General features: G+C 27.2%; 1 protein-coding gene and 1 pseudogene across 1 annotated transcript; one reads left to right on the top strand and one right to left on the bottom strand.

Moving 5' to 3' along the window:
* The first annotated feature begins 25691 nt into the window (after positions 1-25691).
* Positions 25692-26203, top strand: LOC139225392 (actin-related protein 2/3 complex subunit 4-like; annotated as a pseudogene).
* A 3308-nt stretch (positions 26204-29511) lies between these two features.
* Positions 29512-36654, bottom strand: LOC139225390 (cysteine desulfurase, mitochondrial-like). Its single transcript, XM_070856246.1, is given in 8 exon segments — positions 29512-29758; positions 29799-29992; positions 30040-30197; positions 34803-34887; positions 35914-36057; positions 36410-36451; positions 36453-36503; positions 36559-36654. Coding segments are annotated over 8 exon segments (1017 nt in total).
* Between the last annotated feature and the right edge of the window lie 16075 nt (positions 36655-52729).

Consider the following 52729-nt stretch of genomic DNA (forward strand, 5'->3'; position numbering starts at 1 on the left):
TATTGCTAACCATCACTAATATTCCTTCATTTAATGATTGAATGCAGAGAGCCACCACAAAAAACTTGCTTAACCATTGTACTAATCTAATCCAAATTTTTTTTAATTTTTCAAGATTTTACAAAATGTTGAAGACGGATTCTAATTTTCTCGAAAAAATATTCAAAATAGTAATTTCATCTATTGCTTCATAAGTGAATATTTCCTTAAAATTAGCCATAAGGAAAACAGTCCACGAGTACTAACGAAAAGTTTTGATTCCCGAAACACTCTGTATTTTTAACCGAAAAATTGAATTTTGATCAATTTAAATTTTATTTATATGAAATTAGCATAAAATGATTGTCTGATATTATCATAAAAGTTTTTCAATATTTTTTAATAAAATTAATAACTTAATTTATTTTAAATACACGCTGAAATGTTCTTCAGAATGGATAAAATTAAAATAATAATTTTTATAATTATTTAATATTAGTTCAACATTATGCATATGGGACATTTTATTATAGTTTAGACTTTATTGCAGATACTTTTGTTTATTAAATTCCTTAAATAAAAATAATCTAGTTAATGAAATTAGTTTTAAAATTATTTAAATCACACACTATTTTACTTGTCTTAGTTATTTTCTATCTTTAAGGTTAGATTAGGCAAATTTACTCTCAATGAAAGTATGTATAGCATACGATGATTTTATAATTTTTCTAAGAATAATCAAAATGTCTTTATTAAATAAATTTGAAGATGATAGTATTTATATAGTAGAGTGAATCCAAATAGAATTTTTATGTGTTGAATTCTGCTAATAAATAATTAAGAAATGTTCGTTTTTCTTCATGAAACTATCAGTATAAATGGTTATAATATTTCCCTTTAAAGGAGGATTTCTTTTAAATATTTTTAATAAAATATTCTGGATTTTTCCGATTTTATATGTACATAGATATATATCCAAATATATGATGATGTATATCTCTACAATAGACGAGAGTATACATATCTAGTTGGAGATATATCTATATATTGATGAATATATATCACCATAGATAGAAATAGGGATATATCTATATATTGATGAATATATATCTTCATAGACAGAAATGGAGATATATCACCATAGATAGAAATGGAGATATATCACCATAGATAGAAATGGAGATATATCACCATAGATAGAAATGGAGATATATCACCATAGATAGAAATGGAGATATATCACCATAGATAGAAATAGAGATATATCATATATAGATAGAGACGAATATTAAAATAAAAATAGATATTATTAAGACTTATTTATTACTATTAATTTTTTATTATTCTAGCACAAAAAAATTCATCAATGAAAGCTGTACATAAGATGGCAAATTGTATCAATATACCCAAATGGATAGTTGATTTAAGACATTGTATAGTACATACTCATATGATAATGGATGAGAAAATACTCTTGGACAGTCTTCTATTCTGCTCCAAATGGTTATATGAAAAATATTGGTCAAAATTTGTGACCTTAGATGATAATGTGTTTCAACAGTTACCAACATCAACAACACTAACAAATAACAGTGATTTCATAAATTAAGAGAATATATTTTGTCAATACATCGCAAAATATCAAAGAGTGAATTAGCCAACGTAGAAAATAATATTATGGAGATATTTCTAATATACGAACACAGGTATTTCAATGTTTTTTTATTTCTACTCATTTGTTAAAATTCTTTATATATTTGATGTAAATATATTATATATTGTGTTAGATTAGTGTTTTATGAATTAATATTACAAGATATAAAACAAAAGTTGAGTAATAAAAATAATGGGAATGTGACAATCATTACAGATTGTAGCACATACGAATGGTGCCAACTAGTTATTAATGCATTTCCTACGATTATAGAAGAATTTATTTTATTTATAGTGGAAAACCCAAATCGCCTTTTTAAATGGGCATCCAAAATACACATATGTACATTGGTAGAGTTTTTAAAAAATTACATTGGAAATTATAGCCAATAAAAACCCTACTATTGAACCATTGATACTGAATCTTTCAGAAATTCTTCAAAATTTAGAAAATCATCATAAGCGATTAGTAAATATTTTACATATTAAATTATGAGTTGCCAGCTTTTATTAAAATATGTCTCAATAAGTAGTATCATATATCTATATTCAATCTACACATCCCTCATAAATAAATATTTCTTTATTCTAACAAACTTCATATATATTAAGTTGATTAAAATAAGGCATAGTTTCTTAAGATGTTAACTATTAAAATTCTAAATTAATTTTTAACAACTGTTTACTTGAAAAATTATTTCTTATTAATATATAAATTTTTTATTTTTAGTATATCATAATCATTTTTTAAACAAATTTTCTCTTAAATAACAATTACTAATCAATAAAATCCTATAGATTATATTTTCAGTAGAATATACAATTGAAGAGCTGTATTATACCTAATAGATAGTAAAAAGATATTAAATTAATATATTTATAATTTGAAAAAATTTAACTAGTGGTATAAATTTAATCATAAAATTTCTTTTTCTTGCTTTGAATAAGCTAGACTTTATAAAATAACAACATTTCCAAGAATTAATTAGACGAATAAATCTTTGTTTAGTACAAAATATACTCGATTATTGTTCAATGAAAGTTTTATATAACATGCATTTCAAAATATAGTGCTTAAATGGATTCATTCTTGCATTTGTGTGTACTATTAAAAAGGGTTATGGCATAAGTTTCTTAAATGGCGGAGGTATTTCATATTAGAAGTGTATATGGGCAGTTTATTTATTTTTTATTAGCTATAAAAACAACTTTGGGGTAGTCATAGCGTCTCTGCTTTATTTTCGTTTAGCTGTTAAGATGATGTTATTGTATTAAATATTTTAGTGAATCTTTGGTTAATCTGTGACCCTCTAAGTTTATCTAGTGAGAATTATGAAGATGCTTATTTTAAATAATGCGTTTGTTGAATGATCAAAAAATTGTTTATATTTTTGTTACATCTGTTTGAGTTCTTTAAGTAATGGTAATATTTATAAGATAAATATTTCCAAAAATAAGACTTTAATAAGCTCAGATCTTAAAAAATATTTAAAACATTGGTATAATCATCAGTGTCAAAAAACTTTTTTATGTTGTGAAATTTTAACGGTCTCTTTGTTAAATTAAAAAATTATAGGCTAAAAAGCAATTTTTACTTGCGCCACTTATATCTCTTGTGCCATTTGTATCTTTTGCGCCACTTATATCTCTTGCGCCATTTGTATCTCTTGTGCCATTTGTATCTTTTGCGCCACTTATATCTCTTGCGCCATTTGTATCTCTTGTGCCATTTGTATCTTTTGCGCAACTTATATCTCTTGCGCCATTCGTATCTATTGCGCAACTTATATCTCTTGCGCCACTTATATATCTTGCGCCATTTGTATCTATTGCGCAACTTATATCTCTTGCGCCACCTATATATCGTGCGCCATTTGTATCTATTGCGCAACTTATATCTCTTGCGCCACTTATATATCGTGCGCCATTTGTATCTATTGCGCAACTTATATCTCTTGCGCTATTTGTATTTCTTGCGCCATTTGTATCTATTACGCGAACTTATCTGTCTTGCGTCACTTATATCTCTTGCGCCATTTGTATCTATTACGCAACTTATCTGTCTTGCGTCACTTATATCTCTTGCGCCATTTGTATCTATTGCACCACTTATATATCTTGCGCCATTTGTATCTATTGCGCAACTTATATCTCTTGCGCCACTTATATATCTTGCGCCATTTGTATCTATTGCGCAACATATATCTCTTGCGCTATTTGTATTTCTTGCGCCATTTGTATCTATTGCGCAACTTATATCTCTTGCGCTATTTGTATTTCTTGCGCCATTTGTATCTATTACGCAACTTATCTGTCTTGCGTCACTTATATCTCTTGCGCCATTTGTATCTATTACGCAACTTATCTGTCTTGCGTCACTTATATATCTTGCGCCATTTGTATCTCTTGCGCCACTTATATTTCTTGCGCCATTTGTATCTATTGCGCAACTTATATCTCTTGCGTCACTTATATTTCTTGCGCCATTTGTATCTATTGCACAGCTTATATATCTTGCGCCATTTGTATATCTTGCGCTATTTGTATCTCTTGCGCCATTTGTATCTATTACGCAACTTATCTGTCTTGCGTCACTTATATTTCTTGCGCCATTTGTATCTATTGCACAGCTTATATATCTTGCGCCATTTGTATCTATTGCGCAACTTATATTTCTTGCGCCATTTGTATCTCTTGCGCCACTTATATTTCTTGCGCCATTTGTATCTATTGCGCAACTTATATCTCTTGCGTCACTTATATTTCTTGCGCCATTTGTATCTATTGCACAGCTTATATATCTTGCGCCATTTGTATCTCTTGCGCCATTTGTATCTATTACGCAACATATCTGTCTTGCGTCACTTATATATCTTGCGCCATTTGTATCTATTACGCAACTTATCTGTCTTGCGTCACTTATATATCTTGCGCCATTTGTATCTATTGCGCAACTTATATTTCTTGCGCCATTTGTATCTCTTGCGCCACTTATATCTCTTGCGCCATTTGTATCTATTGCGCCACTTATATTTCTTGCGCCATTTGTATCTATTGCGCAACTTATATCACTTGCGTCACTTATATTTCTTGCGCCATTTGTACCTATTGCACAGCTTATATATCTTGCGCCATTTGTATCTATTGCGCAACTTATATTTCTTGAGCCATTTGTATATCTTGCGCCATTTGTATATCTTGCGCTATTTGTATCTCTTGCGTCACTTATATTTCTTGCGCCATTTGTATCTATTGCACAGCTTATATATCTTGCGCCATTTGTATCTATTGCGCCATTTGTATATCTTGCGCCATTTGTATATCTTGCGCTATTTGTATATCTTGCGCTATTTGTATCTCTTGCGCCATTTGTATCTATTACGCAACTTATCTGTCTTGCGTCACTTATATATCTTGCGCCATTTGTATCTATTGCGCAACTTATATTTCTTGCGCCATTTGTATCTATTGCGCAACTTATATTTCTTGCGCCATTTGTATCTATTGCGCAACTTATATCACTTGCGTCACTTATATTTCTTGCGCCATTTGTATCTATTGCACAGCTTATATATCTTGCGCCATTTGTATCTATTGCGCAACTTATATTTCTTGCGTCACTTATATTTCTTGTGCCATTTGTATCTCTTGCGCAACTTATATTTCTTGCGCCATTTTTATCTGTTGCGCCATTTGTATTTCTTTCCCCACTTATATCTCTTGCGAAACTAATATCTCTAACGCAACTAATATCTCTTACGCAACTAATATCTCTTACGCAACTTATCTGAATTGACAAAAAACACTAGTTTTAACATTCTCAAAAAACGCACTTTTTCTTAGAGTTATTACAAATTGAAATTTTTTCGACGTTATATCTTAGCTACTACCCCAAGCTCTTAGAAAATTAAGTTTTTTTGCTTAAAAAAAGAAAATATTAACGCATTTGTAATTATAGGACTACGAATAATTGGGTGACTTATTTTACAGAATGATGTGATGACTCTAATCAAGTTTCGTAGGCGCTGTATGTATGTGTGTTTGTATGATAAGGTACAATTTTTTTAGAAGAAAATGTATACGATGTTTTTTATAGTATGGAACAACATCAAATACTACGTATTATCTACTATATGGACTGCTTATTTACTAAAAGTTTTTGCTAATTTGTAGTTTAGAGTTAATGCCTGTAATACTACATGATACGTTTTAGAGAGCAAATGAATTTACGAGAAAACTAATGGACACGGAGTGATATTTTTTAACTCCTATAATTATTATATTTTTACTGCATATCTTCTGCCTAGTAATATTAAATCTGTCATATACCAAAAATTAATATTGCTATAAATATTATTACATATTTGATTATATTCGAGATATTCCCATTATGTGATTATTGGCAGTATTTTGTGCTATATAAACAAAAGAAACTGGCGCTCAATACAAAGCCATTACTTTACCAAATATTGATTTTCTGTTTTGTTTTGGTGGAATTTTACTTATTATGTTTTTCTTATTTTGAAGCTACTAATATCAATATCCTATCGTTATTATTGACTTTTTATTTATAGAAATCACCTTGCAAAGACACAATTCATTCTGGCAACGCAGTCTAAAAGTTTGTTAAGTCAGACTATCACTATTTTGTTACTCATTTAGAATTAATAGATATTGGATAAGTATAAAGCATGGTCTAGAATACAGCTTATAGCACTAAAAATACAATTGCGGGTTACTACTACGTTCTTACTTAGTAGTGAGTAAATAATTCACCATTATATCTTATTTTATTGACATACGAATTTCTCTTTACAGTTGCTATGGTCGCCTATTGTTTAATCCAAATGAATCATTATACCACAAGCTCTCTAATTACTTTATTTCAAATATGTACGACTAAAAGTAGAGAATATGAATTTGATGTCGTAACAAACGAACTGTCTTATTAAGTTGTTGCTATACCATCGAAAGGTCTTTTCTATTAATTTAGAATACGACTAATTTCGAAATTATTTTTGTTCCTTACTTTGCAAAGATCGCTATTATACCTTTTAAAAAGACATTGGTTCTTCTCAATTGATTCTTGGCTATCGTTAAGTATATACGTAGTAATTTACTTAAATATATACGCAGTAATTTGCTTAAATATATACGCAGTAATTTGCTTTAATATATACGTGATTATTTACTTAAATATATACGTAGAAATTTGCTTAAATATATGTGTAGTAATTTACTCAGATATATACGTAGTCATTTACTTAGATATATACGTGATAATTTATTTAAATATATACGTAGTAATTTCCTTAAATATATACGTAGTAATTTACTCAAATATATACGTAGTAATATACTTAGATATATACGTGATAATTTATTTAAATATATACATAGTAATTTACTTAAATATATAAGTAGTAATTTCCTTAAATATATACGTAGTGATTTACTTAAATATACACATGGTATAATAGCGATAGCTGAATCATCAACCGTTTAATGCGAGAGTGATTTGTAGAACTTTTAAATTTTATTAGAAATCAGGAAAGTATGCTAGATACCGTTAGGTATCATCATATCTACTAGCTTTACCCATTAAAGGGCATGCGTTATTTTAAAGTGCATAGTTACCCTCTCTTGTCAAGGGCATGTATCCTGAAGAGATTTCGACATTTCTAGTAAGCATTTTTTATATAGCGCATATTGTATAATATACACACTTTATGCAGTCGCTCTGTACTGTACAAAACTCAAATTTCGTCTCTACTAGAATTCTATGTTTTCAGAATTGTGAATGCTTAAATATCATATTCATTATTTTAAGAATTTTTGATGATTAATAAATTTCCGCCACCTTCTTTTTTATTTAAAATTAAGTGTAACAAAGCCCACTGTATACAAAAGTCTAACGTTATGTCGTTGCCGACAGAAGTAGTATAGTTACTGTTAAATTTTGTAGTAATGACAGTGTCTATTAAACGAACTTTAAGCACAACTAGTTGGGTTGTGATTCCTATTGACTACTAGAAGTTTTTTGAACAATCGTTTTAAATACTACATTCTCTTGATGCATCGAGCTTTATGGATTCAGGACGCCGCCAGAAACTCTTCTGGCTTTTTATTATGCGTATAACTACTTTATTCTCTTAGAAATTTGTTAGAGTTGAATTTTCGAAATTGAAACTTTAAAACTGTCAAGTGTTTTTACTAAACTAGACTTTATTCCACAATTAATACAGCCAAGGTAGGATTTTCCAATAATTATTTATCCCATTTAGTTTTGTAATTTAATTTAAAATTTGAAATGATATAAAAAACCAAAACAGCCTTTTCCTGGTCACACAGGAGTAAAGATGAGTCATGATTTATTGTTAAGAGAACTAAAGCTATAAGCGTTACAGTGGATATGTAATGATTTGTTTTTTGATAGCTATAGCATGTAAATTCATTGTATATAACAGTATTATATGTATCCATTACAATAAGATAAGGTAAATTAATTCTTAGTGTATATTTTGACATTCTCCATGTATGATAATGATATAGAATATGGCTGGAAAAATATTTTGACTATTTACCCCTTTATTAATAGTAACCACCTCAAGAAGTGGTTATCAATTTGTATAATTGAACTTTTTTTAGTTACGAGGTTAAACCCCTGGAGCAGCTCATTTAGCGGTGAAGTTCAAGTTGGTCAGCCTTGCTTCATTAAACACTGTAGGCACCGCAGCAGAGTTTTTTGGAACATAATTTTGCCACACATAAGCTCTGACTTATTATTCTGCGGTAGTGTGGGAATTTAAACCACTAAAAATCATGTAATGGGGCGACCACCACCCCTACCCTATCCATCTATTGGACGTTGGATCTATGTGAATCAACTCAACAGAGGCAGGAATTTACTCCCAGTGCATCAGCTCTCGATTTTACTCTCCCACTATCCGCATGTACTATAATTTTTTATAGAAACATGCAATTACCATAATGTTCCTACTAACTTTGGGTTAAGGAATACAATACTATGGAAAAAATGGGCGGCACCGGGACTCGAACCCGTGACCTCGGGATCAGCGAGCTAAGCCATCTGTCCGCTTTTTATAATTGAATGTTAATAGTTTCTATGGATACTGTTTATAAAAATATCACTGAGTTAAGTGCTGCCTATAAAGCATATTAATGTAATATTGCATTATAGCTCTAAAAACCACAATTCTAAGCTCACGTATCAATCAGATCTGTTTTCACGCATTTTCTTATATTTTTTATGATGTAGTAATAGTCTATTAGCAATTCAAATCAACAGTAGCAAGGAAACGTCTAAATGAGTGTTCATTCAATAAAGCTGTAAAATTATCATTCACCTTAATGAGATTTAATTCCTTTAAATGAAAACTTTGCAAATAATAGTGAGGAAATGAACAGTAGATTTATAAATTAAAGGTTGAGTTAAATCTTTCAGAAATCATATAGAATAAGTAGAACTTTGAAAAATGATTTATATGTATCTAGCAGTAGTGTTCTTTTAACAATTACAAAAGAATTTCATTGAATAAATTCCTAAAATTTGAACAGTGTGGCATATTGAGTCATATTTCTAGCTTTAGACCAGAAAAAAATTATAAGAGGGACACACACCTAAAAGATTTCCTAATCATAGCTTATAATTTTATAAAGCATTTTCTTATTTAGTATTACATGAAATTAGTCTATTACACCATATATACATACATATACACTATGTCGAAAAGCGTGCCTTAAATTATCATTACAGTATAAAAATTATATACATTAAACACCATCTGATCTTAGTCCCGTCATCTTAAGTTATCCAACTCTTCAAAATAGTCAAATAACATTTGTTATTGAAAAGATTATCTCTATCAACATTATATAAGAACTGAAAAAATATATTGTTTTATGAATCTCTAGACTAACTAGTGTCATATTATTTATTATTTTTTTAATCAAAATTCCCTCAAAGAATATAATTATGATTAATTATTTTGTCTATATAGTTTACAGATATTTACAATATGTATGCTAAATAGAGTATTCTCTATTTAAGTTTTCCTTCATAAGTCATATTTATAAAAATGTGTATCTTATAGGTTCTTTTTATACCACAAATAGTAAAAGTCAGCTCATATTACTACCCATTTCGATGTAACGATTAATTATAGTTTGATAATATCCCTGGAAATGCTCTCTATGAAAGAACTAGAAATTTTATACGATCTATTATAGCTTGTATCAATACTCTTGTACATAACAACAAAAAAGTCACCGGTGTTAGTAAGAATAATGCAAATATATCTCTATCAAATGAAATAAAATTAGCATCTATGATATATGTGGATAATAATGTTGACAACTATTACAATATACTACCTATTTGGAACATACCGTTAGGAATTTGTATTGGACCCAAAGATATATGTAAGTCTTTTATTAAATTTGAATCTACAACTTCAGACGTTGCTAACGAATTAACTAAAGACAGCGATAATATATTATTGTCGACAATCGATTCTCATAGTAACACAAATCATAGAAAAAGATATATAAACGATAACATAGAGCTTTTATAGAATATTTTATTATTTATGTGTTTTTATTGGCTTTATGAGTTGAAATTAAATACTAGTTACTAAGGAATACTACTATAGTTATAAAATCATTTTTTGACTATAATACAGATCTGATTGCTGCAACATTGAAATGTCAGAGAATTTAGCAACTGAAAGCCCTTTAAAATTAAATAAAGTTTTATACATTGGAGCTGGTTATGTTGGATCATCAAATGCAATAGTCACTGCACATAAATGTGAATCATTAAAAGTAGTTTGCTTTGATGAAAATAAGGAACTGATAGAACGTTGGAACTCAACAAGTGAAAATAAGTCAATTCCAATATATTCAGTAGTTTTGTTTTATTCTATTGATTATATTGGTGTTAATTTTTTTTTGAGGAAAAACTTACAGATTTATTCCATAAAGTACATAAAGTAAATCTTACATTTAGCTCCAACTTTGAAGAATCTATCGAAAATACTGATATTATATTCATTTGTGTAAGTATTAGCTATTGTATTACATAATAAATTCATAATAATTTTATAGATTAATTTACCGGAAATTATTGCAGATGAATCAATTGTATATAATACTAATTTTTGTAAATAGATACAGTGTATTTCATAAAAATAATTTTTATAGTATATAAGGTAGTCGAAAGGATTTTTATTTAATGATTCTTTAGGATAATATTATATTTGTTACATCGTGAAAATTTCAATAAATTTAGTTTTTTATGATATATTTAAAATATTATTTGCACTAAGTGTATTGTATATAGTTTTTAAATAATTAATTCTTTTAATAGTTGATATGATACAATCTACTTTTTTTTAAGAATTCGAGATTTTTAGAGGGAACAAAAATTTTTTTTCAATTTTAAGGGACGAATATGAGTTTTATACAAATATGAGTATTCAAAGAGAATCCTCCTATCATTATTATGGATAGCTTAGATTTCTCTAAATAAACGATTCCTGCAAGGTTTGGTTTATATCAAGTCTTTTTTTCATGTGTCACTTGACCAAATTAGTCCACTACTTTACATATAAAAGCTCTATATTTCGATTCATTCTAGCATCAACATAGAAAGCCACTTAAATAGAAAATTTTACATAAAAGATAGATAGACTAAAATTAACTCATGACAAGAATGTATGTAATATATAATTTACTATATAGTTATTAGGATACAGTAGGGTCTCTACTGATTTTAGATTGAACATTAAGAATCATCACTTTTAATTAATATGAAAATAACCCCCTCAAAGTATGAATAGCGCCTTGTGTGATCTGTAAATGTTAACAACAACTCCATCTATCATTCATTATAAAAATTTAGATATTATAGTAGAATCATTAAAAAATATTAAATTATTAACTTTAGATTTGTAATATTTTTTCATATGAGATATGGAACATAAAAAATTCCTATTAGCAACATAAATCAATTTGCTGTAAATAAAGTTTTTAAAAAATTTTGAACAAGGAAAACAATATATTGTCGATATGAGATGTAAATGAGATTTTAGATTGCTGTTATTTAAAATTTATACTTATAGTATTCCATATTATTTATTTTCATCTGAGAAAAAATATATTTTGTAGATATTTTGTATGTGAAATTCCTCATTCTTTACTTTTTATTTACAAGGTAAATAAGAAAGCGCAGAGTATTGGGCTATGATGCTCAAGTTTGTAAGACATGCTTAATTTAACGCTAGAAGCACTGCAGTAGAATTAATCATCATATTTTGCACTGAGTGCACCATCAAACGATTCCCCTATCCCAATACCAGCATGGTCTGTAATTTATCATAAAAACCCATAATCACAATAGTGATTATTACAAATGTCTGATTGAGGATCATACAGTAGCAGTAAGGATGATCGTCAACGGGTCTTAAACTAGTACACTAAAGGCTGGCAATCAGCAACCAATACAACTAAACCATCTGTCTGCTGCGTTAAAAAATTTGTATGTTTTTCACGAATAAATTTTACTTATACTACAGAGGCAAGCTTTATCATAATATTATCTTAATTTTTAATAATCACCTATTAACATTCACAAATACAGCTAAATATTGGAAAATATTGTTGTCCTATAAACCAAGAAGCATATTTTATGATAAATATGGCTTTCAAATTTGTAATAAAAAGGTCGTATAAAGTATATAAACGATTAATAATTGTTTTATAATATTTGACTCTTTACTCTGTATGCCAATATTAACTCTATATTTTAAATAAAGTAGTAAAGCTTATGGCATATCATATTGATCTGTAAAGTTTACGATTATCAGAATTGCTTCATTAAACGCTGTAGACATGGAATCGGAGTTAATCGTCATAATTTACTCACACACTAGCTCTAACTTATTATTGTGCGATAGCTTGGGAGTTTAACCTGTTAAACATCCAGATTTTCATTCGACCACCACCTTTACTCTATCAATCTATTGGAAGCTGGCTTTATGGGAATCACCCCAACAGAAGCAGGAATTTACTCTCAGTGCATAGGCACTCGATTTTACACTTGCACCACCAACATAGTCTATATGTTATTACAGAACTGTAAAATTGCTACATTTTTTCTATTAACTCAGATTAAGGTGTACAAGAGATCATCATGACTTGGTGGAAACGGATCTCGAACTTTTTTTAGTTACGAGGTTAAACCCTGGCGCAGCTTATTGGGCTGTGAAGTTCAAGTTGGTCACACTTGCTTCATTAAGCGCTGTAGGCACCGCAGCGGAGTTTTTTACACCATATTCCAACCACACGACATCACACACCGGCTCGACTTATTATTCTGCGGTAGTGTGGGAATTTAACCCACTAAACATCCTCGTTTTGGGGCGACCACCACCCCTACCCTATCCATTTCTCGGACGTTGGCTCTATGGGAATCACCTCAATAGAGGCAGGAATTTACTATCGTACCCTAGTGCATCAGTACTCGATTTCGCCCTCCCATCAGGCTTCCTCCCACTACCAGCATGTACTATAATTTTTTTTTATAGAAACATGCAATTACCATAGTGTTCCTACTAACTTCGGATTAAGGGATACGATAGACCGGAAACAGTGGGCAGCACCGGGATTCGAACTCATGACCTCGGGGTCGTGAGTTCGAAGCCTATACCACTAAGCCATCTGTCCGCTTACGGATCTCGAACTCATGTTCACGACGATGGCCTTTACCTCTAAGACGTCTTCCCGCAAAATTTACTCTATCACAAATTTTTTGGTTGTTAACACCACAAAAACTACGCGTATTTTCTATATATAATTCAATTACACGAGATAAGCAAGCCGAGAGAAAATTATATTAATAATTAAAGTTATTTGAGCATAAAATTGTATCAACTCTTCTCAAGCTACTTCCTCATTAACCAATGTATTTAAAAATCTTAAAGATATTACAAATTACTGTCAAAGTCATAAAATATTGATGGGTGCTAGATTAAAATTATAGAAAAGTAATTTTGAGCTAATTTTATGTTAAATTAGTAATACTACATGCAATCTACTGCATATGCTACATTGGATAGTTGAATTCAAATAGGACTAATTTATTAGGTTGTGAAGAAATATCTTATAGTTTTGATAGACATTTATAAACAAATAGGTGCTAAATTAAAGGCTATGAATATATTTTCTCAAAAATTAGAGAACATATCGTCTATTATACTCGAAATGATACAGTACAATATTAGACTTGAATTATAGAAGTGCTGCGACACAAAAATAACTATACAATTTTTTATATGAAGAGAAGTTGAGATTTATTCACTAAAACAATAGAAAGTATTGTATTTTATGAGAAAATATTCTTCTTAAAATTCATATAGTTGCACTATATGAATATTTTTTAATTTCTAGTTGAGTAATAAATAAATTTGTATATTATCTTTTTCGTGATAAATCCATAAAATAGGTATATTTTAATACACAAATAAAATCTATACACTTTAAGTACTATATTATAATAAATGAAGCCACTGTTTAACGTTGTTTAGAATAATATAAATAATAATATAAATGGTAAACATTTTCCTACTTTACTAATTGGAAGTATTTTATAGGAACTAATGAATACAAATGATGTAGTGATCGGTCTAAATTATTAATATTCAGATGTTTAATGTGTCCCATTAAAAAAGAAATTCATGTAGTAATTCGAAGTACTATGCCTATAGGAGGTTGTCAAAGGTATATATATACCTAAATTTTTTATCGCCTTCAATAGAATTGTTGTTCTGATAAAACATGTAATATTACATATTTTTAATAAATATTTAGGGTATCAAAATGTTTTGATGGAACAGTCGAGGAAGAATTACCAGCTTTAGATGTCAATATACTCAAATTCTAATATGCTCTTAAATTTACCAGAAATGACTACTTTTTTAGATAATTTACAATCCAGATTTTTCAGTTCAAGATGCTACAATAGAATCTGTCTTAAATCCGGATAGAGTTGTTATTGGTTAATCTAAAAAAATTTTTGATACGATAATGACAGTAATGTTACTTTTATAGGAAGGAATAAATTGTGTCAAAGAGTCTTGAAGCGCTTACTGTCTTCTATGAAAGATACATAAAATATTCTAATCCTATATATGTTATGTCAATGGAGTCTGCTGAAATAACGAAACTTGTATACATTATTTGAAGAACTATTGAGCTGCAGTTGTATGTAAAAAAATACATAAAGTTTGAAATGCATAATCTAGCCTATTAAGTACGTAATATATAAGGTATTTGAAATGAAATTTGCTGTAAATTATCCATTGGATTTATTTATTCTTTTTGCATCACGTAAATAACTTTATAACTTTTGATGAACATTGTTACACCTTTTGAGAAAGTTGAATTATCGAGTGTTTTATTCTTTTTAATAGATAAAAATCTATTATTATAGTTTATTTACAATGTAGACCATATTAATTTAATGCCAGACTATTTTACCAAGTAATATTAATATTGGTATAAGGCGGAGTTATACTACTGTCAATTATCTGAAAATATCATTTAAAATTTGCATATATTGTGCAATAATTTGAGTGTTCTTTACATTAAACATCCCCTAATGCAATCTCATGCCATAAACTATGTATTAACTTGGTATAAAATAACTCTGTAAGAATCACTTTAACGTAGAAAAATATCTCTTCATTATCTAGTTCAAAAGCAAGCCATATTTAGTTAATCTATTTATTTATATTAATTTAATATATGCGAGGTGCAAAATAAGGGATGCATTATGGCCAGACTCATATCAAAAGATGTATTGACGCTGACCAATACCACATAGTCATCTGCCCGGTGGTGATAATTTTCGTATAATATAAATATCAGGAGCAGACAACTTTAAAAGCCTGTCAAGTAATATTCTTAGTATCCATTTATACTCAATGAGGTATTAGTACCATTTGTAATAAGCTGTCCCTAAAGTTTGAGTTTTTAATAAAAGTTAATTTTGGATTGGAATCTATCAACTACCTCCCATAAAAAAATAAATGCATTTAAAAGTCGAAAAATATTTTTTCTATTTATTGCTTAGGTTTTAAAAATTATGAAAAATTAAATAAACCTGACCGTTTATTTAATATAACGGACTATCGATTCAGCACTATAGGATATAATATATGCGAAATTTATTATAAAACAGATACAAAGAGAAATCACCAAAAATCCTTGGGAAGACACAAAGTAGACTTTATGTTACTTAGTAGCTTATGAATGACTACGACACATTCCTTAAACTACGAAGCTTAAGTATACATTACTGTAATCAAATCGAAACAAATCAAATCAAATAATTATGGATATAAATAATATATTAAAGAGTAATCTTAAATATATTATTCTGCTTTGACTAATATGTAATTTAATGCATATTTAAAAAAATTCTAATAGACCTAATTTAATATCTTATATCAATAAGTCACCATATTCTATTAATTATGAAATGACTTTTAAGAATAATTTAATTTTTGATACAATGTTCATCTTTTGACACTAACTTCAGGAAGTAGTTTTTTATATAATACTTTAAGTCTACGTTATCTTTATCGAACAATACTTTAAGTCTACGTTATCTTTATCGAACATAATTCCTATATAGTTTTTTTGATTTTTCTGTTGTACAGTGGAGGATTTTAAATTTAAATTGTAATTTCCAATTTTTAATTTGCCCTATCTTAAAGAATCTAAGATACTTTTATATTTCTGTAATATATATTTATGAATGTTATATAATGAGAAAATAGCATATTTTGTAATCTAATACACCAGATTGCAAAGTATCTATTCAATATTATACTTTACTATCGTTTTAAGTCTATTTACAATCTCTATTATATAACGAGCTACTCAATCAGTTAATGTATACATATATTAACTGATTGAGCAACTAATATAAAAAGACTAAGCGAATTATGAGACAACTTTATACATAAAATACGACATTAAAAGAAATTAGTGCAAAACTATGATCCCTCTCAATTGATGGACTTTCAACACTGATCGCAAATCACTGAATTCTAGAACATTGATATCCACTTATTTTCTGATTATTAAGCATTAGAAAATTTATATCATTCATTTCATTTATAAAGAGACTATTTATATCTTACTTTTTTGACGCTCCCAATGGATTAGTCATTTCTATTAAAGGATTTGCTTTAGAATCATTTAATAGACTGTTTCTCAGGTTACTAGTATAATAAGGAATTTTCCTTTGAAATAAAAATATATAGTGATGCTTTTTTATGAGCTAATATAGATGATGACTACGTAGTTACTGCTAATTATAATAGAAAATATATGTCTGCAGCTCACAATGTCACTACATATTTTTGTAATAATTTTAGCATCAAATGCATTTTTAGCCCAACGTGTGTCTTCCATTAATAGTCTGACGATTTTATGCGACGTTGTGGATGCAGATATTAGAGAAATTAGGAAAGCATTGGAATCTGACAAAAGAATAGGGAATGGCTATCTTAATACTGGAATAGGTTATTAAAATGAATATCATCTGTTGATAATCTTTTTTTAAATTAGGTTTGTGGAAGTTGTCTCAAAAATAGTGTAGATCTGTTGTCGGCTTCTTTTGCAAAATTAGATCTACACGATCATTTTATTTATTGGTTTTATACAAACCTCATTAATCGATTTCAACACAGATATTTTTTCGATGTTTTAAGAAAAGAGATCTTTGGTGCAGAGTGCAATGATATGAACGATTGTATTATATAGTTGTATGCCTCACTTTTAAGCTGATACTCATGATATAAGGTAAATTTTAAAATTAAATAGATGCAAAAAATGACATTCTTTAGACGATCGAAAAGCTTTGAAATAATAAGTGCACTTATACTGTATGGTGCTCAAGATATAAGAATATATGATCCTTTTGTTTCCCTGAATAAATCCACCTTTGTAAACAACATGAAAAACTTCAATTTAGTCATGTTTTAAAAAAATGGAATAGACTTAAATATGACAACATGCCCCAAGAACGCATACTACGTATCTATACTTAAAAGAAAGTTAATTATAATAGTACTAATTTTGTGGTGATAAAATATCAATTTTGTGATGATAAAATATCAATTTAAGCGGGAATATATTATTCTCACTAAAATTCAGATTTATAGATAGAATTCGACTAAAACCTTCTGTAGATAATAAATATTGCTTTTACTAGTCCTATGGATTATAATATTATTCTAATAAGAATTAGACTAACATTTTTGCTTAATAACGTCAACAGTAAATCTATGTCAAAAATTAGTTAATTTTATCTACATTATAAACATAAGTTATCTAAATTGTACGACTACTAATCGATCAATCGATCAATCGATCAGTAGATCAGTAGATTTTTGGGATTTTAAAAATCTTTTTACGATAAACTTTAAATAAGAAAAATCAATAGTTTATGTACTTCAACGATGTTTATAATACATACTGTAGTCTTAAATTTTTATTACTTCCACATTGTTATAATTTTACTCATATGAAATTTTAAAAGAGGAGAATTACGTAGTCCATATGATTGATTAAAAGTCTCTCTTCATACCACCAAAATATTTTTTTATTGTTGAATTTAACAAAGCGAGAGAAAAGAGTTTGGTAATCTCAGCTATCTGTAACAAATGATAGATTATGCTTGTGGTATAAAAATGTCTGACGATAGAACATTGTTGATCTTATATCAATGTGACTTATTTAAAATACTTACTTCTTTCAATTTTCCCGATAAATAAGGATTTCTAATACTTAATTTTAAACTTGTACCAAATTATTATAGTTAGGTTATTTAATTTTTACATGATGATTTGTGGGCTAAACTATAAAATTATTGTTGATTAATGATCATATATAATATAAACATAAAAATTTACCAAAGTTTCTGGAATTAATTTTAGAAACATAATTTTAAATTCCATCGTAAAAAAATAAAGTAATTCAGGCTTTCTCATAAAAACAAAAGGAAGGGATATCTATATAATCAGTGATTGTGGTAGATGATCATTTATAGATAACAAAAGTATTTGCACATAGACCAGTTTAACATACATAAATGATAAACTTTAGAATTTACTGGTATAGTTGTTTAAAATATATTTTCTCAATCAACTATTCAAAGTATGAATTTTTTTCCAATTTTTAATAATCGCCATTTTCTAACATCAAAAATGAATTTTTATTACTGCTTTTTATATTAATAAAACTATTTTATATGAAGTTGTATATCCCACACGATCTCATAAATTCTATCATTTAATAGTTGTATATCCTTCATAATGACCTGGATGTTTTCAAATTAAAAATATATTTTAATAACTAAAATATAATATAAATTGTGTAACAGTGATTAAGAGTTTAAAGGTGCATTTATTGATCAAATAAAGATATAATTAAATATCAGAGAAATTATGACTTGAAGCAATACTATATACATAAATATCACTTTCAAATTCAAGGCTGCTTTCATGAATTAATTCTCGTTATCATCTGTTTAATTTAACATGATATGACCAGCATAATAATTGCGCAATTGCGCCGTGCGTGAAATTATTTTATAAATTAAATTATGCTTTTCATACGAAGAAAAACGGTATGACAGCGAAGTCATCCGTTGATTGACGAAATAATAAAATTTGTAGGGGCGTTAATAAAAATTACTTTTTCATTTATCAAAAGGTAAAAAAAAATTATATATATATATCATACTTTTAGAACTATTTTCGTTTGGTTATAAAATGAAAGAAACATCCCACGATTTCTTTCAGAGTAAGATGTCCTCCTTTCAGACGTCTTATCACAAGCATTACTTATTACTCAGAATGTGTATAGGAAAGTGTTATTTAAGATTCTTACTATAATACAATTTGTAAAAATTTCTTGCTTATGAATTGAAAATTGATGCTCAATTATAGAGTTGTACTTTTTTACTAGAAATATGCCATAAGCAGTACTATATGGTCATGCGCCTAAATGTTTTTTATACAAACTCATAAAGAATCGTACTTATTGTTGCGCGATAAATAGCTTCTTGACTTCAGTTAGGATACTTGTTTTGAGAGATTTAAATACAATGGTTCCATAATGCATTTTCTCGGAAATAATTATAATAAAAGATCTTATGTAGCGTACAAGGTCAAATTTAGACATCAAAGACATTGTATTATTTGTTATTTTTGCGAAATATTGTTGCTAACTCCTCATTTATTAGATTAATTAACAAATTAAAATTCCGTATCATAGTTAAATAATAAGAATCGATCTCACTGAGATATATTATCGCAATAAAATATTTCACTGTTTACAGCTGACTATAAAATAGGAAATTACTTTAAAAAGAAGTATTTCTAGCTCACCATAAATTTTTCTACAACGTCTTTAAAAATATATTATCTTCATATTTGCCTACAGATTTAGACAAAGTAGTAAGTATCAATACTGTGTGCCCATACGAAGTTGTCACTAATGCAAAATACCTTATTATATGTACAGAATGGAATGACTTTCGTGTATGAATCTGATTGAACTATAATAGTGCATTATGATTCTAAAAATTAAGTTCATTTATTTAGATTTTAAATTATAACATGATATTCAAATTAATGAGTGAGAACCCTGTTATTTTTGATGGCCGTGAATTACTTAAAAAGGAGAAAATGATTGACATTGGCTTCAAATATTTTGCCCTCGGAATTAATAACAAATAGTTAGTTATGTGTATTTTTTGGGTGATGTTTTTTTTGGCGCCAGCTTTTATAAACTACGTTAGACCACTAATATACACAAAAAATAAAATTTAAATTTTATAGTTCATATAACTAAACGTAACAATTGTTTGTAAGATAAACAATTCAACTGTCTTAAGAAGCAGGAATTATAATATTTACTCATATTTAAAGGTCCCGTGATATTTGTTTGTTATTTTAACATTTATATGTGGGCATATACCAATTAGTTACACTTTGAAATGCCTTACAATGGGATTTTGTATTTTTTGTTATTCTTTCAATGGCTGGTAATAATACACTAACCAAGTAATGCCGAATATCAATACAAAATTGTTTAGATCGTTGACAATCTTTATCACTGCCCCATATAATCATTTGATAAATATTATTTGTTACCATCTGACACACCAAATATTCACTATCTGCCTTTGATAACAAGTCAGTTTCATTGTGACTGTATACATAACGAAAGTACGGTATTATTGTAAGGGTTTTTCCATATTTGTCTTTAATTTGGTTTTTTATACGTATAGATTCCTTGAATTACAGCTTTTATATTTTTTAATCTTGCAATATCATTATATTTGTATAGATATAAGGAGGGAAATAAAGTATCTACTATTCTGTACATCCAAAATAGCTGGTTATTCCATTTTTGGGATTTGTTGCTACATTTTTCCATGTTTTCCCCTAAATGAGTCGTATGCCTGTAACAATGAGGGAATCCATATAATCCCCATAAGACATTGTGTCTTAATCTTTTACAGTAGGATAATGTTTCCTGAATAAATTTTTTCGAAAATATCTCATAAATTTCTTTCATATATTGACTAGTGTATCCATGTTTTAGTGTTATATTTGTGTGATTAGAAGTATTCATATTTTCTTTATACCAATCCATGGATGCCTCTCTTATTGCTTTACCCATTTGACCAAAATTCATTTCCAGTATAGGATTCCATGATTCCCAATCTAATATTGCTAGACTGGAACTATTATCATTAGGTATAGCTTCTTTATTTGATCATATATAATTGTGAGATGTTCATTCAATGATACATTCTGAGGTATACCTCCATTGATACTTTTGTACTCATTATCTTTGTGACTGTACTCTAATCGGGGATAAACACCAAAGTTTTCATAAAATGTATGTATATAAGGTGAGTTCATTTGTTGAAATTTATGGTCAAACAACAAGCTTATACCATGGCGTGGCATTTTAAAACTTAAAATATCCACAACATATTTTTTTGTACATATATGGGACGGAACATTCCATATTATTGTAAAATTTTTCTTTAAACTAACACTGAAAATAACTGTAAAATATATACAAATATTGAGTAATATTTTGTATGTTAGTATCATAGGACTTGATTATTATTAATTTCTCTTCTTCCTATTATTAAACTATATTCAATAAAGTCTATTCTCAAGTGGTAGTTTTGACACCAATCTTACACACTGAATTAATTATTGCTATCTAATTCAAATAGACTCATATTCTAACTATATGAGTGTAAATATAATCATTCAAAAAGTATAATAATATAAAGTGAGCTATCATATTTTAATTAAAATTAAGAAAGGTAATCAAAATATAGCCATGTAAGCATGATAATATAATAAAAATCAATTTCTAATATATTAAATAATTGAGTAAAAAATAATCTAGATTATTCTGTCCGCGCAGCTAACATCCCTAATTGAAATTTTTAGATTAAGGTTGCTCAAAATTAAGAAGCTATTTACGATCATTTATTTATATATATTTAAAAGAGGTGTTTTAGGTAGTTGGATGAATCATCGTCTCTAAATATGGTTGTGCCAATAAATATATTAAAACAAATGATAAAATTACTTTTTCTAGGCGTAATATTAAAATGGATAGTAAATCGTTTCAATATTAGCAATAATTGGGTGAGAGATGCAAGATAACATTACATTTGACTCATATCTATTTGTATGATTTGCGAAAAATTTAAATTTTGCTAAAAAACGTGATTATTCCATTATTTTCACTCACAGAGTAAAATATCTGATGCAACTGATTGTGCTGTTAAGCTCATTTTTGTCTAATTTACTTTACTGAAAGATATAGTTTTAAAAGAGTAGTAATAAATCGTAATTGACAGCTCTAATTACCTACTTATTAATTTGTGTCATAGTAGGAGCTTTACCAACCTACCATAGTCGTTTTGAGGCGACCATCACCTATATATTATACATTTCATAAACGTTAGCTATATGCAAATCATCTCAAATAGGTAGAAATTTTTGGAATCTAGTTGTATCTGCACTTGACTATAATCCTTCCACAACAAACATGAACTATACATTTTTATATAAGCATGTAATTACTTTAGTAATTCTACAAAATTTTGATTGGAACATGCAAAATTTTTATTATAACATGCAAAATATCGAATGTAATGATTGACAAAAGGGCTTGAACTGACAAGTGTACGATTGACGATCACTTACTTCATATTAGTAGTCTTCGGCGTCGTGACTAATCGGTTTTTTTAGTTACGAGGTTAAACCCCTGGTGCAGCTCATTTAGCGGTGAAGTTCAAGTTGGTCAGACTTGCTTCATTAAACGCTGTAGGCACTGCAGCGGAGTTCTTCGATCATATTCTAACGACACGACCATCTCCGACTTATTCTGGGGTAGTGTGGGAATTTAACCCACTAAAAAAAGCATCCTTGTTTTTGAGATAATAAGACCCCTATCCATCTATTGGACGTTGGATCTACGGGAATCACATCAACAGAAGCAGAAATTTACTATCGTACCCTAGTGCATGAGCACTCGATTTCTCCCTCCCATCAGGCTTCCTCCCACCACCAGCATATACTATAATTTTTTTATAGAAACATGCAATTACCATAGTGTTCCTACTAACTTCGGATTAAGGGATACGATAGACCGGAAACAGTGGGCGGAACCAAGATTCGAACTCGTGACCTTGGAGTCAGCGACCTAAGCCATCTGTCCGCTATTTGAATAATCGGTCTTCTGACGGAAATTGACGTTGATGTTACGTTAATAAATATAGAGTATAATTCAGTGATTATGAATTTTATAAATAATTAAAGATAAACTTGTTATTCTGAATATTTTAGATGAAAAATTTTTATACTTTTTTATACTTTATTGAAAAACGGAAAAGAGTGATGAAAATATTTTTAATTCTTATAACCTTAGCTTGATAAATACATGTAAAAATTTAATTAAAATTTCATAAAAAACAGTTTACTACTTATGTCAAATGAAACTAAGAATTCTACTACATTATTGCTGAGGCATAATTTTTTTGCTAAGTTTGCTACACCATATAGCATATCGCATATAGCATATAGGGAAATATCCGCTTACCGCATTACTAAAATGACCCCTTATTTGTAGACTTTACAGCATTCACAAAAAGGAAAACATAAATCGGTACAATAAATTTTGTATTTTTTCTTATTTTTTATACATGAAATTTATAAAGTACTTTACATCGGATTTGTGAGGAGGAGTGATTCAAGGTGAAATGAAACAATGATACTCACTACTAAAATGATTTATAGCCAACAATTATATATTAGTATAAGTAATCATGCCACTGTATGAATTAATATTGGCTTTGGACTCTAACTCATATAGCAAATAGGAAAACGAAGCTTTTAAATCAATGCCATCTAAAAAAGTATACTTCATTTTGTCGAACGACCTCATTCAAAGTATTTTTAACAAAAACTAAACTAATCTATTTTATTTATTATCTTAGGCAGCCTAATTCTTCTAAAAAATGAGGGTAAATATAATTTTATTTTCAAGAAAATTTTCAGCGGAAGACTCAGCTAATAGAAAAGTGTGGTCTTTGCAGAGATTAAATATTACAAATTAGTTAAAAATGTCTGTGATATTAATGCCGATTAATTTGAATTTTATTCTTTTTATTTCGTTAAATAGCTGTTAATCAAATTCAATGAATACGACAGTGCAAATTCATTCCTATTAATTTTTAATATAAATATTATAGTAACTAAATTTTAATGAAATTTTGTTTTATAAATCCTATCTAAAGACATTAATTTATTTCCCACTACCTTATAAAATTGCGATAAATTCTCTATAAAAAGCATTTAGTTCGTCCATATTCCTGACTATTATTCTAAATTTTTCATTCCTTATAGCATAAAAAGTATAAAATAAATCTATACTTAATAAATAGATTATCTGTCATAAATCTATCAAATAAAAGGGAAAACATTAATGTTTAAAAATAGCAATATATATATCAAAACTTGTAGATTTTTTTCCATAAAAGTGGCTTTCATTTAAGGTTATATAACACAGAAACTACAATATTAATAAAAAAAATACTTAATGAGTCTAATTATTTGTCCGAACACTATTTTCAATAGATGCGCACGCCGAAAACATTCAAGTGTGAAGTTTAGCACTGGTATTTATAAATACCATAAGAATGTAATAGATTCCGATACAATTTATTTCGACTTATAAAATTCACTATTAGATCAACATTATACTTTGATTATAAACGTATGTTATTGGAATTTTTTCTTGTTTTATAATTTTACGACTGTCAAAATACAAAAATATATTAATAAATATATATAATATAGTTGATTACTTTATTATTTATTGGTTAATACTCTATATGGTTCCTTTTTAGCATAAAATGAATTAAACCAAAAATTAAATTTGTTTGAAACGCTCGGTAAGAGTCGTGGCGATAATAAAGCCTTTAAAACTGAGAAATGTTATATATTCAAAAATTATAATAATTTTTTAATTAATTAGTATAAAATATTCATTATATAATATATTGAAGCTATATAGAAAGTCAGATAGTAGAATAAGTCAAATATTTATCATGGAGAATAATTAAAGATTCCATTCTAACATATTTCGAGATGTTTTTTTAAATAAAATTTAGTAAATTTCTAAAAAAAAAATCGAACAATACTTTGGAATTTTTTAAATTTATCATAAAGAAATTAAACGACAACAAACGAATCTATTAGTTTTATAGTGAATTCTTTTTCGAAATGTTATGCAATATTTTTATGTCAGTAAAATTACAAAAATAAAAAAGTATATTATTACACGTAAGTAATTCCTTTAGTTCGTTTTTAAGGCCACTCCCAATATCTCTCCGAATTAGAGCGATAACACAAACACATCCGATGAGCAACACTCTTAGACCTTATTTGAATACAGTAAGAGCTACACTTACAGCAGCATTGTGTCTTGAAGATTTTTCATCACAAGTTGTTGAAAGACATAACAAACCAGAAGTTGAAGTAGGCGCAAGTAAAGAAGTATTACTTACACCAGTTGTCGTTGCTAGAAATGAAAAAGAACGTGTTTTAATTGAAGGTTCTATCAATTCTGTAAGAATTAGCATTTGAGTGAAACAGTCGGATGAAATTGAACGTATTTTATGCAAAAAAATTCACTAATTTTATGTCTAGAAGAGCAGATAATTTCTATATTCTCGTCGTCGTAAACCTATTCAAGATTATGATATATGTTTCTTGATTTGCAATTTCCATGTTGAGAAAATGTTCAAGGAGAAACTAATTGATTTTGTTATTCACTTTATGGAAGAAATTGACAAGAAGAAATAAGTGAACAGAAAATCTCTCTCAATGCTAGAGCTAGAATATGTGCTGAAGAATTTGTTAAAAGTTTTTAAGCCCCATAAACTGCTTTTAGCATGATACTCATTTAACTAGTACAAACATTACAACCACGTCAAAAGAATATAACTTTGGTAATATATGTTTGAAAAAATTATTTTACATCTATTTTTATTATTTATTTTTAGTAATGATTGCTAAAATAAAATACTTTTTTTTCACTTGCCCCTATATTTATTCTTTAACATAAATTTTTATAAAATACTGTATGTATAATTTATTAAAATTTTTATAGTTTGTTAAAATTCTTAAATTAATGGTGAATTTAAAATATTTTTGTATAGTTTATAATGATGTTTTATCTGCGGTGAGTGTAGTAAACACGCTCATTTAATTCTAATAATGACTTAAGACGACATAGTTAGTTTATAATTTTATTTGGTTATGATTTTACTAGGAATTCACCAAATGAGTATTATGCTTTAAATATGTGGGGGCTAGTTTTACTATATCACTAACAAAAATGCCTATTCATGGATTCAAAATTGTATTTTTTATCCTACTAAAAGACCTACAGATATGACAATAACGATCTGTTGGCACATATAAATAAAATTGACTGATATATTTTGATCTATAGATAAAATCTATTAAGCGATTGACTCGATCATTGTCTAGATGAAATGGAAACTTGCAAAATAATATCAGAAATTATAGATATGTATTATTGAGCAATCAATCCTATATGGACGTTTTAATCAAATTTTTTAAAATAATATATAACCCATAAAATGTTGTTTATACAAATTCCCATTAAACAGATGGTATAATAATCTGGATAAATGGTAGTCAAGAATTCATCTTTCACCATTTCCATCTATTCCTTCATATCCCTTAATATATCTTTATAATCATCTTTATAATCTTTATATTGATAGGAATATTATAAAATTAAGGATGTGAAGAAGTTATGCACCATAATAAAATGCTAGATTTGAACAATTGAGATGGTAGAATGGGGCCAGGTGTTGATAAATTGATATATATCTGATTCTTTGAAGATATCTGTATATAGCTCTTTGTCTTTGAATAAAAAGTTTGAGGTGGCAGCAGCTGCAGAAAAGAAAATTTTAAATCATTTTAATTACCGCTAAGTATTATCAAGAGTTTGATGAGTAAAGCATTTATTACTGTTTATAATTTAATTCCGCTGGTGCTCCTTAAGTGTTTAATGAGTTAAGCTAGATCAAATAAATTGCACCAGGTAGTCAAAAAATCGGGAATTCAGGGGGTTGCCGTTGTAAACAAAAAGTTTCCTAGTGGGAAGAATTTTTATAACATTGATAAGTGTATCATTTATATATAAATGGGTGATGATTAAGAATCAAATCGAATTAAAAAAACTACACTAAGCGTTTAGTAGACAATGACTTAAAAATAATGTTAAGTCACAAAACTATATATCAGAATTATGATATTAATCGTTTCATATGAACCACCAGTAGACAATTAGATCGATAAAATCATTTATAGTTGAAAACAAATATTCATTTTTTCATATTTAAAGAAAATAGTGGGAATTTCTTTAAATTTGGAAGAGCAAAATGTTTAATTACTTTTTATATTTTATAAATATTTATGCTGTTAAAACATCTTAAATGAAATATCATATAATATGAGGTAATATAAATTGATGAATCGAGATTCTAGTTGTTTATATGGAAGATTAATAATAAAGATGAATTCTTGGGAAAGTCATAAACTCAAAAAATAACGCATTTATTGTCCCTATAGGTATAGGTATATAGGAGGTCTTATAGCTTTCTTTAAATGGTACACAGGTCAAATATCATATTATTCAATGGATTGCTTACTGGTGGATTAATATCGTCTTGTTTATTATGGATAGTGGCTTTACGTTTTTTTACACTTGCAACAATCACCTATTCTAAACTATCTTGAGAATTTTAGTTCACATAGTAAAACTAATTTAAAAAAATAAGATTTAAAGTAACATAGAAGGAATGTAAGATCATATATTTTTCAAGAAACTGCAGTATATTGGACATAAAGACAATGTTTGCTTCGCTGTATTTTAATCTTAGCCTAATGTGACTTCATTAAAATTATTATATCTTCAATAATTATGACGGTTTTAATTGTTGTAATATTGTATATTAGAGTAGGTTCATTCGCACAAATTATGAGTATGTTTTAATTGAATATCATTTAATCTTTCAAAATAAATTGTAGGCTATTTGATTTTCATGCAGACATGAATTCACTTGTTGATAAATTTTATCCATCAATAATGTCTATAATTATAGTATTAAGCAATTTAAAACAAGCATAAATTTTTATTTATATTAGTAGATCGCGAAAATTTTATAATATAGCGTCTTCGTCAATATTTATTAATAACCATCGTAATTACTCTGAAAGTATTCCTAATCATATCCTACACAACTCGTTCAAATTATTCTCCTCCCAACTATCTCAAGTGCTTCATATCTTTTAATTCTATTGTAGTTTGTAGTGTTGAGTTTTGAAGTAATTTCGTACTTTGGCGTCAGTGTAGAGTAAAATTCTGATTAATTAAGCGCGCGGATGCGATACTAGTGCTCATCGACTACTTTGCGGCTAGCTCGAGTCCAGGTATCGTCTACTGATCTCCTTATCTTAAAATTAGTTGGAACATTATGGTAAATCTGATGCTATAAAAAAATTATATATCCCGCTGCTAGTACGAGATTGAAATCGAATTGCTGATGCACTAACGTACGATAGTAAATTCCTGCTTCCATTGATTTGGTTCCCATAGAACCAGCGTCCAAGAAAAAGGAAGGGATATGTTTTTTGGTCGTCCAAAAACGAGGATTTTTAATAGCTTAAACTTCTACACTACTGCATAATAATAATCAGGGACCTGGTGACGTGTGAGTGTGAATTACGATTACTAGCTCCACTACGATTCCCAAGTGTTTAATAAAGCAAGTGTGACCAACTTAAACTTCACAGACCGATAAGCTCCGCCGATGGTTTTATATTGTTAACTAAAAAAACATATTTTGTGACATACCAAAACTTAAGGCAGTGAAAATCGGCATTTTATAGAAAATATTTAGTAAATTATACCAATAAGCTTTTTTAATGATAAAACCAAGATTTTCCATTATAAATATTCGCCACTTTATGTAATATGTAAGTTTAGCACATTGATTCCTAATATAGACTATAATCTTTAACAAAAATTAGTCAGTGTAAATTGTTCACAAATAATTGCTCCAATTGACAAGATTGGATAAACTGATTGTAAAGAAATTTAAAAATTTATCAATAAAATTTTGTTATGAAAAAGATTAGGTTAGTGGTGTTGACTATGCCCCCAATCAATAGAGTTAAGATCGACGCCTTCTTGAACCATTTCCCACAGAGGACTCATTTGTCGTAGACGATTAACTTCTTTTATAACACGGCCAACAATATAATCAATTTCCTCTTCGGTATTGTATATACTTATACCAAACCGAATACTTGAATGTGCAAGATCATCTTCTGCACCAATAGCCCTGAGAACGTACGAAGGTTCCAGAGATGCCGATGTACAAGCACTAAAAATAATTGTTAAAATGATGAAAGTAGAAAAATTACCTCCCAGATGATAGAGCTATATCTTTAAGAGCCATTAGTAGACTTTCACCCTCTACACATGAAAAACTAAAATTTACGCAACCAGGATAACCTCCATCAGGATTTTCATCTCCGTTACGAACAATATGAGTGACTCCATTAGTAATGCCAGTAACGAGTTTATCGCTCAAATGTTTAATCTTATCATAATTTTCCTATAAAAAAAATTTAATTTCAATAAACGAATTAAAATAAAAAAGACTTTCATATGAATTTTCGCTACACGTGCTGCTTCCCCAAAACCAACAACAAGTGGAACAGGCAGTGTACCACTACGAAGTCCACGTTCTTGACCACCACCATTTATTAATGGAACAAGTCGTATTCTTGGTTTACTACGAATATAAAGAGCACCGACACCTAAAAGTGAAATTAATAATTTTCACATTTATTTTTAAAAGAGTAATTATTTAAGATAACAATAAATGTTTTAAAAAATTATAATAAAATAACGAAATTGTAATAAATTTTAAATTCTCAGGTATTTAGCTGTTAATGCAAGTCACTCGTGTTTGATGAAATTATTATAAAATTTTTATTTTCTAATAAATAATAAACTTACTAATCACAAATAATTCAAGAATATAAAATTGTGAATTTTAATAAAAAAAGAATAAATCAATTGAGCATCATAATCATTTTTAATCAATCTATGTAGGAAAATGATAACAACGATAACGTAAAATACATATTACTCTAAGAGCAAGTTTTATGACTTTATGAGGGAAATGTGTACTCTGACTAAAAATAGTTTATCTTATGCATTGTCAGGAAGCATACTTAACACAAAAATTCTTATAACGCCATCTAGAAGCAATAGCGGTGGATAGTAACGTGCAGCCGTGTTTCTATAGACGGATAACTTATAGAAAATAAAACTGCTCAACAGTTGGTGTTATCATGGAACTCATGATATGATTTTTGATGACAAATGGACCTCCTGCTAGCCATTCCTATACTGACCTAGAAAATAATAGCTAATTTACGGTCTACTTGATAAAAAAAATCATTTAAATATCTACAAATGATGAATAAGCTAGATGCCAATCTCAAGAGTTAAAAAATATAGCTTATGTATGTTTAATGACAGTAAAGAAGTAAAATCTCGCCCCTGATTAATTGTGTATAATGATTTTACGCTACTCAACAGAAAAACAAATCTGAATATACATTAAATAATTAAAAATATCAGCAAAAGAGACGATGTATTTAATCGTAGATTACTAAAATAATGAGAATTTAGATCTAAAGAGATAAAATAGTCGGCATAAGAAGGACTAAAATAAAAATCAAAGATAATTTGCAATCTAAAAAAGTATTATAATCCATTAAATAAAAAAAATGTAGTATAATCAGTATGTGAAAGAAACTAAAATTACGTAATTATAATTTATTTTATAAAACATAAAGTTAATTTAATATATTTTTTATAAAAGATATTAGTTAGCGTCCTTGTTAGACCTTCAAAATATAAAGTATTCTTATTTTTTATAAAAAAACTATGAGTTAGTAATCAAAAAACGTAATTTTTACATCAAATTCTAAATGATAATAAAGTGGCGGAAATTATTGTAGGTCCGGTGTCAACGAAACTCACATTTCCAACAAATAGTTCTATTTCGGTGATTTTGAGCAGCAAAAAAAAGTAGAATATCACATCAAAAAAATACTATTTTGACTAACTAAATCTCTAGCTAGCGTGATATTAAAAGGAATTATACCCACAAAACAACAGACAATATTTCTTTCCTATGTCCTATGACAAACGAAAATCTCAACAAACTAACTCAAAATGTATTAATATTAGATCCTAAGAAGCTTGTATGTTGGCTAGATGTTCAAAAAATAATTTAAATTCTAACAACGAGCTGTCAAGCAAAAAATATAATAGATAACAATGGAGAATAATTTAATAACCTTTCTAATACACAATATCTTTACCTAACACTAAGAAAAGATATTTTCATATTTTTTGAAAAAAACTTTTACACACTAAAATGTAATTTATTACGAGTGGTAACGAAAAATATAAAGGGCGCGAGAAATAAGTATAATAAAAAACTAGAGATCACAAATGTTTCAAAAACATATTACCAAAAAAAGGGACATTTAGTAGACAAGTATAATAACTAAGAGAAATATAATAAGAAAATGAAATAAAATAACCAATTAAAACATAATATTATTAATTGAAATATAATAATCAAATTAAATAAAATAATCAATTAAAACATAATATTATTAACTGAAATATAATAATCTAGAGAAATATAATATAGTGAAATATAATATAATTAATTGAAATATAATAATCTAGAGAAATATAATAATCAATTGAAAAAATAATATTATTAATTTAAATATAATAATCAATTGAAAAATAATATTATTAATTTAAATATAATAATCAAATTAAATAAAATAACCAATTAAAACATAATATTATTAATTGAAATATAATAATCAATTAAAACATGATATTATTAATTGAAATATAATATTCAAATTAAATAAAATAATCAATTAAAACATAATATTATTAACTGAAATATAATAATCAAATGAAGTATAATAATCAATTTAAATATAATATTATTAATTTAAATATAATAATCAAATGAAATATAATAATCAATTGAAATATAATAATCAATTGAAAAATAATATTATTAATTTAATATAATAATCAATTTAAATATAATAATTAAGAGAAAAATAATAATCAATTGAAACATAATATTTTTAATTGAAATATAATAAAATGAAATATAATAATTAAGATAAATATAATGAAATATAATATAATTAATTGAAATATAAAAATCAATTAAAACATAATAATCAATTAATACATAATATTATTAATTGAAATATAATAATCAATTAAAACATAATAATCAATTAAAACATAATATAATTAATTGAAATATAATAATCAATTGAAATATAATAATTAAGATAAATATAATGAAATATAATATAGTGAAATATAATATAATTAATTGAAATATAAGAATATAATGAAATATAAGAATCAAATGAAATTGCATAAATCGTAATAAAAGTATATTCATCATAATAAAACAAAATTAAAAGGAACAATAACACATTAACTCTAATAAAAAAAGGTAGCTATAGCGATTTGGGTAGACGATTTAAGGACAGGTGAGAGAACTGGTATGGTCGAAATTCGCCAACAGTTAAGTGCCCATACACGTCAAAATTGATGACAGTAGTAGTGGAGAAATTTTGATTTTCATATTGTTGAAATCGAATAGATACAATGAAATGATATTTTATAAAAATCATTTTTTCCTGAAATATAATAACGAGAAAAACCAATATCGGAGGTGTCAAATCGGAATTGCCACGCAAAACTATGTAGCTCGTTTCATAAAATTAAAAATGTTGATATTATTCAATCTCATAATCATGTTTTGTCAGTAAATTCATTTCTAAAATTTTGTTGAATGCAAAAATAAAGAAGTTAGCAGCGAAATATTCCTATTAAACTCACAAAGTTTGTTCTGCTCCTACCAGCTCAAGTAAAACTTTTGAACTACCAATTATTAATAAGAGACAAATTTATCGAAATATCCATTATCTCAGCAAGAGTAAAAATATGTAATTGTTGATAGCACTATGAATTTTTAAGAGTTAAATGTTAATGCCCTTCAAGAAGAAAATCTATGCATTTATGATTCTGATGCTCAATCGGACAATAGAATTATTATTTTAGGCATTAAAATACTTTGATACATCTACAAAATTCAAGTGGGATTATTGAAAATGGGACATTCAAGATATGCCCCTAGATTTTTTCTAGTTGTATTTTTAACATGGTAAAGCACAAGACAAGATCTATCTACTTGTTTATATCCTTCTTAAGACAAAAAAGAGGAAGATTATTTACAGGTGCTTAATATTATCTTGGAAAAATGGAATCACCAAGATCCTCAATATATCATGATTGATTCTGAGTTATCTGCCTACATTGCTTTAAAAAAGCAACGATATTTTTCTGTTATTTCATTTCCAAAAATCAATTTTGCGAAAATTACAAACACATGGACTCAGTTAAGAATTTTTAAAGAATAGCGAATTCAGGCTTTTCACAGAATGTATTACTTCACCTGCTTTTATTCTTGCAGAATATGTGAAGTTGTATATCAAGATATTATTAAAGCCTTAGACTTTCAAACACGTCAACTTATCTATGTTTTTCCAAAATTTCGAAAAAAACAAAATCAAGAATTGGAAGTACCTATTTTAGAATTCTAAATGACATCAAATTCTGCTGAAATATTCAATCGACATTTTTACGGAATATTTGAACAATGCCACGCAGGCTTAATGACATTTTTGCATAAGCTGAAGGTTCAACATTGTAATGTTGAAAACGATATCGAATATGATATGTCAAACTTATCAAAAGCAACATCAGTTAAGTATAAAACTAAACTTCATTAGTTGAAAGGCATCTGCATAAATTATCACAAATATTACAATTTAACATACTTGGAATTAATTTCAAAGTTATGCAGTTAATAAATGAATTAAATAAAATTATAATATTATAATTATATGGTTCATATTAAATTTAATTTGACTTATTTTTGTGTTGCAAACAAAACCATAACTGCAAATACTCAATGGCGTAGTTCGTCTTTTCGAACAATAACACATTAACTCTAATAAAAAAGGTAGTTCTAGTGAACTGGGTAGACGATATAAGAATAGGTAAGGAAATTTTTTATTACATTATTTATACTTCATTTAATGTAATATCAAATAAAGATCATAAAAAATTAATATTCATAATAGATTGATTATTAGTTAAAGATAAATCTAACTTATTAAAAATGGAGAGCATAAAATTTACAAGTAAATATCTCTAAATTTTATAGATAATATATTAGTTTCAAAAATAGATATGATATGGTTATAATTTAAGTATAAACTAACCTTTTGGACCATAAATTTTATGACCACTTATTGACATTAGATCAATATTATATTCATTTACATCAATAGGTATCTTCCCAAACGCCTAAATGTAATTATTAATAGTACAATTAATAGAAAAAATGTAAGTAGAGTGGATATATTAATTATGATAAAAGTAAAAATCATAATTATGATTTAAAAAACAAATAGTTATGATAACATGGTTTTTCATAATTCTAACAAATCAATATGAAATTCACTCTATTTAATGATTCTTAATATAGTAAGTATGTTATAGGTAGCATTTTTGTAATTCAAGAAATTAGTAAAGATATCAATTGGCTTATTAATTCAATAAATAAAAAAAAAAGAATTCACCTAATTTAAGCATAGCCATGATTATCATAAATTCTAAAATATATCAATAAAAATGACAAAATCACTAATTTATGAGCTATAGAATAAGAGCAGACAGTAATTGCTAATTTTATAAAGAAAGATTGATCACGCCAATAGTAGAACGACAATTAATGAAAGGATCAGATTTAAAAATGTAGATAGAATACTAGATTATTGTCCATAATTATTAATAACGTAATATTATATCATAGCTAATATAGTAGTTATAATTAATAAGAATAATAACAATTTTGATTCTCTATGTCAAGAAAGCGGTTCATAACAGCGTATCAGTCAATACATAAAGGTGTTTTGATAACGCAAGACATAGACATAGAAACGTTGCTAAATACTCATTAATAAAGCACTACTTATTATTGTATATCAGTAAGACAATAAAGTAGTTTCAAGTCACCAATTAGTTAAAGAATGATCAGTTAAAATTATTAAATTATTAAAAAGAGAGAAATATGATATTCAGTCTATCAGAAAAGTTATTAGACCTTTATAAAGAGTATGCTATCTATTGGAATCCAAAGACTACTCCAGTCAATTATAAATAATTTTTATCAAAATTTAAAGTATATAGAATCATTTGCTATATTTTTAATCACAAATATATAATCAATGTTTCATATAACATCATAAAATATTTTCACGATAATTATATGATGCTTATATAATTAATTAATAACTAATATAAGAATTTGTTGATATATATATAAATTACTTGAGCAGCGTCTGTGTGGAAGAATATATTATTTTCTCTACATATTTTACCAATTTCTTTAATAGGTTGTATGACTCCAATTTCATTATTGACCGTCATAACAGATACAATCAGAGTGTCATCTGTGATAGTTGATTTTAATAACTAAAAAATAAATACATAATAATCACTTAATACTAATTCAACCTCAAGATCAATGTGTCCACGAGAATTGACTGGAAGATAAGTTATTTTGAAACCTTGTTCTGATAATGCTCGACATGTATCCAGAACACATTTATGTTCCTAAAAAATATCTTATGAACCAATTAAACGTATAAGATAAATTATATAAATACAGTTTGAACTGTGATGATATGTTTTTTTATTTGAACCATAAAATCTAGCAACGCCCTACAAATAAATAATTAAATTTATAAAAAATCTATATAATTTAAAAAATGATATAATTTATAAAAATTTAATTTATCATCTTAGCCAATAATATATAACACACTTTCAGGGCCATATTGTTACATTCTGTAGCTCCACTGGTAAAAACTGGTAAAAATAATTTCTTTTGGTTTGGCATTAATCAATGCAGCTATTTCCTAAAAATATATAATATATTTTAAATATATAATTTTAAGATTAATTTGCTATTACTTTACGTGCCTTCTCCACTGCTATTTCAGTCTCCCAACCAAAACAATGTGTCTTCGAGTGACAGTTACCATATTTTTCTGTAAAATATGGCCACATACATCTAATACACTAGGATGCTATATCAAAATTTATTATTTTTATTATTTTCATTTATAAAATAACTGGCTTCGTTGTAGCTTGTGCATCCAAATAGATAAGCAATTTTATATTTTTTTGACTCATTACAATGTTAGAGTTGTCTTGATAAAAATTTTAAAATTATAAAAAAACTTATATACTATTATCTATATTTTTTCGTGCTGGAGTATTTTAGAATACCTACCAGATGAACAATGTCTCAATAGTACCAATGATATTGTATAAATTGATTAAATTGTAAATAGTTCGCTTTTAAATAACATCTTGAATAATTATTTATCAATTTAATAGACATAGTTATTGTAAGTTTCTTCAAATATTAAATTATATGAATAGATGTAACGGGCGCCTCCCGAAGTTCTCTATGGTCCGAATCCAAGGTATTACTATGCGCATGACATGTAGAATCACTTGGATTTATTGACTTTTGAAGCAAACTATTCATGTTATAATTTATATAATTATTTTAAAATAAATCACACTAATCATATTAATTAATCTTTATGATTTAATTATATTATTTTAAATGTATTTTTGTTTTTATTAATATTGACATATTAATAGAAAAATTAAAATTATTTTAATTGCATTATTGATGATATAATTAGATACTTTTAATTAAAAAATTGGGACTATACATCTTTATAATTCTTTTATTTACTAAGAATTGTTTTAATTTTACTTTTTTTATTATCATAAGAATCCATTTCAATGCCATTTAGTCATTTATGGCATTTTACAATAAATAATTGAAGATAAAAGTGATTTTACAAGTTATATATCTTAAGTCTGAAATCTCATTTTTAAAATTACAACATATAGAATTATAAAGCTACATTTTATATTTTCTATATAAGTAATAGAATAAATTTTCCAATTTTTAATTAATACAGAATTACACAGAAAGTATATTTAAAAATAAGATTTTGATTTTAATTTTTATAAAATTAATTTAAAAAATAAAATGTTCGGCACTCTTCGAGAACGACATATTGGCTGAATTTTCCGCTAGTCTTTTTAACTCATTATTCAGTTATTTTGGAAAATTAAAATATTAAGAGAAAGAACACATTTCATGTAAAATTAGCCAGAGTAAATTGGCGCACAAAAACAATGTACCAACTCATAAAGTGCCAAATACACAAAAATATTTACATTAACTTTTTAAAATTAATTTTATTATGACACGTGGGCTGTTCGCGCATGTAACGTAATTATTTGTGATTTAACAAACAATGTATATTTTTAGAGTGCGTTAAGTTGAGACTTTCACTGTCGGTAAAAGAAGTATGAAAACAATTTTTAATAAATATTAACTTACATAAAATCGTAATAGAAAATTTTTCATACGCTTGAAATTGTTTGAGTTTGGTATGTTTGTTTGAAATATAGTTTTGCGAATGATTTTGCACAATAGTATAATTATCATTTTGTGACCAGTTTGTAGATAACTTATTTATTAAATAACTAAATAGCACAATGATAATTAAAAATATCCACAAATTATTGTCTAATTACGCTAATAAACAAATCAGACTCAAAAACGCAGATTGAGCGATGCTACTGAACAAAGTCTGTGGGGATTTTTATCGAAGCCCAACAAGATTATCTCATAATAATATGTCACAATAGGTATAATTGTGATATATTGGGGATCTGGTCGGGATCTATTTTAAGGTCATATTCGTTACATTTTTTAATAATCTCAAGAATTAATGTGCAACTATAAATGTACTACGACATTAGCCGGTTTTTTTAGAGTGCGTGATTAAAAACTCAAAGCATGCATTCGGACTTGGATAGATATGTTTTATATTAGTGTTTATGTTTTAAATGGACTGAGTAAATATAAAATAGTTGGGCGAATCTTATGGATAATAAATGAGCGGTTATTAACTATAAAGCATAAAATTATTAAGTTATCAAAATTAACGATGCCATTAAATTTATGAATCGCTCATAAACTAATTCCTGGAAGACGTACAGTCAATATTTCATCATGGAAAATATTATAGAAGAAATTAGCAATGAGAATGTTAATAAAACTAATGATACTGGGTTGAGTTACAGAGGACGTATCTGTAATCATAACTCATCGTTTGTACTCGCGGAAAGTTTCCTTTTAGGTAAATATTTTAAAAAATATTTACTTTTGAGGCAATAGATGAATTAACTATTTTGGATTTTTTCCTTGATGATATGGAATCCACAAACAAAATTTTCGAAATCATGGATTAATCAAAATTTTAAATAGTGTTTGTGTAATTGTCCTATGTTTATTATTAAAAGGAGTGATTATTGATGTGTGTGATATCTTTTCTTTTTAGGAAATCAAATAAGCTACTGTATTTAAGAGACTTCGACTTTTTATTTGTCCTAATTATATAGCACTTAACGATTATCTATGAAACAACTATAAAACATCTTTTCATATCGTCATTTCTACCGTGAATGATTAAAAAACAGTTATTCAAAACACATGGTTTCTAGACAGATGGCAATTTTCAAATATTTGTGTTTTGTTAAAAAAGGAAATACAATCTTTGAAGGATTCTTCAAAATCAGCGGTGGTATGTGGAATTGATGAAACAGTAAGTTTTTTTGTAACATAGCCCACAAGAGATAATAGGAATATTATCGAAAGAATTATTGTTGAGAACGGGGAGGAAAGATCAATTATTTGAATTGTTGGTTAGGGTGGATAAAATTCCTTACAAAACTTAGGACTCACAAATGTATCAGTAATATACAAATGACAGATCCTTATTACAACGAGGGTCCATAAACACAAATTAAAGGTTACTTTCTCTCTCTCTTTCTATTTTAAACACAAGTATAAAATGCAAGTTAATAAAAGTCCAGAAAATCTATCAAGTTACGTAGTTGATTTTTTTTATATTAAAAACAATTCCGGAGAGAATTGCAAAGTTTATTTAATAGTATTATATAAAATTAAGTAAGATTTTTGTCTTGCGTGTGCATTCATTCATTTTTCCAAGCACGGTGTAGTGTCCTGTAGTTTCACGCTAATGAAAAGAGAACGTAATAACAATAACAAAAGGATCAAAATAAAAGTAATATACACTAAATTAATGTTACTGCTTATATAGTGAGAAAGGTGCAATTATTGGCAGCTGCATTGCGGCGAGATCATTATGATTGTAATTATTTTGGCGATATATCTTTTAGTGTAGAGTTTGAAACAATTAGGTTCAAGCGAATTTTAGAAAAGTATGTTATTGATATTTGGTTACATCCGAGTAAAATAGATAATTATCTTTATTGGTAAAAACAAATATTACCGATATTGAGCGAATAAAGTCGTATATAACACACGGTAAGTAGAATTTAACTTGCGATTGAGTATTGGATTACGACAGGCTCTCAACTCATAGATCAACAACCAGAACTATTTGCATTACAAGTAAGCCTGATGAGTAAAGAATAAGCTACAAGATATGTTAACTTATAAAATAGTCCCTAGACAAGTCGTATAGTAATTGTCAAGATAAAAAGTAGCGAATTAAGAATATGCGTTAAGTATCGTCTGTTTAATGAAAAAACGACGCTTATCCACTAACTGAGGTTAATAACATACTGTACAAGTTTGGAAGTTGTTATTTTTTTACTTTTCATTTTAAAAGCGGAATCGGGAACATTTTATTATGTTTTGAGGATAGAGATAATTCCCCCATATTTGTTACACCCGTGGGCTCTACCAATTTAAATGGACCCGATTTTGTATTGCTAACATGTTCTATAAATTAAAAAAACATGCATATTTTATAGATTTCATTTAATTATTTATTAATTTTGGGATATTCCAAAATCCCTAAAAGTTCGTGAAGAAAGTATGACTCTAATTCTAGATAAAAATAGTCCGTATGGATTAATAATAAGTGTCTATTTATCAAAGTGGAATTATATTTACTTGGATTTCATATGTCTCGCAATTTCACATGATCTTCATATGATTAGATCCAAAAATAGTTGAATCATTCTATCAGGAACCCCATTATTATAAAACATTTGTACATATTTTTATATTTTATTACTTGCCCATTCAATAATTTAAAAAGCGATTTTAGTTTGTTTGGCATAAAGAGCATCTTTATTAAAAATATTAGAAAAAAACTGTCTATGCCCTTGCTGCTGTTTCATGATTTCTAACAAAGCTTTGTTTTCCAAAGTGATGCTTTTGATGGTGATATTTAGTTTGTCTTAAGTCAAATATCTACCTATGTTGAGCACTTAATTTTCTATGACTGTAGAACGCTGAATGAATCTAAAAAAAATTTATTCTATGATTTATGAGAAGGTCCCAACAATAATTTGGGGAATCCTATAGCAACGTCACTACATAGTAAGGAAAGAATTTACTATTTAAGCAGTCCGTAATCCTTTGACTTAACTTTATAGCATGAATCGTTCATATGGTCATATTTTTATATTGGATCATGCAATTGCAAGAGTATAATCGTAAATGTACTATTATCCAGCTTCAGAAGGTAAAAACGCTGACGTTTTTCGAATAATATACTCTGTTAATCTATTATAAACAACACTAATGCTATAGTGGGAATTGTTAACAATAAGTAAATTTGTGAAACAATAAGCGTCGACAAAATAGTCAAAACTTCAAAAATGCCTGGTCTACTTTAAATAATGTTAAAAGTACAAGGTTTGGTAAATTTCAACTACATGACACTATTAGAAATTCTACATTTGAGAGTAAGTAGGCAAAATATAACGAAAAAATTTGTAAGCTGTAATAACAAAATTGCAAGTATTACACTTGTATAATTATGGAAAGTTATAAATTTTTAATCTGAGAAAACGATTCTTTTGGTCTGAATACCAAGGGTCAAAACTTAACTACGTGAAATTATGTAACATATGCAAAAAGTTAGGTGTTGAATCTGGTACTATAAGTTAGCATTTAATCGCAAAACCTAATTTAAAATTTCTGCGTGAGACCTAATAATACCTCATCCAGGAAAAATGTAAGCAATCGATATAAATCGAATATTTGTGATGTTTTTTACTTAATGGATGAAACTTTTATACTGAGATGCACAGATACTGAAACCAATTGTTAACTGTATGAGTAACGAAGTTATTTCTCGATTTATCACCTTACTACAAGTTTACTCAGACGAAGAATTTAACTATAACAACGATGTTACACGTGAAATTAGAATGGTTCTAGAATTAGAATCTCAAGTAATTACCACACTAAGGGTATGGTATTGTTGAAATAGTGAATGGAGCGTTAAAGGAATTATTTTCAAAAGCACTGAAAATTGTGCTAAGTGGATTGAAATACTACCACTTTCATTTTTATATTATAGAAGTGATACAGACAACACAGCCTAATCTAGCTTACTCAAGGAAGGGAGTCAAGACCAAATAATGATTTGGATTATACTATCTAAAAATAAAAATTCTCTAGAGAATTCTCAATATAAATTACGACGAATTTCTATTTTTCGTAAGTTAGTGCGAAATCACATACAGGATCATATGTAAGTTGAGGTTTCCATAATAGAGGAAGATTTTTAAATAAGTTTGAAATTGGCGATATTGTGTTGCTTAGCAGACCTAAAACATACTCGAAGTTCAAACCATTATGAAACATCATAATTAAAATTACACAAAAGGATAGTCTCAACTAATTATCTATTTGGTATTTATAGTTACTGAGGCTAAGCTAAATAGAAATAAATTTTATTATAACCATCAAACGAAATCGCATTTCTTCGATGCCAATCGGTGGACAGGTGCTTGTATTAGTAAATGAGCTATGCTTCAATGATTTTAAAGTCACGAGTTCGAGACAAGATGCCTTCAACTGTTTCTGGTTTTTCGTATATTTTAGTTTAAGGTTAATAGAAACACAATGATAATTGCATGTTTGAAAAAAATTATAGTTTATGGTATTGATGTGAGGAAGTCTACCTGGAGAGTGAATTCAAGTTCGAATGCCCTTGGGACGCGAGCGTAAATTTCGGGCTCCGTTAAGGCGATTCCCATTGAGCTAACTTCAAATAGATTTATATAGTGGGTGTGGTAGCAGGCAAAAACGACGATGTATAGTTGGTTAAACTCTCAAGCTACTGTACAATAATAAGTCATAGCTGGTGTATTAAGTGTGTTTGGTGAATTATGATAAGAAATACCATTTCAGTACTTTTTGCATTTAACGAAGCTGGCCTGACAAACTTCAACATCACAGCCCAATAAATTGCATTAGAGGTTTCAACCTCATAACTAAGAAAAATACTATTTCTGAACTGAATTTAAGCTCTACCAATTAGGGCTTACAAATGCCGGTCTTTATCAGAAAAACATCTACTCTGCTGTTCAAATCATGCTTGTAAGAATCCGGATAGTTTCGTGGTGTCTTTTGCAGTTGATTATTAAGATAACTTTATATCCAAATAATACTATTTTATATGACTCGTTTAAACTTATGTTGATAATCAAAGTTATATTTCACTATATTTTTGGTTTCACGAACACCCTCGAATAATATGTAATTGACGTTATTGACGTTTGATCTCCATAATATCAAGAAATTTAATGTTACCGATTTATATTATACCTCCTACTTTGTTTATTTATTCAATAGTCACAAAGGCAAGTCAAGTGTGAAAATTAATTTTTTCACCCATTTCTCAAAATATTTCCTTAATCACATCTAATTTTTACACAAAACACTCACTTTAAATTTATTAAATATATTACTTTGAACATTTAATAAACTGGATTCAATGATTACATAACTTATCTTCATCTGAGATTTTTACTGCTGAAAGATATGGACCATTAAGTGGATCTCAATGTTTTTCTTCTCTAATTGGTTCTTAAGACCAAAGTTAAATATATTTAGTTATCTAGAAAACAACCCATTAATAAAAAACTATAATTGCTAATTTTAGCATACATACATTTTTAATTGCAGAATTTTATGCATCGATTCTGCGTGACCTCATTTTAAATATGTAGGAGAGTCACGTTTAAAACGGGCCAAAAGCATTATTGGACCCCATGATCACAAGGTGATCAAATGTACAGCACAATATAAGCAGAATAATAGTTCATTCCAGAGGTTTTAAAATTGTCCTACGTTGTAAGCTAATTGCTCCTATCTTTTCTGAATCATTCCACTTGTAATGACTTGGAATATTTATCTACCAGTTTATTTTTTATAGGCATAAGAAACCAGTTTGATGAAATTATTAATTTTTCATTACATATAGGTGTCAACGTTACATAGGAAACATCTTTTAAATTTTAAGTTTAACACTAAGATGCAAAATCATTTATTTATAACAAGAACATAAAAATTCCTATACCTTATCTGTTTTTGCTTCTAAAGACAGTAGAGATCAATACAAAAATCAGGAGTTTTTCAGTGGAGGGAGTTTCGCTGGACGCGCGCGCAATAAAAGTGTTTTTATTTTAAATACATAAAGTTAGTAAGAATAATGTAAATTTTTATTTCAATGATAAAATATAATTCTAATAACTAACAGTTAATCCAATTTCCGGTTATACATGGCCGAAACGGCTTCTAAATAGTATGTGTCATAATATTTATCGAAATTTACACATATATTTTTAATATTTCCCATCTTTGTAATGTGATCTTTTGCAAAAAACACAGAATTCGGATTGCACATAAATAAATGGATTTCTTGTTCAGTGTCCTCCGATCTTCTTTCAATTTTTCAATAAATGTAAGTAGACCGGCATCCGACTGATCAAATCTATTGTGAAAGTGCAGTTGAACGCTTCTGCATAATTAGACGTTAAGTTAATTCCACCTATAACACGGTCATAGGAATTCCAATTTTCTATGGATTATTTTACTGAACTTACAAAATTCTTTTCAAAATAAATGATGAACGAATCTGGGCTCATTTCAAAGAATTTATTTGCTTTATTTTTTAATTAAGCGAATTATCGGGAACAAATTCTATTCGTACAAAGGCTAGTGATAAAAAAACACTACATACATTTTAAATACAATATCTTTTGAATATAATTTCGACAGTCCTTCTACTTGATGCGTCTCCAAATACGTTGGCCGAAATAGAACAAAATTTTATTGTTGTGTCTTTTTGATGCTTTTTAAAAGGAATTGAACGATTATAGTTCAAAAATTGCTATTAGATATTGCAGAAAAGCGATATTTTTATCCTTTAGAATTGATAAAACCTTATTATACATCGCTTCCATCCTATTTGCCATCAAAATATACAACAGAGGAAAATCTTTATTAAATATTTTTCCTTTGTTGATGTACAACTGGTTAAACTCCTTTGGCACTACTTTGAAGATTTCATCGTTCATCCAAACTTTAGTGTTTATTCAAATGTAATAAATTCTTTTCTGTAGAAAATATTACAATCCTATCAGCGTCCTTTATGCGAGAATCAAACAAAACTAGATCCTCTTTTCGTAACGATTTGATATTTTGATATTGATATTTGATATTTGATATTTGAATCACACAAATTTGACTCATAGTTAACGTCGATTGATTTTCTTTTTCTCCACTTTTCAATATTTTTGTATAATATTTTTTAGGAACAATGGGGAGTTCATAATGATTGCCGTAGTTTGTTGCCATATAATACACCTTTCTAGTTGAATATTTTGTATTTTATGACAAATATTTAATTTTCTTATTAAGAGTAGCTTTTTTTAAATCTTTATCTAATAATAAATGATTGACAAGCCTCCATCAATTTCAATAATTTCACTTAGTTGAGAGGTTCTTAATCTTTACTCGCATTTTCTGTATTGACATCTCCAACATCGATAATTTTCATTTAAATAATCAAAAGCATATATAAAAATTTGTTATATAATAATTTGTTATATAATAATTTTTTCCATTTCGATCTGATTTTAGCATCAATAATTTGGTTTCTCAGTATTATTTTCACTAGACTTTTTTGCAAACTGCGCAAGCACAAAAACGCAAATTTCAGAGTAGGCGAGCGTTTCACACACACTACGTTGATCTCGCGCGCGCGCATCGATGAGATTTTGTTATGCCCAAGACCCCCAAAATCCCTATACCTTATCTGTTTTTGCTTCTAAAGACAGTAGAGGTTATACAAAAATCTTTATTTCCAAACAAGGGATGAATAGATCTCTATAAATTTTGCACATAAATTCCATAATACACATGTTTTTGGTACTTTCGAGATTGGTTCTATAATTTTTTAATTGTGATAGAAACCATTCCTAAACTTGATAACACTTTATTTTGAGTTATAAAATTTAAATTGAAAAGGTAAGTTTAACATATCCAATGTTTTATATAGAAGTGGAAAGCTTATAAATTGTGGAAACTTTAACAATATTTCTGTATTCGATTCTTAACTATTGAATATTAAGAATATATATAAAAAACTATAACGTTATTTAAATAAGATTGGTGTTCTTTTAAAATATATAGTTAATGCATTATTTTATAAATAAAATAAATCAAATCAAATCAAATATTATTGCGCTGACTCATGTAAATAAGTAGCGATTTTACTAGTTTCAAAATGTTAACTAAATAAAAAAACAATATGTGATATCCATAATGATGACTATAAATACGATCTACGAAAAAAAAAATTAAGTCATGAAATCTACATAGTTATAATTTGAAAAAGGTAAGTTCTAAGATTAAACACTTTACATGAAACGACGACTCATGAGGATAATTATGCAATACCCCCTGCTTAAAAAATAAGTGAAACGTACTTGACATTGGATAAAAAACATAAAGCGTGAAAAAAATTTAAATGATTTAAACATAACAATATTTTTATCAATCAAATTGGGAACACTGAGTATAAATTTGACATATTAAATATCATTTTTTTTTAAATGTGTTGCTAACATTTTATTGAATGTTAATTACAATATTTTTAAATAATTATTATTATATCGATAATGCCAAATGCTTGCTTCACATGCAATTATATTAAGTGTAATTAATTTACAGAATAAGAAAAGAATGTTTAACTTTCGAGGATCTTTGAATTCTCTGCACGCACAGTGCTATTGTTTTTTGGTTAATTTTAACCCACTTTTTTGCTTAAAACATCTAAAAAATGACGGAAGCAGCGCAAGAAAGTTTACAAGGATATTCCACGGCAGGAATTAACTAGAATTTACATATCTAATTTGCGATAGATAGCAATCGGGCGCCAAAATATGCAAAATTTTACAATAATAACCAAGAACTTTTTGTACCCTCTTATTTTCTTGCGATCCTAAAATCTTTTTCTTAGAATCAATTTTATATATGCTAGCTGCTGATCTCATAAAAATTCTGTAACAAACTGACATTATCTTAATAACCAACTGATACTCTAATTCTTAGACGGGTCGCAATGTGTATACTTATGATCAATAATTTAATAATTCTTGCGGGGTTGTATTTTTAACAAATTGTCGCATTTTTAAAAATTGTTGTATTTTTAAAAAATTGCCGCTTTTTTAAATAATACATGTAAATATATTTATTTATTTAAGTATCTTTCTAACATTCATAACAAGAAACTTTTTAATTCTTCGTTGCCCAAATGCATAAGCCACAATACGCATTATTTATTATTTTCCATTTAGAAATTCCGAAGAAAGAGCTCCGATTCTTTAGTAATTTTGACACGAAATTGACTACAAGAATCCAATATGGCAGCATTAGGCATTAGAAAAAAACAGTTTCAAAAGCTTCATCTTCATAAAATATTAAAAACAACTGTTGATTTAAAGAATGCTTTATTAATTATACTTCCTTTACATGTTTTGTCGGAATCGAAATATTACAAAAAGAAAAAAATATAGCATTATTCTTATGAATTATTAAATTTTTACCTTCACTTATTTCATAGCATTCTCTATCCAAATAATTATAATAAAATGCCAATTTAGCTAAATCTGACTAATTTAAGTAACAGATCCATGGGGATTCTTTTTGTGTCAGTTTGAATCCTCCAATATCGGATCTAGCGCATTTCACGATCTTTACATTATTCTCTCGGTAGATTTTCTTTTAATAGTTTTATATGGACATTATCCATAATTCATAACAAAAATTTAGGAAATATTTTATTAAAAAAATACGCTAGCTATTTAAGATTTATTGAAAAAATATAATTGTGAAATAATCGAACTATTCAATTTAAAAATTTTTTTTGATTGAACAAATCGAATTTCAGAACATTTTGGAAGCCCTGAGTGGCTATACTTTATCGTACAAAATTGCTTTATTAAACCCAAACGCATGGATGATTAATACAAATTGTAATATTCTTCTATAAAAAGAATTTTCACTATAAAAATTAGTAAGTATAATATGGATCGTCTAATATTAGTTTTTTTACCTAAATCCAATCTGATAAAATTATTTGTCAATATTATTTAAACGACATAAAGCTGTTAATTTTCTTAAAATAAAAGCTTTGTTTAGTATTACTGTTTAAATCAGGTATAGATTTTAATTTTATTACTTCGATATTTAATCGAAGTAATTAATTTTGAATTCGCTTTTCTTTAAAATAGGCCAAAAGCATAAAAAAGTATTTTCAAATTTTTTAAGTTGTAGATTAGATAAAAAGCACACAATATGTTTTAATTCTTCAGATTTATATAGAATTTAATGTTATTATACCTGAGATTTCATGAGAGATTAAATGAACTGGCATGTATCATAGATTAAAGTACTTCTATTCCTCAATTATTCTACAAGGGTTTTGCTATAGTCAAATAATGGTCAATTAATTTGATAGTTTTACAATATAAGTCTGAAATAAGGAAAAGGATTAAAAAATTCACTCAAGTTGATAAATTGGGAAAACTGAAATATCATTTAAGATTAAAAGAAATATTTTCACAAAATATAACTTAAATCGACTTAAAAAGCACACTATAAAGAATTTAATATGGTACGAAAATCATAAGAAAATCATAAGAAAACATATGCTATAATATAAAAAAAAACACGCAATTATACCATGAAAATAGGATTTATTATATTATTGTAAACTAGATTAATCGTATAAGTTGTAGTTAGAGACATATTTTAAGACCAGTATGTTGGATCTTAAGAATCTGTCTTATTTTAAATCCATCCTTTGTAGTAAAATACTGCTACAGTAATTCCTGCTAGACTGAGCATGACCACAAAAGGATATGTCACAGCAAAAATAGTCCAAAAAACAATTTGTTCGTGAGTTAGGGGTAATTTTTTTAAATCTTCATAAATAAAGACCGTATCGGACCAGTTATATGAAGTATGATTAGTAGACTCTATATATCCAATAGTCCATGAAATTGTTCTGTTCTATTAAAAAGTTTATATTTATATTTGAGAAAGTTAAATATAAATAAACTGTCATATAATGTTACTGAATATCATATTTCAACATTATGAATTTTTGAATTTATACACTAAGCTTTTCATGTACCAGGTAAAATTTACGCTTTATTGGTTAATTCTGAATTTTTTGTTGTAATTTTTAATAAGTATGTGATAAAATAATTTACTCAACTTAAGCAATTATTAATAAATCTCTTATTAAACTTATATGTAAGCAAATTTCCTAGAAAATATGATTTCTGAAGTTAACTTTTCTGACACTAAAAACTTTAAATATTTAATATGACGCTAAATTTACTTCATAAAATTAATTACTAACTGTATATAACACATGAAAATAAATAAATCTTTGAATATCATAGATCTACTAATCATTTGAAAAATATTAGCTTAAAATAACTACCGCTGAATAAATCGATTATAATTCACTTGAACTGTTTTTAACGAATTATAAATTATGCTGTAACGACGCAACATGTCGGCGCGAACCGACAACACTGATTTTCTTTTTGACTATATTAACAGATACTATCTTAATAGAATTAGTATTCTTAAGCAATATAATTATATATTTCTTACGTAACAACAAATTATTAATATTACTATATCGTAGACTAATTGTACTACAGGTTGGTTTTTATTATCGAATTTTTTCATTCGATCATTAATATTCGACTAATCGGGAAAATAGTTAACATAGTCATTGAGCAATATGAGTAAACTCATTAATTTAACGTATAATAAGTAAGAATTTAAGTATGAGTAAGAATTAGTTTGTCAAGGGATGAGTAGATATCTCCTAAATGCATAAAAACTCCATTTACCACATAATTGAAAACCATAAATTCACCTTCAATATAACAAATAAATTGTAGCATAGTGCTTACAATCAAATATTGTAGCATAGTGCTTACAATCAAATATTGTAGCACAATGCTCACAATCAAATATTGTAGCACAGTGCTTACAATCAAATATTGTAGCACAGTGCTTACAATCAAATATTGTAGCACAGTGCTTACAATCAAATATTGTAGCACAATGCTCACAATCAAATATTGTAGCACAGGTGCTTACAATTAGTGTTAGGATATAAATTACACCATTAAAGATCAATTTTAACTAAGGGTATTTTACTAGATATTATATCTTATAAATTTTTAGCTTTAATAAAAATTTATTAAATATTATACAGTATTATTTAAGGAATTCTATCGTACTAAATTATTCTAAAAAGCTTATCTAACTTTATAATACTTTATACTATAGTATCATTTTGTAGATATTGCAATATAACTGATTAAAATGAAATTAAAAATAGTTTAAATGATAATGATTGAATGCATGTATAAGTCTATTTCTCATTTAAAGCTAATTTAGGGGAATAAAGATCATGAGATTTCTCATATTTTTTGTGAACTCTCTTAAGGATTTTTAGCCTGATACGTTCTTAATTTCCACAAAATCGTGATTTATATGAATATTATTATATGTACCAATTATAATATATGATAATGAGTAGTTTTGAACAAAAGACTTTGCAACATCTGCTTCAAATAGTGACAGCAAACAGCCATACTCTTTACTGACCTAGAAAAATAGAATTTGATAGGTCGAATCACTACGGTGTTTAAAACCAGATTAAAGAATACAGTTTTTGGTAAATTTGTATCACAAAGCTTTTCTTTATAATTTTTATTATTTTCTGCTCCAAAAATATCACTTAATGAATTTTTAGGTGGATAAGTTAGATAAATCTATTAAAAATGTATGAATTCGATCATATAACTACTAATAAATTACATAGTATTTGATAGTGGAGTTAGTTTTAAATTGCTCAATAAACCTTTCTGATTACACTTCATACCATTAGAGAGTATATAGTCTTTTGTACATTTAAGATTTTTTCAATTGACCATTATTTTTCATTGTAGGGATTGATGTCGCATTATTTTTTCCAAATGTATTCGGATCCATCATCTCACACGGATCAAAACAAGTAGAGTTTTTGTTTGAATTCTTACTAACAGTCAGATTAGGTTTCTTACGACACATTCTATTTTTAGATTATTAAGTATTATTCAGATTTGATTTATATAGATTTACCTAAATAGAGTATTATTATTACAATAATTGTGAATATAACGATATGCTAAGGTGTCATAAGTCTTCAGCCATGATACTATAATTCGTATTGTTGTTGTGTATTTCCATATTAATATGATTTCTGTTATATACAGATGCATTAGCTTGATAACGATAACCAATCGAAACTATCCCATGTTCAAATAATATATATCCAATATGACTAATATTCTACAGAAAAATCACGAAATTCTGTAATAAAATACAATCAAATATTTTACTGTATTAATAGTGAAACAGATATGTATGCATATTTTGATTGTTGAGTTTTGTTGAATATTGTAGCAAATGGTCTTTCTCTATTTTGAAAAATAATAGTATTTCTCGTTTAATTTATCTATTAGTTGGTCTGCAAAGGTTTCTTGAATCACCCTTAATTACATAAATATCATAATTTTATTAAAAGATATACCTTAATCTTCGCATATATTCAGTACCAATAAACTCAATGTGGATATTATCATCGTGAATGACTGTCGTATCATTTAATTTAATAGTATTGATACACGTATTGAAATTAATTAAAGTATCATTTAGATTATTCTCTACGATCCCTTCACCTATATTAAATTTTATATTATTTAAAAAAGAATATGTTATATTAAATATCTTATTATTTAAAAAAGAATATATTATATTAAATATCTTATTATTTAAAAAAGAATATATTATATTAAATTACATATTATTTAAGATAGAATATTATTCAATATATAATTTTATTATATATAAAGATGAACTATTTTATCACGCTTTAAGAAATATCTGTGCTTTATAGTTTCATACACGAAATATATGTAAAAGTTACCATATATGTGATGACATAGAATGAAATGATTCCTCATTATAACTTGGATAATTATGAAAAATTTCCAATAACACGCTACCACATTAAGGTTACTCAGGATATTGGGGAAGACAACGAATATCAAAATTTAGATTATTTCATATATGTTTGTCACACACACTAATGAGTTATTTTTTATAAACTAAATTTAATCTAGTTACTTGACTAATTCACTTTTAAATTAAAATAATTAAAATAATTAAAAAATTGATGAGATGACTTGTATTTATATCAACTATAAAATTCTTACAGAAAATGTTTCCAAATTTAACTTTTTACTGTCCAAACGTAATTTAAAATTAAATTACTATCACAATTTTAAATTTCTACTATAGGGATTTGTTGCTAATGTAAGAGAAATCAAAGCGATATTTTGGCGATTCTACAGGAGTAAACTCTGTCTTCCTCTCCTTAAATGCGAACGTTAATAGTTAAGTCGCATAGGATAAACAGTATACATAGAAAGATTTATAGTTACTATAAGATAGTATTGTGGAGAAATATCATGAGATACCTTCTATAATATAACAGAATTAATAAAATATGTCTTATTGTACTGGTGGGTGTACAAATAATAATGGGGGCAACTTGGAAGGTGAGGATTACAGCATTAATTAAGCTAATAAAAGATATTTGAACTTTATATG

This window comes from Pempheris klunzingeri, unplaced genomic scaffold (assembly GCF_042242105.1).
Source record: "Pempheris klunzingeri isolate RE-2024b unplaced genomic scaffold, fPemKlu1.hap1 Scaffold_149, whole genome shotgun sequence".
NCBI lineage: Eukaryota > Metazoa > Chordata > Actinopteri > Acropomatiformes > Pempheridae > Pempheris > Pempheris klunzingeri.